General features: G+C 47.2%; 2 protein-coding genes across 10 annotated transcripts in view; one reads left to right on the top strand and one right to left on the bottom strand.

Annotated features, from left to right (window-relative positions):
- Positions 1 to 9,169, top strand: part of Rnf44 (ring finger protein 44) — a 13,940-nt gene extending 4,771 nt beyond the window's left edge. For 3 of the 9 annotated variants that reach the window (XM_052156494.1, XM_052156493.1, XM_052156489.1), the window contains 10 exons: positions 4,014 to 4,158; positions 4,352 to 4,541; positions 4,743 to 4,910; positions 5,283 to 5,459; positions 5,548 to 5,709; positions 5,802 to 5,923; positions 6,178 to 6,265; positions 6,339 to 6,460; positions 6,571 to 6,670; positions 6,793 to 9,169. In XM_052156494.1, the coding sequence (XP_052012454.1) occupies positions 4,052 to 4,158; positions 4,352 to 4,541; positions 4,743 to 4,910; positions 5,283 to 5,459; positions 5,548 to 5,709; positions 5,802 to 5,923; positions 6,178 to 6,265; positions 6,339 to 6,460; positions 6,571 to 6,670; positions 6,793 to 6,855 (1,299 nt within the window). In that variant the 5' untranslated portion in view covers positions 4,014 to 4,051 and the 3' untranslated portion in view covers positions 6,856 to 9,169. The other 6 variants (XM_052156495.1, XM_052156492.1, XM_052156491.1 and 3 more) reach the window with 6 other exon arrangements.
- Positions 9,170 to 22,198: 13,029 nt separating this feature from the next.
- Positions 22,199 to 59,215, bottom strand: Faf2 (Fas associated factor family member 2). The gene is made up of 11 exons (XM_052156499.1): positions 59,107 to 59,215; positions 44,721 to 44,789; positions 41,305 to 41,439; positions 38,107 to 38,183; positions 35,114 to 35,252; positions 33,460 to 33,545; positions 33,275 to 33,366; positions 31,313 to 31,490; positions 29,080 to 29,251; positions 28,296 to 28,439; positions 22,199 to 25,134 (listed from the first exon to the last, which is right to left on the bottom strand). Exons 1-11 carry the CDS (start codon positions 59,167 to 59,169, stop codon positions 24,952 to 24,954), a joined length of 1,338 nt encoding a protein of 445 aa, XP_052012459.1. The 5' UTR covers positions 59,170 to 59,215; the 3' UTR covers positions 22,199 to 24,951.
- Positions 59,216 to 68,663: the final 9,448 nt, after the last annotated feature.

Below are 68,663 nucleotides of genomic sequence, written 5' to 3' on the forward strand. Positions count from 1 at the left end.
GAAGACAAGGTCTCTGTAGCTATGTAGACCAGGCTATTCTCGAACCCATATTGATCCACCTGTCCTGGGGGAGTGGCTCTTCCCCCCCCCCCCCCAGTGTACTGCTTATCATAATCCCTAGGCTCGCAGGTGTTGAGAGGCATTGAGAACTAAAGTGCAGAAACTTCCCTGGGCTTGGTTCAGGAGATTCCAGCACTTCCCACTTCAGCTGAACTGGAGCCTCTCCACGCCTTGGCCCCCCCCCCCCCCCCCCCCGCCTTGCTGGGGGGCGGGGTGGCGAAATGTTTGTGACGACAGCATGCGCAGGGCCAATCCCCCTGCCTGGGAGACGTTGAATCATTTGCATGGGTCCTCAGTCATTGGTCTCTTCAGCCATCTGGGTTGTCCCAGCTTTTTAAAGGCGCCGCGTAACGGAACAGAAAGCTAGAGAGTCGAGAGGCGAGGTGAGCTATGAGGTCATCGCTGGCTGGCAGGGCTTGGGAGTGACGTCATCTCCGGGAAGTGCTTGCCGGGCTGAGAGCGGTCCTCTCACCTCGGCTGCGTGAGAGGCTGCGGGCCCCACAAAGGCCGCGGCCCTAAGAAGGTAACCATGATCTGTTAGTGCGTGCCACGGCCCCCGCACTCGGAGTCGCAACGCTCTTCACCTGCGACCTGGCCTTGTGGGCTTTGAAGTATGAGGTGGGGGCGAAGAGGCTTTTTTAACCAGCCTTTCAAGATGGCGACCCGCTAGTCACGTGCCGCCCACAGGACGCGATTGGCCGACGCGCGGCGCTGGGCGGGGCCTGCGGGGCGGGGCGGGTGCCGGCTCCTGCCGCTACTGTTTGCTTGAGCGTCCTGGCGCGCCCCCGTGAGCCGCCTCCCGCGCTGCGCGCCCCCGCCGCTCCGAATGTTGTGAATCAAAACGTGGGGCTGGTTCCATCCGGCCGCCGCGGACAGTTCTTAAAGGGCCAGCCCACCGGAGAGCACAGCTGCGTCCTGCGCCGCCCTTCTCTCGGGCCCGGGCTGGGGAGGCGGAAGACAGAGCAGGCTCGCGAAGGAGCGGGCGCTTCACCGTCCGCACCCCGCATCGCGAACAAAGGAGCCCGCGTGTGGTCGGACGGCTGCCGGTGAGTCGGGCCAGGCCTCTTAACTTCGGACCCGCACCCCGGAACTACGGCTCTCCCGGGGACGCGTTGTTGTTTGCCGGCCTCGTAGGCGTCGATCCTGAGCTGCGGGAGTGGTGGGGGACGGCGGCGGGGCCCCTGGGCCAGGTGCTGTCTGCGGCTACCCAGTCCGGGCCGCTCCTCTGCCTTGCGGAGCGCTGCGGTGGAGGGGAAGGAGCCACCCCCTCCCCCTGCAGCCGCCACTTCCTTTGTTGTTGCTTTTGTCTCACGCCGAGCACATGGTCTGGGATCCTCCGCTCTTAAAGCCACAGCACTCTAGCCACAGCGCTGCTGCCTGGCTTTTTCCCTCAGTGTTTCTCCGAGTGCGGCATTACGGAGTAAGAGGGAAACCACGGAGGCCCCTCCTGGGACAGGTGTGCTAGCTTCAGCCCCGTCCCCGGGGAAGGGGTGGCTTTGGAAGACTGCTGGAGCCCCACTGCCTGCGTCTGGCCTGCTTTGGGGAGGAGCCTTATCTTCTGGGACTTTGTTTTCCTCCCCCATACACCTGGTTTCTTGTCTCTGACTTTTTAGGGGCGCCCTGGGGAGATTTCAGTCCCTGCTTTAATTTATTGTAAATAAGACTTAGCCAAAACTAAAGTTCTTTAACCAAGGTCACCCGGGGAGTCTAAGCTGGCCAAGGTGTGGTGGTTCCACCCTAAATCGCCTCCACAGTTTTTGTGGGAGTTGGGAAGCTCCTGTTAAGAAGGAGGTATAGCTAGCAAGTAGGGAGGGGGAGCCTGTATTCCCGCCTAAGCCTGATCTTGCTCGTCTGCCAGAGGGAGCCAATCTTTCTGCAAATAGTACTCTGCTTGCAACTCTACTTGGCTGGCAGTCTTGTGGACCCATGGGACAAGATCAGACTTAGGGGAGTTTACACCAACTTCATAGAGAGGACAGTGAAAGAGAAGTGTGCAAAAGCAATGTTGCTGGTTGACCTTGAGTGTGATGATTGGTCCAGCTCAGTCGTTTGTGAGTCCCCTGGACGCTACTCACACCTAAAGATACTCCATCTCCCACGTGGCTTTTGAGCTACTCTGTTTTTTCCTCCCACCGCTGTCATTGAGAGGACTGGGGCTTTGATGAGTCTGGGCCTAGAGAACCAGCCAGGAGGACCGATTGTGCTCCCCGTGGTCTGGAACAAGTCCTTGGGGCTTCAGTAACTGAAATGGCTGTGTCCCCTCTTTATCACTTTAGTTTCTAGCCCGAGGCACAGAGCCACCTTTCCTTCCTTGGGTACACTGTTAGGGCAGCAGGCTTCTGCCTCCTTCAGCACTTAGGGACTTGTATCTGCCTGGGGTTGGGGTCCAGGAGGAGGGCAGTCCACACTGCAGCCGGCATTCACTTAAGGTTGCCTCTTCTCTTACCTTTAGAGTGGCCTTTGATGGTTCTCTATATCATTCTTAGGTTCCTATTTTTACAGAGAAGGAATCAGAGGTCCAGGAAAGGAAGTGAGGTGTTGTTAGGGGTGATGATGTTGGTACCTTGGGCCCCACTAGATGCCCTTCTATCTGCTGGTTTGGGGTACGCCAGGCAACTTGTTTCATATATTTGAGTCTTCCCTGACTGTGTGTGTGTGTCCGTCCCTGTATGCTTAGCCTCATTTCAGAGACTAGGATTTGGGGGAGGGATTCATTTATAATCTCCCACTGTTTACTCTGACAACTCTTGTCATTGATGCCAGACTGTGTGCCTTTACATACAGTGATGGGCTTCTTCAGTGAATCCCACCCCTACTGAGTGCCTGAACAGGTCAATAACAGAAATGAATCCAGTTGGTGTACCTTAGGCTGGTGGCCTTGGCCAGGCACTGTTGGGGATTGTGGAGAAAGCACTCTTCTGTGCAGACTTGGAGAACTGGGGTACAAACTTGGCGAGTCCTGGGTAGAGGAAATGGTTCTTCTGACCTTTGCAGGAACAACTGAGGTGCTTAACTGGCACAGCACTCCCTTGCTGTGGCAGCAGGTGGCAGCACTTGGAACTGGACGTCAGATGGCCATAGGATTGTTGGCTGAGAGAGTGGAAAGACCACCTTGTGGCAGAGAGTCGACTGGCTGGTCCAGTGTGAGACCTCTTCAGTGCCGCAGGGCCTAGCGGGTTTCAGCACACCCTTGCCAAGGGTTCTCCCAACTGAGTTAGTTGCAGAAGCCTGAGGTTGGAGACCTACCTGGATCCTCACTCTAATCCTAAAGAGGAGACCCTGCTCTGACCTACTCTGGGATCTGCCTGGGGTTACAAGACATGGGCATATACCAGGCCCGGCATGCTGCCAGCCAAGAGCTTCTCTCCTGGTCCCTGTGAAGCCTTGGGTGACCTTCCTATGAGCGCCAGGGTGTGGAGACAGGCTTGAAGTCAGCCGTTCAGCTGTGACATATAGAACCTAGGACAGTGAATCTCTTCTGCCAAGCTTGCTAAAAGCGTTCCTTAATTAGTGGGCTCACACCTGAGTGGCCACTCGAGGGAAGGGTTCAGGAGAGAGGACAGCATCTGGCCTTAGACCAAGTTCCAAGACTGGGAAGCAGATCAGACTGTCTTATATAGCACGTTAGAGGGGAGTTAAGTCCCAGGTCTCTTTGGAGTTCCTCTTCAGCCAGCCACATGGAAGGGGAACCTGAAGCTCCCCAAAAGTCCCAGCTGCCTGGGGCTCAAGATTTAGCCCCTGTCATGAGGCAGAGGAGGCGCCGCCTCAGGCCAGCTGACCCTGGAGCATACTGCTCTGGTTTCAGAGTTTACCACATCTAAGGAGATTTGGTCCCATATCACAGAATAGGAAACCAAGACTAGCCTGTCCAAGTTTATCAGTTTCTCAGGCTCTAAATCTACAGGCAACTGCCTTTTTCTATCCCTCCGCATCTGTCTCTAATTGCCTCCTAGGGTTGTGAGCCCCGGCCCTCCACCTCCCTGCCCTCCTGATGAGACCATGGACTCTGGCAGTGACTAAGTGGCCACCCTCTGCCCCTGTGGGTCACTGGCGAGTCTCTACAAGACCTAGCAGCAGTCCAGGCCAGCTCTGGGGAAGGTAGGAAGACGTCTCCATCAGTACTTCAAGGGCAGCCATCTTGGCTCGGGTTCAAGGGCAGGGGGGTGGACCCCAGGGCCCTGAGCCACTTGGCTTCCTAGTGTGGGTTAGTGCCTTACAACCTGGCTTCCCTCCGTGAATTATAAATGAGTGGTGCCCCTCTGTCCTATTGGGGCTCCTCTGTGTGGTACAGCCTTGGCCACGAGGGGCCCCTGGCCAGCCCACCTGCCCAGGATGAGCACTTACCCTCCCAGCAGCTGCTGCCCCGACCACCAAACCTCTCTGTAGAGGAGCACCGAGCCTCAGCTCCTGCCGGCAGGAGCCCCCGAATGCTGCACCCAGCCACCCAGCAGAGCCCGTTCATGGTTGATCTCCACGAGCAGGTAAGCAGACCAGCTCCTCCCACCCCTGCCCCCGGCTGACCTCTACCAGACTGGTCCGAGGAGTAGGGGCGCAGAAGTGATTCTGTCTTGCTGTACTTAGCATGTTATCCCATGATGTGGATGGAGAAATTGGGTTCCAGAAAGGGGAAGGGTCTTCTCCCCAGTTTTCCTCCCTACAGTTCTTTTCTGCTCTCTCCACAGGTGCACCAGGGACCTGTCCCTCTGTCCTACACAGTCACCACGGTGACGACCCAAGGCTTCCCTTTGCCTACAAGCCAACACATCCCTGGCTGCAGTGCCCAGCAGCTCCCAGCATGCTCCGTGATGTTCAGTGGGCAGCACTACCCCGTCTGCTGCCTCCCACCTCCGGTGAGTGCTTTCCTCTGCCCAGGTACAAGCCACGCTGTGCACGCCAGCAGACGTGTTCACAAGCACCCTTAGGAACTGAGCTAGACGCCCATGCAGTATACCAGCCTGGCCCTGGTCCTGGCCCTTTACAGAGGTGGGTGTGTGGGGGTGTGTGGGGGTGTATGTGCGCGCGTCCACACAGGTTTAAGGCAGTTTGGAGTTTGGGACTGTCTATAACATAGTGCCTGCTGCATACAGTGCAGAGGTGCTGCAGTGCTGGGCGGTGTGGCTAAGCGGCTAGAGCCCCTGGGCTGTGGGCACAGAGAGCCTTTAGCTGGATGGTGGTCCCTGGCCTTGATGGGAGCATAGGCCCAGCTGCCCTGCCTCTCTCAGCAGCTGATCCAGGCGTGTACCATGCAGCAGCTCCCTGTACCCTACCACACCTACCCCCACCTCATCTCCAGTGACCACTACATCCTCCACCCGCCACCGCCAGCCCCACCGCCCCAACCTACCCACATGGCACCGCTTGGGCAGTTTGTATCCCTGCAGACCCAGCACCCACGGATGGTAAGTGTGGGAACTAGAGGGGAGTGCAGAGTGGGGAAGACTCAGACTTGTTAAGATTAGTCGACTGACCCAGCCCCTCCTTGCTCAGCCCCTGCAGCGGCTGGACAATGATGTGGACCTTCGAGGGGACCAGCACCCCCTGGGGAGCTTCACTTACTCCACCTCTGCCACTGGCCCAGCCTTGTCGCCCTCAGTGCCCCTTCACTACCTACCCCATGATCCACTGCACCAGGAGCTGTCCTTTGGTGTGGTGAGCGACTGTCCCATCCTCAGGCCAGGCTCGGGCAGTGGGAAGTGGGAGGCAGGCCTGCCAATTGACCTGCACTTGGTCCCTGTCTGCAGCCATATTCCCACATGATGCCACGAAGACTGAGCACACAAAGATACCGCCTGCAACAGCCGCTGCCCCCGCCCCCGCTGCCACCGCCACCGTCCTACTACCCAAGCTTCCTGCCCTACTTCCTGTAAGTGCCAGCAGAACTGCCCCAGAGCCATCAGGCCTTGGTTTCTAGGGCTCCACAGCTCTGGTAGCCCGAGGCCCGTGGGCCGGCCAGTGTCCTCTCCATAGCACACAGCAGTCATTTTTGCCTTTCGGCCAGGGCCCTGGAACAGAGCCCAGGCTGCTGAGTTTGAACTGTGCAGAGTGCAGTGCACACAGGAGCTCCCTATGCTCGGCCTCTGCTGACTGCACTCTGCGCCTCCCTCCCTCCCTGTCTAGTTCAATGCTGCCTATGTCACCAACCACCGTGGGCCCCACCATCAGCCTGGATCTGGATGTGGATGATGTGGAGATGGAGAACTATGAGGTCTGTGGAGCCAGGGCTGGGGTTGGGCGACCCCTAGCTTCAGGTACTGCTGACCTCCTTTGTCTGACTCTAGGCTCTTCTGAACCTGGCTGAGAGGCTGGGAGATGCCAAGCCCCGAGGCCTCACCAAAGCAGACATAGAACAACTGCCGTCATACCGCTTTAATCCTGACAGCCATCAGTCTGAGCAGACTCTGTAAGTGTCGCCTGGGGAGCCCTGGGGGGTCCTCCGTGGTCAGTGGGTGACACTGTACTCCTCCTGGGGGGGGTCCTCTCCTGTCAGTGGGTGACACTGCTCCTCTCCAGGTGCGTGGTCTGCTTCAGTGACTTCGAGGTTCGGCAGCTGCTCCGAGTCCTCCCCTGCAACCATGAATTCCACGCCAAGTGTGTTGACAAGTGGTTGAAGGTAAGGCCACCTGAGCCCGGCCTGGGTGGCTCCAGGGGGCAGGGGTGGAGATTTTATCCCAGTCAAGTTGGTGGGGACAAGTCATGTGAGAATGGGGTCTGACGTGTGGCTGTTCCTCCCAGGCCAACCGGACCTGTCCCATCTGCCGGGCGGATGCCTCCGAGGTGCCCAGGGAGGCTGAGTGAGGCTCCACAGCCACCCACAAGAACCCTGCCCAAAGCTCCGGAGACGGGTGGGGGGAGCAGGGAGTGGCCCAGGGAGAACTGTAAGGGAGGGGCCAGGCCTGTCAGCATTCCCACCGCAACTCCAGAGCTGGTGCCAGGGTCAGTCCTGGAGAAGCCCCTGCAATAAGCCCCTGCATTTGCCAAGCTCCAAAGACTCCTTCCCCAATCTGCCTGCCTGCCTGCCTGCCCGCCACGGAGCTGCCTGAGTGTCCCCAACTCAGTCTGCCTCGTATTTGCCCCCGGGTCCTTCTTCCTGCTGGCTCTGGGGGGCAGGAGTCCATTCCCCAAGTGTGGTGGCTGCTGTGATTCCCCAGGCCCCAGAATGGGCAAAGGAATAGCCACCCTGGGTCAACTGGTCTCCTGTACTGACATGACGTGTCCTTCCCTGTCCTAGTGGGACTGCCAGGTGTGTGGGCAGGTAGTAGCCAGAGACCATTTCCTGAGTCCTGTTTGGTCCAGACAGACGCAGGCAGTCAGCCCTGCCTCCGCTACTGTATGGTGTGGGCCTGACTCCCAGGACCCTTACCCCAGGCACACGCTCCAGCCCACCCCCAGGCTGGAGGATCCCAGCCAGGCTCCATGAGCAAATGGGCCAGGGCTCCAAGCTGGATCCATTGTGTTCTGCAGCAGCAGGGCCGCGATCCGGGCATGTCCTTGTGTTTCTGGTGGCCGCCCCTCTACCAGTGACAATGTCAGACCCGTGCTCGATCTTCCCCCTCTGTCGTTTTGCATGAATGTGAGGAACAGCAGTTTTTGTTTATTCATTTGGCCCAAAATTGCGTGTAGGGGGTGTGGATATTTAAGAGGTGTTTGGTTTTTTATTATCTTATTTTCCCTTTGGTTTAGTAGGAGTGGGGGCATAGGGACCAACCGGGACCAAATGCCCAGGGGGCAGAGTAGGGTCAGGTGGTGCCACACCAGGCCTCCACGCATGTGCACTGGGACTGCGCTGGTGGCTGCGAGTCACAGGGCAGAGTTGGGGTGTGCTCAGCTGATAACTGCCATGCACTGCACTGCACATGTCCCTAGAGCCCACCGGGCATGTCTGCTTTTCAGGGCACCTCCTCTCCAGCCAGGGCCTGTGGGCCACCTGCCTGGGTGAGTCTCCTAGCAATCCTGTGAGGACAGGGGTCAGGGAGGGCGTGAACCTCCACCTCAGGGGGCCCCTCCCGGCCGATTCCTGTCCTCTGAGGTCTGGAGGAGGCTGTGTTCCTTACCCTCCTTTCAGGTTCCACTCCTTTCCTCTCCTACCGCCAACTGGGGCTGCTGCGCTGCCTGGAGTGAGCGAACCGCGTGTGGGGCCGGCACATCCTAGCAGGCAGCCGATGGCGCCTGCTGCCTCAGGGATGCTCCAACCACCCTCGTTCTCGCCGCAGCCCTGCCCCACCCCAGCCTACCAGGCCCCATTGGCCTGGTCCCACCCCACAAGAGCCCAAAGTCTTACTGTATATAACTCCAGGTGATGTTTCTATATTTATAGCAGTGTTGAAAATCCACGTGTTTTACACAAAGAACCACCTTCTCCAACCCCCACCCCTTCCTCACCCCAAAAAAGGTTTTTAAACCCTTGTGGTTCCTGGGGCAGCGGGATTGGCTCATGGATTGTGTCGACTGCAGTGAGGATTCCAACAAGCAGCTACTAGGGGGAAATACACCTTTTTTTTTTTTAATCATTTAAAAACGATTTATGAAACAATTACTTAGGATGTTTGTGATTTGCCGACCTTGCTGTAGATGCCACGCTACCAATGATTTCCTGTGGTGGGGGCTTGGCATTGTTTACTCTTTATTTACCAACTTCTGGCCTAGGCATGACAGTGGGCACCTTCCCCCAGCACTGCTGGGCCCAGCCTGTGTTCTGTGTTAGAAAAGTTTATATATATATATATAACTAAACACACACACACATATATATATATATATAAACACACGTGATGGGGGCCCTGTTCCTTGCACATCTTACAGTTACCTCATTTTTCCCATGTATGTATTTGAGAAAATGCTAATATATAGACAAATGGTTCTTAAAGCTTAAATGTGTGGTTTTTTTCCATCCCATTGGACTCACATTGGTTTGTAGCATTTAACATAACTAGTATGTTGTATTATATATGTGTATACTGATTGAAATTTTTAACAGATTTGTACTTTTTTTAAAATGAAAGTTGCTAGTTCTGCTTGACCAAGTAGTGCAATCATTATTTTTTTTAATATTGTTGCTGATTTCAGAGGGATATTCACTAATAAATGTATGACGTATACAAGTGCTACCCAAGCCGCCTCCGACTCTCTTTGTTCTGTCCGTGAGAAGTGAGGGATGGGGACCGCATGGACCTGGGGGTCGTGCTCAGTGGGGTAGTGGGACCGTGGACTGATCAGCATGGGCCGGAAGCAGCTGCCTCTCGTGGCATCAGATTCTGTTGGCAATTACAAGATTCCATCTAACTGTGAGGACGGATACCTTTGGTGGTCCTAACTTCTAAATTCTTCTTGGTGGTTTGTTTGTTTTCGAGACAGGGTTTCTCTGTGTAGCCCTGGCTGTCCTGGAACTCACTTTGTAGACCAGGCTGCCTTCGAACTCAGAAATCTGCCTGCCTCTGCCTCCCAAGTGCTGGGATTACAGGCGTGCGCCACCACGCCCGGCCTCTTCTTGGTGTTTTGAGGTGATCTCAGGGAGCCCAGGCTCGCCTCAGGTTCGTGTGTAGTTGAGGATGAGCTTGAAACACCTGAACCTTCTGCTTGTCTCCCAGATGCTGGAATTACAGGCATGTCCCCTCACACAGGCCCTGACACTGAGCTTCCTAGGAAGTGGGCTGATGCAGCACGGTGGTAGTACTACCCTAGCGTGTGCTGAGCTTCGTTTATCTCCATGGTGGCTTTGGGTTCAGGGCTTCAGGAGTGAGCATGCCAAGTGAACGTGATTCTGCAGAGCAGTAACTCGTGTGATGCTGCTAGCCAGAGCTCCGTCAGGTACTTCCCATGTAGTCTGGATTGTTTCAAGTGGGGGCCAGGGGCATGGTAGCTGAGGTGTTTCCACATTGAAGAAGTCCATCAGGAAGTATCAAGGTTCATACGGATGAGGGCTCTGTTAGTCTAACTGGGCTTTGCACTGTAAACCTCCAGAGTTGACTCCTAAGGCTGTGTGCTCTGTATTTGCTTTGGTTGCAGCTGCGGACCCTTGCAGCATGCCAGGACATGGTAGGTTATGTACTGGAGCCGCTGAGTTCTCAGGCTCTAGAGCAATAAAAATCCAAAACGAGGGGGAAATGGGTTTTTAGAAGTTAGCAATAAATACATGAAAAAAATATTGAGCAGCATAGCATGTATCCTAAGTCAGCCAGCAACTTGACAGCAGAGGTTGATCTTTCTGCCTTCCCCTCCCAAGTGTTCCAGTTATAGGCATGGCCAGTGCCATGGTTCGATCACGCTGGACACTGACTGACTGACATGCTAACGTTAACCTAGACACGTGAGAATATAAAAGCAATCTTATTTCTAGGACTTGAAGAGATGGCTCAGCCATTAAGAGCACTCACTGCTTGTTCAAAGGTCCTGAGTTCAATTCCCAGCACCCACATGGTGGCTCACAACCATCTGTGATGGGATCCGATGCCCTCTTCTGTCATGCAGGCCTATATGCAAATAGAGCTTTCATATAAACAAACACTGCCATATCTAACTAGTTAGCTCTCATATAAACAAACACTGCCATATCTAACTAGTTAGTCAGTAAAAATTTGGGCCTGCAAAGATGGCTCAGCAGGTAAAAGTTTAGTAGATTTTTATTTATTTATTTATTTATTTATTTTTTAGTTTTTTTGGATTTTTTTTTTTTCCGAGACAGAGTTTCTTTGTATAGCCCTGGCTTTCCTGGAACTCACTCTGTAGACCAGGCTAACCTTGAACTCAGAAATCCGCCTGCCTCTGCCTTCCTGAGTGCGCCACCACCGCCTGGCTAAAAGTTTAGTAGATTTAGAGTTTGATTCCCAGCTCCAAATCAGGTGGCTCAAAGACTGCCTGTAAGCCTAGCTCCAGAGGATCCTATGCCTCTGACCTCTGACCTCCGACCTCTACAGGCACCCACACATGGTGTACAATCAACACAAACACACGTAAACTTTTTTTTTTTTTTTGGATTTGATTTTTTTTTCAAGACAGGGTTTCTCTGTATAGCCCTGGCTGTCCTGGAACTCACTCTGTAGACCAGGCTGGCCTTGAACTCAGAAATCCACCTGCCTCTGCCTCCCAGAGTGCTGGGATTACAGGCGTGCGCCACCACTGCCCGGCCACAGGCCAGCAGGCCACGCGTAAACTTTTAATCTTAAAGGAAAATCCAAGAAATGCTGGGAATTGTAAAACCTAAGGCACAAGCAAGTATAGCTGCACACAAGAATAAACTCACGTACGGATGAGCGAAAGGGGTGCTGGGATCAACTTACCCAGACTCCTGCAAAGTTCTTAGCCTTTTCCAAAATAGATATGAAAATATCAGATCCATGTAATTGGCTGTGTCACCAGTGACACTTGCTCCATGTGTGCTTAGTCCTTAGTGGGAGAGGAGAACTTCCTGTGAGTTGTCATCTCCACATTGTGCCATGGGGCACAACACACACACACACACACACAAATGTAAAAAGGCAGAGAGAATCCAGAAGTTGGGTTAAGAGTACAGACTGCTTTTACAGAAGACCCAGGTTTGAGTCCCAGCAACCACGTGACTCAGTGGAGCTCCATTCAGGGGCTGAGGGATAGAAAGGATAGAAGGCTCTCCTTTGGCCTGGCACAGGTACATGGTGTATAGACATATGCACGGTCAGAAACACAAATTTTGTCTTTAGTCTCACTGTGTAGTGTGGCTGTCATGGAACTCAATATGTAGACTAGTCTAGCCTTGAATTAAGTCTCTGCCTCTGGAGTACTGGGATCAGAGGTGTGAGCCACCTTGCTCAGCTTAAAAAACTGTTTTTAAAAGCCCAGAAGTCAGCCGGGCGTGGTGGTGCACGCCTGTAATCCCAGCACTTGGGAGGCAGGGGCAGGCGGATTTCTGAGTTCAAGGCCAGCCTGGTCTACAGAGTGAGTTCCAGGACAGCCAGGGCTACACAGAGAAACCCTGTCTCAAAAAACCAAAAATAAATAAATAAATAAATAAAAATTTAAAAGCCCAGAAGTCAGTCTACACAATTATAATTGGCTTTACTCACAGAGACATTCCACAGTTTAGGCTACAGTCAACACAGATTTAAAGGTCAACATAGAACTTGAAAACTTAGAAGATAGGTAGAAATTGCCCAATCAAGGGCTAAGCAAATTAGTTTTAACTATTATATCAAACTCTTTATGATATAAGCTAGTAATCTGATAGCAAAATGAGAACCTACAAACCACATACCCAACAAAGGGCCCCTTTCTCAGACACATAAAGACAAAAGTTCAATATACAATTTACCAAAAGCTGTTTTGCTGCTTATGAAACAATGTTCAAGTCCATTGGCCATATGGAAATCCAGATGAAACAACACATTTACAAAGCCAATGGAAATGAAAGGCTCCTGTCGCAGGCCCATCCCCTAGGACAAGCGGTGTCTGCAGCCAGGAAACCCATTTTGCCTCAGCCCCCAAGACTATACAGTTCTGCTGTAGACAGGTATTTGCAGCCCTCAGGCCCACTGCCCACAGACCTGCTACTCTGGAAAGACCTGAAACAACCTGACAGTTCGGCTCACTTCCCGTGCTACCCAGAGTTCAAATCTGTCTTGTCGGAGTTGACATTAGCTTGTATGGACCAGTTTTTCCTGTTTATCCTGTTTAAGATCAGTAACCCCACGTTAATAAAGTGTCCTGTTGCTTGTCTGCCGGCTTCATTCTTGGAGAAGGCAAAACAACCTGGGTGGGGAAAAGGAGACTGGTTTCCACAGACTACGGCAGCCAATCAATCACAAGAGTTAGGCTGGATTCTATTCGCTACCGCTACCAAAATGAGAACCTCAGAGACAAGTGAGTGCGAATGAACATTGGGGTTAGGAATAGGGAACAAGGAGCTGGGGACTTGGTTCATTTGTTCTTGCAAAGGATATGGGTTCCAGCTTCAGCGTCTACATTGAGGCTCAGTGCTTCCTGAGATATCAGGCATGCATATGGTGAGCAGACATACATGCAGGCAAAGCACTCCTACATACATACATACATACATACATATATATACACAAAATAATATAAATCTTTTTTAAAAAAAGAATAGAATAGAACTATAAGGGGGCTGGGGAGATGGCTCAGAGGTTAAAAGCACTGACTACTCTTCTGAAGGTTCTGAGTTCAACTACCAGCAACCACATGGTGGCTCACAACCATCCCTAATGAGATCCGACTGAAGACAGATCTGAAGGCAGTGTACTCATATAAATAAATCTTTAAAAAAAAAAAAAAGACTAGAATAGAACTAATAAGGGGGCTGGGGAGATGGCTCAGAGGTTAAAAGCACTGACTGCTCTTCCAAAAGTCCTGAGTTGAAATCCCAGCAACCACATGGTGGCTCACAACCATCTGTAAAGAGATCTGACGCCCTCTTCTGGTGTGTCTAGAGACAGAGACAGTGTACTTACATAAAAAAATAAATAAATCTAAAAAAAAGTTTAAAAAACAAATAGTGATAAGGGATGGGCAGTGAGGGCAGCAGGAAGTTCTTTGTGGTGGCAGAGCGTATCTCATTGGGTGGATCTGCATGTGACAGGGAGGAATCACACAAACACACGCATGTGGGCAGGGTTTATGTAGAAACCTTTCAAAGTTACAGGTTGTACCAATGTTGATTTTCCTGCATGGTTTGGTTTGGGTTTCTCCTGCTAGGACGCAAACATGAGGCTTCTTGCATTTTCACACTTCCCCAACCGACAAGCTGCAGTGCCCCTGGCCTCTCTGCCTACCAGGGTCCACCGAGGAGGAACAGAGGGCCGCACAAGATCCTATTGAAACATGTTTGCACTCGCTATCATTCTAAAGCTATTTTGAAATATACAGTTTAGGAAAGCAGGGTCTCTCCCGCAGTCACACCTGGAAAGGTAAGGAGGGAGGCCTGTGGTGGGTTTGAGGCCAGGCTGGGCAGCATAATGAGTTTGGTCTCAAAACCAAATAGCTTGTGGAACGTTATAAAGGCCCACCGTAACAGGATAAAGTTGGATTAAGGACCAGTTTGTCTTTGGACCGGGTTTACCACTTTAAGATATGACACGACACATGGGGCAGGGTCAGAAGGTTCTCAGTTGTTCCCTCTCAGAAACTCTGACTACTTGCTAGCAACTCCAATTGTGGCTGGGCATGTAAGCACCCTGTGTCCGGGCTATTCTGCTTCTACCTTGGCAGGAAGAACATTCGCAGCCCTAGGGCTGCAATGATCAAGTAAGAAGCCTAGGCATTCTATAGAGGAAATTCGATTTCGCTCACTCCGGGGGGAAGGCTGAGTGCTTGGCATATCATTTGTGTCAAATAAATGTATTCAATAAAATTAGCTGACCTCTGCTTCATGCCACTCCAGAAGCGGAGGTTAAAATACACAGCTGTTCCAAACGCTCACTCGGTCTTGAAGGATAGGCACCTGAGTGAAGAGGGAGGCTCTGTGGAGCTAGAGACTCTTCTGCTCCTCCACAACGAAGAAATGTCTTTTTTCCACCTGGAGAAACTGGGGACTAGATAGTTTCTAGTTCCCACCGGTTCTAGGACTGACCAGGAGTGAGGGAATCCCTGTTCTCCAGGCTTGTATGAACAGAAGCCTTGGTTTGGTCTGCCTCTTTTCAAGCTATGCTGTCAGCCGGACTGTTCCACACAGGGAGAAAGCCTCGGCCCTTTGGGCAGCCTGGGGTGAGTCAGTTTTTTTCTTTTTCTTTTTTTTCTTTTTCTTTTCCTTTCCTTTCCTTTCTTTTCTTTTCTTTCTTATTTATTTATTTATTTATTTATTTATTTATTTATTTATTTGAGACATGGTTTCTCTGTATAGCCCTGGCTGTCCTGGAACTCACTCTGTAGACCAGGCTAACCTCGAACAGGAAGAAATCTGCCTGCCTTTGCCTCCCAGAGTGTGGGATTACAGGCATGCACCACCACCACCCCACAAGTCAGTTTTTTCTTGAATGAGGAGACAATGATTTCAACTAATTTCAGAGGAAGGCAGAGGTGAGGAATAGTGTGGGGCGCTGGCACCTCCCCTGCAGCAACTCTGCATGGCTGCAGGCCTGGACGGCCAGCACCACAACCCCTCTCATCCTTTCTCAGTCCCCAGTTCCCTCCTCTCCCGAAGCAAATCCTCCCCCAAATCCTTCTCATGTCCCCTGGCAGTGTGTGCTGTGCTGAGGATGGCACACACCTGTGAAAGCCTGTGGCACTGCCAGCATACCCATCACGGGACCTTCCTCTGTTTGGATTTTGTTTTCTCTAAAGCAAGGCCTTGCTGCATGCGTCCTGACTGCCTTGGATACTAGCTGAGTTGCTAGACTGGCCTCCAGTTCTCAGGAATCCTGCCCTGCCCTCCAGAGTGCTGAAATTACAGATACGTGCCACCACTTCCATCCCATCTCTTCTCGACTGCAAAACAAGCCTTCCTAATTCCTGGCCAGGGATTATGGGGCATGTGATAGCTCTAGGTCTAACACAGGCACTAGCTGTCAGCAGGAGCTGTAGTGACAGGAGAATCCTCTGCAAGGTGTGTTGTGAGAGCCAATTGATTTAGTTGGGGGAAGAGGCCAGGGGAGCTGGACTTGGGAAGTATGTGCGCACGGGGAGGCGGGGCATCAACAATTTCTGAGTGAAAGACCTGGGGCAGAATCCCAGCAAAAAGGAAATGTAGACACTTTCAGAATACAAGCATTGAATAAACAAGCACGTTAAATGAGTGAACTGCTCGATGAGAAAGCATCTGGGAAGTTGACCCAGGCCCAGGGCACCACTGCCTTTAACACAGCCCCTGCCCTCCTTGGTGGTCCAGGCAAGAGGCACGTTTATTTTTTTTTGGGGGGGGGGTGAGGACCAAAAATAAACTGAGTCTTTATTGGTCTTGGCTACTTGAGGGGGATGAACCGGGAGAAGTGGGTGGCACCGATACCCAGCCTGCTGTGCCTCACGGGCTTGTAGGTGATGGAGAACGCGCCCAGGTAATGGCCAATCATCTCCGGTTTGATCTCCACCTGGTTGAAGGTCTTGCCATTGTACATGCCCACCATGCTGCCAACCATCTCAGGCAGGATGATCATGTCCCACAGGTGTGTCTTCACCACAAGAGGCGCAGGTATTATTAACCCATGGGCAGTTATTATGGTTGTTTGGTATATGAAAATGAGGCAAACTGGGATAAATCTCTGGTCTCTGCTGTTTCTCTCCCAGATAAAGGCTCTGATAGAACAGTGCATTCTGGGAAAGACCCTCAAACAAGACAGACAGCTCATCCCTGGCCAGCGCTCAGTAGTACTCTGACACCCCCCACATAGAGCTTGGCTTCATGCTACCTACAACTGCTGAGCAAAAATATATTTACTTTTGCACATGAATAAACGCTTTCTGTGATATTTAGACACTATTTAGCCACAGCCTATTCAGGACATCCAGGATGTAAGCCTGAAAGTCAGGAAGGGCTGCACTCAGTTGGTAGGGTGCTTACCTGACTTGCAGAGAATCCTGGGTTCAATTCACACACGAGGTTTTTTTTTTTTTTAAAAACAACAAACAAAAAAAAAAAAAAAAAAAAACACCCGAGAATAAGCCAGTAAGCAGCACTCCACCAAGGTCTCTGGAGTGTCCGCCTCCGGGTTCCTGTCTGAGTTCTTTCAATAAGGGATTGTGACCCAGAAGCCTGACCTTTCATCCCCAAGTTCCTCTTTAAAAAAAAAAAAAGAAAGAAAAAGAAAAAAGAAAAGAAAAGAAAAAGAGACAGGGTTTCTTTGTCTTGGAACTTGCTCTGTAGACCAGGCTGGCCTCTGACTGACCCACAGACCTGCCTGCCTCTGTCTCCCTAGCCCTGAGAACTAGAGCCAAAGGTATGCACCACCATGCCTGGCATTCCTGAATTGCAACAGAGATCAAACTGGAACAAACAGGAATGCTGGACAGGTTCAGGTTCCAGGGTTGCCGATGGAGGATGTGAGCTTTGGGCACACGCTGACAGTGCTGAGGACACAACTCTCGGGACTACAATTTGGAGACAACACACTTTCTTTGAAAATAGTTATTTTTGTTTGCTGTGTGGTTATGGTCTGAGGAAAGTGTTGTGGAGCTGGGGCTTCCCTTCCACCCCCACACAGTGACGGGGCTTGAACTTCGCAGAAAGTGCCCTTACCACAGACACACCAGAAGAGGGCATCAGATCCCACTACATATGGTGGTGAGTCACCATGCGGTTGTGGGATTTGAACTCAGACCTCTGGAAGAGCAGTCCGAACTCTTCACCGCTGAGCCAGCTGTCTCTCCAGCCCCACTTTCTGTCCTTTTATACCTCGGGAACTTCTAGGGGTTTTGCTTTGCTTTCCAGTGCTAGGCACCAAATCTAGGACCGCATGCACGCCGGGCAGGCATTCTCCCACTGACTGAGCTACATCAGTCCCTGTGTTGCCTTCTTTAGTCTCCAGAGGAAACCAGCACGGACATACACAGTTGCAGGGATGTTTGTCAATCTGCTTCTTTTTATTATTATTTATTTATTTAATGTACTTTGATGTCTTCAGACACACCAGAAGAGGGCATCAGATCCCATTATAGATGGTTGTGAGCCACCATGTGGTTGCTGGGAATTGAACTCAGGACCTCTGGAAGAGCTGTCAGTGCTCTTAACCACTGAGCCATCTCTCCAGCCCTATCAACCTGCATCTTAAAGAAATAAAAGACCCATGGCTCCAGCTACATATATAGCAAAGATGCCTTTTCAGACATCAGTGAGAGGAGAGGCCATTGGTCCTGTGAAGGCTCCATGCCTCAGTGTAGGGGAATGTCAGGTCAGAAAAGTGTGGAGGGGGTGTGGTGTGGTAAGCAGGGAGAGGGGGGATGGATAGGTTTTCAGAGGGGTAACAAGGAAAGGGGATAACATTTGAAATGTAAATAAAGCAAATATCTAATAAAAAAATAAAAAAAGAGGGTTGGGCTGGAGATATGGCTCAGCATGTGTGTGTGCGCGCGCGCACACAACACACACACACACACACACACACACACACACACACACACACGAGTAAATGCTGGGGGAGCTCAGTGCTAGAGAGCACTTAGAGGAGCTATGGTCGATACCCAGCATTTAGGAACGGTTTTTGCTTGCTCACTTGTTTCTCCAGAGTTTCTCTGTGTCGCCCTGGCTGTCCTGGAACTAATAATGGTTTTGTCTTGTTTTTTTTTAAGTTCTCTTTCTCTCTCTTTCTCTCTCTCTCTCTCTCTCTCTCTCTCACACACACACACACACACACAGAGCGAAAGCCTAAGCCTTCTTTGGAAAGTGTCGGGTGGTGTTTTGCTGGGGCAAACACGTGAAGGAGGGTTTTCCAGAAGCAGACACAGGTGAAAGGACGCATGGTGAAGGGTTCTTCATTACGGACACACATATATATTGGTCCACCTTATATTGTGTAGTTGAGCTCCATTTGTTGGGACACCATAGAGAGAAACGCACCAAACAACTTGCGCTGGTATGTTGAGGCTTCTTGTCGTTTCTACGGACTCAGGCTGATGACAGAGTGATGTCAGCTGAGAGACTCTTGTACTGAAGGCACACTGAGACAAGGCCTGAGGACGACATGTAATGTTTAGACAGTGATGGCGGCTAAGCCCAGCTGGCGGTGTACACTTGTGGGTCTCCTGTCTCCGCTCATCTTCGCTTCCCCTAGCGAGGCACAGCCCAGAACTTCTGCCCTTCCTGTTGGTCTCTCCTGCTGATTTGAGCCGAGGCTGAGGCCTGGCTGTCTCTGCTAGGTCATGCCCCCACTGTTGACTCGTTTGCTAGCTTGACTCTATCAAATTGCTGGTGTATCCATGAAGTGTTTGAGTGGACGGAGCTGCCGCTGCCTGGCGACCTGTGAACTGAACTGCTGATTTCCAGACAACATGGATGGAGTTGCTCCAAAGAACCTTTCTAAACAGATCCACTCCTCAGCTTCTACATCCTTTCTTTTCCACTACCTCTGGTGGGTGATGGACTAGAAAGAAGGCTAACATGTTTAAGAACCATCATTAAATGTAGGTTATAAAAAATTTAAAGTTGCACATACACACCAAACAAAAATGCAAACTCAAAAGCAAACAAAAACCCCAGTTAAAGGCACAGGGTAGTCCTAGGGAGAAGCAAAGCATGGTCCCGGCTCCTGTGGAGCTGCACTCTAGGAGATGTGTGTTTTGAGGAGACCGAAGATCTATAAATCTCCAGTTTGGTGTATGTATCAACTTTTATGCAGACTTAAAAATTTGGACATTTATGTAAAGTATATCTCATTTAAAACATAGGCATGGGCTGCTCAACAGTTAAGGGGTGCTTACTGCTCTGGCATAAGGTCTGAGTTTGATTCCTGACAGCCACATAGTAGTGGCTCACAACTACCTACAATGCCATTAACTCCAGTCCCAGATGATCTGGTGTCCTCCTCTGATATCCACAGGCTCCTTCATGCAATCATTATACACTAAAAAAAATCATACGCACATACATAAACGTATAATAACTTAAAAACCCATAGCTGCCGGGCGGTGGGGGCGCACGCCAGTAATCCCAGCACTCTGGGAGACAGAGGCAGGTGGATTTCTGAGTTCGAGGCCAGCCTGGTCTACAGAGTGAGTTCCAGGACAGCCAGGGCTACACAGAGAAACCCTGTCTCGAAAAAAACAAATCCAAACAAACAAACAAACAAACAAAAAACCATAGCAGTCATGCATGCATGGTGGTACACACCCCTCAGTCTCAGTACCTGGGAGACTGAGGCAGGAGATCTCGGGTGAGGCCAGCCTAATCTACATAGAGAGCGCCAGGACAGCCAGAGCTACTTAATAGGAAGATTTTGTCTCAAATAAAACAACAAAAACCCCATATCTAGAAGGTCTACAATGCCTACTTAGGTTTAATCCCTGACACCACAGCAAAAAAAAAAAAAAAAAGCAAAGGTTACAGGGCTAAGACGCTGGATCAATGTTTAAGCGCACGGCTGCTCTAGCAGAGGACCCAAGAGCGCCCTCAGTCCCATCCACATGCTGGGTTAGAACTTTGCAAGTCTAGTTGCAGGGCACCAGGCACAGAAGTGGTGGACTGAGACATGCAGGCAAGCAAACACACACACACACACACACACACACACACACACACACACACAGGATCTTAAAAAGACAATAGCAACAGCAAAGTTTTAGGGACTCCACCTTTGTAGACATGGGAATCATCTGGTGAGTGTATGGGCTGTAGGATCTGGAGAATGGCTGGCAGCAGTCAGATGGGGACAGAGCAGTCTAATGCGTGGCATGTGCCTCTACACTCAACTTCAGGGTCACCCATCAGAGTGACATAGAAGAGATCCTGCTTCCTGGTGACAAGTCACAGGAAACCAAGTGGCTTCTACTGACAGACTTTGTTTCTTATAGGCTAGATGGGCTTAACTACGTCTTCCTGCCTCAGCCTTAGAGGAGCCGGTACTGGAGAGATGGCCAGGCCCAGCTGAACAGGGCCTGTCTTACAGGGAACTTGAGTCCTGATTCAAAGAGGAGAAACCTAGGAGTTTCAGGGCATCATCCTGAGCGTTGAGGGACACAGAGGCAGTACCAGGGCTGTAAAGGCCTACCAAGCATGGCGGCTGAGGAACGGGAGAGGGCTCTCGCAGGGGCAAATACTGCGGGAGGGCCAGGGGCTTGGCTCAGCAGGTAGACGTGCTAGCTGCCAACCTGATCGAGGATCAGAGTTCAAACTCGGGATCCACGTGGTGGAAGGAGAGAACTGACAACTTCATGTTGTCCTTTTAGCCCCTTTAGTCTCAAAATAGATATGTGACTTTTTTTTTCTGTAAAGCACACAGAAGTTCCAGAAGTACTACAAATGAGGTATGTCAGAGGGGAGGCACTATCTGCCAATAAGCAGAGCCTGCGCCTTTTACCCTAACCCTTTATTCATACCTGGATTAAGTTTTGCTGTTTTGACAATTTTGGGAGGAGAACTCACACTCGCACACAATACTTCTACTGAAGCCTCCAGCCCACTCAGGCAAACCTTCACTGAACAAACTACACATATCTGCAAACACGATCACCCGTATTTAGCAAAGAATTCACTCAGTCATGCTAAAATGCTACAACCAGGCCAGACGAGGAGGCAATGCCTTTAATACAGGCACTTACTGATCTGAGTTCAAGGCCAGCCTGGTCTACACGGCAAGTTCCCTACCAACCAGAGCTACACAGAGATGGATATATTTGCTGAAATCTCAGCCTAGAACAGATGTCACGTGGCCAAAATCAACACCAAGCCTTGGGGCTGGCACCACCAGTTTCCGTCATCCTTGTCTCTGCTATTGCCACAATCTTTATAGGTAAGTGTTCAATACACTGTGAAATACCCATTTTTATGCTTCTGACCTCAGGTGAGTGAGTCTTGCAGATGGTCTGGGCAGACGTTAGTTATTAGTTACACTTTCCATGTACTTTAGAGCTGGAGCTGTGCACACAGGCGAGGCGGATGTGAATGCAGGTACAACACCCATACACACTAATGAGGGTTAAGGAGAGTAGCACCCCTCCCCCAGCCCTTGGAGATGCAGCAGAGTAGGCTGAGGGTGACGAGGAGCCACCGAATTCTCTGAATGAGTTCTCTGTACCAGGAAAGAGCCGGGAAGACAAAGGCTGGAGGCTGGAGAGCCGTCCCTGGAGAGGATTCTCCCACGGCCTTTGCTAGCTCTGCAGGAGCACAGCTCTGCTGTACCGGGACAGACAGCCACTCTTCCGTAACAATGCTCCTGCCACGTACACCCTGGGGGACAGGGTGCAAACATGCGGTGTGTCTGTGGGTGTTCCATACCGCTTAATTTCATTTACTCTTCAAACTTCTAAGAGGCAAGAAGGTTAGCTTCGTTTACAATTGGGGCAACTAAACTCGGCTGAAGCACAAAGCCGATAAACGACAGCTGAGAACTGATGCCACAGCAGGCCCCTCTGCCTACACACACCAGCGGGGTAGCTGCTTCGCACAGGACGCAGCAGGTCTGGGGACGGCCTGTTTAAATCATTGAGCCGATGGATGCTCCCTGATTCTTCTCCACAGTGGCTTTTCCCTTCCCTCCAAATGGGAAAGCTTCCAGACACAGAGACCCACAGCTGGTTTTGTAATTTTTTGTTATAAAACGTTTAATGTTAACCTACAATACAATGTAAACCTTTATGAAAAAATTTGAAGTACACTAGATTTCTTCAGGAAATTATCAACTACACAGGTGCAGTACAGGTGGGCACTGCATCTCTCGTGGATGCATTTTTTTGTTGCTTCGTTCTTCACGGAGTTAAAACCTCCCCCCAGACAAACAGAAAAGCCAACCAGCTGTACGGTGGGTCCCTGTTGAGCGCCAGGCGACACCTCGGATTCTGTGCTCTGGGGTCACTGCTCCTTCTCAGTCACCTTCTGACATTCTTTCGTTGGCCTTGGCACCATTAGCAATTTTCATAATAACTGATCAGCTGGAAATTCTAGTTTGTTTGTTTGTTTTTTTAGTTTTAAAAGAAACAGGAATTCTCTTGCCTTCCCTTCTCTGCATCTCACAGTGGAAGCAACCAAGGAGAGAACCAGAACCAGAAACAAAACCTATCTGCCGCAGACAATTCTGCAGAGGGAGAAAAGACCAGACTGAGGCACTGTTGCTTGGTCATCCCCACGGTCAGTCAGCTGAGGCCACTTCAAAGGGGATTGAGGGGCAGAACTGGAAACGACTTGACTTTGGAACAATTAGTGGAATATTTTGGAAGCAATTTAAACAACAGCAAATGGTCGCAGGTCTCTTCAAGCTCAAGGGTCTTAGGGAGTCACAGACTGAACTGGCCTGAGGGACAAAATGTGAAGTCCACGCTCACCCATGGAGAGAAATGGACAACAAGAAAATGGAAGTGTTTCACAACTCCTGGAGAGCCTGATGCAGTGGCACACAGCCAGGCCCCACCCCAGGAGTGGGGGGCAGGAGGGTTGTTCAAGGCCAGCCTTGGGTATGGAGTTTGGGGCCACTCTGGGCCATCAGAACATATCTTAAAAGTAAGGGAGGGGTCAGATGACAAGAGCTGGGTAGGAACTTCAGCAGAAGCCTCCAGGACATGGGCAGGCTGCTCTCAGAGCTGTGGCAACAGAGGACGCTAGTGTTATTAGTCCAGCATCTAGTATCTTTTTGCAGTTATCTGAAGGCAAAAGGTATAAAATTAAAATGTACACATTACAGAAAGAGATTAAGAGGGAAAAGTCAGAATTTCCCCAAGCAGCTGTGAACAAGACACTACTTCCAGTCCTATGGCCATATGCCAGGCAGAGACAGGGACTAGAAGCTCCAAGCGGGAAAAGCCCTCTGCATCGGTGGGTGCCAGCAAGGCAGATCGCATCTGAGGGTCCTCACTGTAGGGCCAGCAGACTTAGCAGCGCTAACATTTCCCAAGGTAGAGTTCAGAGCCCTACACTAAGGCCTTGGAGATGTCCTCCCCAGGCTCCCTCTAACACTGGAGAGCAGCAGCTCTAGAGGGCTCTCGGAGGTGACCAACACAAGCTATGCTCTCTCGACTGGAATGCCCAGAGGGCTGCAGTGTGTCAAGCCTGTGCCAGCCTAGCCAGTCACACTGGAATACTTGTCAGTGCACACTGGCATGCGCCAACACATGGCTCAACCACATACCCACTACCAAAAATTCAATCACAGATGAGACATTTCGAGGGGGAAAGCTCCTGCTGCTGAACCCAGGCAAGAGGGAGACTGCAAACTCTCTGGTGCCATGAAATGTGCTTTCCAACATCACACAGAGGTTGGGAGTCCAATTTCCCTTTCAAAGTTTCTGGTTCAAAACTTACTTTGAGATAGGGTCTCACTCTGTAGACCAGGCTGGCCTGGAATTCAAAGATCTGCTGCCTCTGCCTCCCAGCGCACCACCATGCCTGCGATGGGTCTATCCTTAAACACCATTATCACACTGCACTGAACCATGCGAGCAGCCACAGGTGGAATGGTGGGCCCGGGGCCTGAGGCGGGGCTGCTGGTCCTCTGGACAGGCACCAAGCCTGGCAAGTTAGGGACGCTGGAAAGAGCAGCACGAGCAGTCAGAGGGGAACCAGGGGCTGCTAGCCTTTGGTTCAGACCCCTTCACCACCGGGTACAGATGCCAGGGAAAGCTGTGCTTGTGTGTAAAGGTGAGTGCACCCCACATGGCCTCGTGTGGGTCACAATCCTCAGTGCTCCAAATGGGACACACAAGTGGCAGAACTGTACCAAACCAAATGACCTCTCTGAACCGAGGGACCGTGGCAGAAGGAAGCGCAGAGGAGCCCAGGGCACCTTTACCACACCGCCTGGGCAGAGGAGCCCAGGGCATTGGCTTTTTATCAAATCTAAGGAAAAAAAATACACCTAAGTCAGCCTCATTCCTTTGGTCATTATCATTACAAAGCAAACAGAAACAAAGTTATTCATAAACTGTGGGCAGTCTGTTCCGTCTCTCCCCTCCTCCTCCAGAAGTGGGAGGAGCAGGTCTCAGGAGCTGCTGCTGTCGCTGATGGGAGGGTTTCATTTGTATTTTCTACAAAAGCAAGAATGACTGAGAAACAGTGGGAATGTCTCCTTCCTTCCCCACGTGGGCCGCTGGCTGGGTTGGAGGTGATGTCTCTTCACTGTGGGAAGGCAGAGCAGGTGTGCTCACCGCTGGCTTTGCACACGCACGCAGGTTGTGGCTCTTGCAGGCAGCGTGGTTTCTGATCCTTCCATAGGATGCAGCAGTTTTTTTAAAAAAAATATTGTATTATAATAATAATAATATGAATTTATCTCTTGTTCTCTGTTTTTGTTTTTCCATTTCTTTTAGGGATTGGGGTGGGAAAAAAGAGGCAGAAAAGTGTCATTCGTCTGTCAGGTCCTGAACAAAGAGAACTTCTGTGTGGCTGAGTCCCGCCTCCTGCAGCGTGGGGGGGCTGGGCCACTCCTCAGAGGGGACACAGGGGAGTACCCGCCTTGGAAAGTTGGCCTCAATCTGAAACTTTTCAGGGCTCTCCTTCAATGAGAATAAGAAGTCATGGATGACCTGTAGGAGCCAGAGAACAGGCAGTGAGGAGAGACCCACTGTGAAGTCACAGCCCACCTCCCCGAAGACCCAAGCAGACAGCAGTCACACCAACAGAAATCTACCTCCAGCGTTTCTAGTTCCCTGGGAAATACTGTTGTTGCTCTTTTAAAGAATTCACAAGGACAGAGTGGCTGCACATGCCTTTAAGAGACTGAAGAGCCTCACCCTCGTACATACGTACGCACATCAGAGTGTGTCCTACAACCTCCCCCCGCACCCCCACCACCCCCGTAGAGAAGGCCTACAGTGGGAGACACGAGCTGCGTCATCGGTGAGCCTCATCATGAAATGTGCGCAGTGCTCTCAGTTCCCTGGTGAGAACCTGGAACTGTTTAAAGGAGACTGCGTGAGCCCAGCACTTTTGGAGGCAGAACCAAGGGAGCTGGCCAGCCTGGTCTACACAGTGAGTTCCAGGACAGCCTGAGCTCTGCCTTTTTTCCCCCCCTTAGACAGAGTTTCTCTGTGTAGCCCTGGCTGTCCTGGAACTCACATTTGTATACCAGACTGGCCTCGAACTCAGAAATCTACCTGCCTCTGCCTCCCAAGTACTGGGACTAAAGGTGTGTGCCACTATGACAGCAAAGGCTGTGTCTTAGAAAGAAAAACAATTCACACAAGCTAGTCCTCTGAATTACTTTTTTTTCCCTTTGATAACCTGTCCTTAGGTAAAGCTAAACAATTTAAATTTTTTTTGCTTATTTGAGGGTCTCACAATGTCGCTCACAGTGGTCTTAAGCTCACAGATCACCTGTCCTCTTCTGCCTCTCCCAGTGCTGAGATCAAAGGCATGCACCAGCACGGGGAAATTACAACCACAAAGCTGAACAATACTTACTCAGAAGTAACCACAGTTTCAGAAAAGCTGGAAGTGTAGTATACAGAATATTTTCCTTTGAGTTAATTTTAAGTGGTCTGCCAACCTGGTATCCCATTACCTCAGAAGACTAAATAACCTCAAAATCAGAAAATTTAACTGACACATTACAAAATTGAATACACCTGTCCATCAATACCATGGAGGTTTCTGGATCCCTCCCCCAAGTCAAAATCCTCAGACATTCAGCTATAACTCATGCAGTCTCCTGTTTCCTGGTTTAAAGTACTCACACTAGTGAACTGACAGTAGTGTGCACATGTAATTATGGTGCGCACCAATGATGTGTGTTCTCTCAGGGCTAAAATTCAGCTTTCAGCACTGTTGAACAACTCTCTCTCTCTCTCTCTCTCTCACACACACACACACACACACACAAACTAGCGAGGAGGTCCGTGCTGAGCGCACTCATTGCCCTTCCTGAGGACCTGGACTGCTCTCAGGACCCACACGGCAGCTCACAACTGTCTGTAAGCCCTGTGCCAGGGGCTCCAACGACCTCTTCTGGAGCCTGAAAGCACTATAAGCATGTAGTATACAGACATACATGCAGGCAAAACCCTCATAGACCGAGAAGTAAAAATAAAAAGTCTTTAAAAAAAGAAAGAGGGGCTTGACGGACAGTTTAGAAGAGCGCTTGCTGCTCTTGCAGAAAATGTGGGTTCAGTTTGTCAGCCAACTGAATAACGACAAGGAACCCGCATGACATGTTACAACTCTCTTCTGGCCTCCACAGGATGAAGACACACATGTGGAGGATATATGAGCAGGCACACAAAACACTCATGCCTGTGAAATACAATAAGGGAGTGCTGGGGAGACCAGACAGGAAGATCCTAGGACCTGAGAGCAAGTTAGTACAGACAGCAGGCCCAGGTCCCAGGACAGACTGTCTCAGAAAATAAGGAATGGCTCCTGAGGAAAAACATCTGAGGTTGACCTCTGACTTCCTTATGCAACACACACACACACACACACACACACACACACACACACACACAAATGAAAAGCCTACGGGTTCTTGTTGGGTTCCACATACAGAAACTTTTCCTCTGAGTATTGATGGGGTAGAACCTTCAGGGAACTGCACAGAGGAAATGATGAGTGAATGAATCTGTAAGTTAAGATTTATGTGTCCCAGCTCCCCAGGCAGAGGCAGGTGATCTCTTGAGTTCAAGGCCAGCCTGGTTTGCAGAGCAAGTTCCAGAACTGCCAGGGATACACAGGTAAAGTTATCTTTAGTTAGGGAACAAGGAGAATCAACATCTGGTGACCATATATTACATAGCAGGCACTCTGAGCAGCACAGTTATGCTACCCAATTAAAAAGTCCAGGGTAGCCGGGGGGGGGGGGGGGGGGGGGGGGGTGGGGGTGGCGCACTCCTGTAATCCCAGCACTTGGGAGGCAAGGCAGAGGCAGGTGGATTTCTGAGTTCAGGCCAGCCTGGTCTACAGAATGAGTTCCAGGAAACCAGGGCTATACAGAGAAACCCTGTCTTGAAAAGACCAAAAAAAAAAAAAAAAAAAAAAAGGCCAGGGTAGAGATAGCTCAGTGATTAAAAAAAACTGGCTGCTCTTCCTAAGGTTTTGAGTTCAACTGTCAGCACCCCCTGGTGGCTCATTAACACCCATGACAGTAGTTTCATTTAACTCTCATGGAATGTGGTGCCCTCCTCTGGTATGCAGATGTACATGTAGATAAAACTTACACACACAAAATAAAAAAATCTTTTAAAAAATTAAAAAAATTTTTTTAAAAAAATCCAGGGCTGGAGATAGAGCTTAATAAGAGACCTAGATTTCCATCCATCCTAAGCACTGGAAATTAAAACCCAAAAAAGCAGGTGTGAGCACTGCTCTCAATGTGAACACACAGAGCCGTCTGATCTGCTGCCACGGCATAGCACGGCAGGCACGGCAGGCACGGCACGGCACGGCACACCACGCCACGCCACGCCACGCCACGCCACGCCTCCTCTTCATTCTGTGCTGTCTGCACCTTATCTTGTGCTGCCTGCACATGGTGTAGCTCAGACAAAGAGGGGTGGGCAGGAGTCCTTCCAGAGGGCTCAGCACGGAAAGGTCCTCTCTGTCAAGTCTGAAGGCTCCATCCCAGGGACCCACACATGGGAAGGAGACCAACGGCTTCCCAGGGTTTGTCCCCCATCCCCACCACCCCACCCCACCCTGCATGCTCACAGCTACAGCCCAAACCACAGCCCCATGTGCCTTAGGTGATCCTTACTGTTAGAGACTGAGAAAAATGGAATCGTCTCTCTACTCTGGAATCGTTGGGTAACTTGAAAATGATCTTGACACTCTCAGGGTCATCAGGCGAGGGCTCTGGGGGCAGGCACTCCAACTTCCTCTCCTTCTCCTCCTGCAAGTTCTAGAGAGACACAAAGTAGGGGTAAGGATGTGGCTCAGACAGGGAACCAAGAAACCCAGACTACAAAGGCCATGAATGTTTACTGAAAATTCATGAACAATTATTGAAAAGAAATCCTCCCGAGGGCCAGCAGGATAGCTCAGCAGGTAATGGTGTGTGGGCCCTGAAGGTACAAGCTGACACAGCCTGAGCTCCATTCTCGGAAACACAGTAACAGTGGAAGGAGAGAAACGAGCCCCTGGACCCCCTGAAGTTGCCTTGTGACCTTCGCAGAGCACAGAGCGTGTGTGGGCCCATGCTCTCACATCACATACATGTAGAGTGGGTGAACAAACTCTCCTTTATCCACTGGTTAAGGCAGGGTCTCATTATGTTGCCCTGGCTGGCCTAAAACTTGATCAGGCTGCCCTCAAACTGACAAACTGGCCTCAATCCTGCCTCTGCCTTCTGAGTGATAGGATTAAAGGCCTGCATCTGGCTGGACCAAAATTTAAAAACAATAACCCCTCAAAAACAAAAACAAAACCCCAAAACCCTCTTGGTGAGAAACAAGGAGCAAGCCCAGCGCGCAGCGAGCACTGCACTGCTGCTCTGCGCAGGCACTGAGTACTGGGGACAGACAGGGACAGCGGTGGCTCACCTGCCGCCTGCGCTCCTCCGCCAGCTTCTGCTGCTGCACCTCCTCCTCCTTCCGGCGCTTCCGCTCTCTTTCCTCCCTCTTCTTCCTCTCTTTCTCCTGGTCCGCCCTGAGAGAAGCCAGGTAGGCCTCATCCTGCTGTTGTCTCAGCACCTGGGTTTGGTTCCTTTCTTCCCTGTGGACGGATTGAAAGCGTTCAAACAAACCACTCAGCTCACAGACCTGTTCTCCTGGCCGGCTCCCTTTCTAGGATAGGACCTAGGGCTAGGTAAGAGCATTTCCTGCCTGTGTTTCTCCCACCTCCCTCGTCTTGAAGGTCAGTCCCTAGCTTGAGATCCTCCTGCTTCATCCTTTCAAGTACCGAGATTAGAGAAATGTCTGCCATGCCCGGTTCCTGGCTTCTATTTTATTAAACAATCTATTTCTTAATGAGAGTGTCCTGGATGTTGCTATTTACTGGTGAATTTGACACAAGTGGACACAACTAGTTACCTGAGAAGAGAGAACCACAGCTGAGAGAATCCCTGGCCTATGTGGAAGCCTGTAGGGCATGGTCTTAATTGGTGATTCATGTGGGAGGACTCAGTCTACTGTGGGCAGAGCTACCCCCTAGGCAGGTGGTCTGGGATGGTATTAAAAAAAACAGGCTGAGCTACCCAGTTAGCAGCAAATGTCTTCTGCTTCATTTAGTTCATGTCCTGACTTCTCTCAGGACTGTCCTGACTAGTTTTTATGTCAATTTGACACAAGGTAGAGTCCTCTGACAGGAAGGACCCTGTATCAGAAAATGCCTCCAGAAGCTCAAGCTGTGAGCAAGCATGTAGGGCATTCTTTTAATTAGTGATTGATGTGGGAGGGCCCAGCTCATTGTAGGTGGGGCCATCCCTGGCCTGGTGGGCTTGGGTTCTATAAGCAAGCAGGCTGAGCAAGCCATAGGCAGCACTCCTCCAAAGCCTCTACATCAGCTCCTGCCTCCAGATTCCTGCCCTGTTTGAGTTCCTGTCCTGACTTCCTTAAATGATGAACTACAATGTGGAAATGTAAGCCAAATAAACCCTTTCCTCCCCAACTTGCTTTTTGTTGTGGTGTCTTATCCCAACAATAGAATCCTTGACTAGGACACAGGGTCTTCTATATCTCACAGTGGTCTCGAAACTAAGCATTCAAGGATGACCTTGAACTTCTGATCCCTTCCCCAAGTGTTAGGAACTCTAGTGCATTCCTTGTCTATTTTTTCTTCTACTAAAGACTGGGGAGCAGGGTAGAAATGCTGATACACGAAGGCATTTCTAAAGCAGAGCAGAGCAAACTCATGTGGAATTGTCAAAGCTGGAGGCCCCTGCTCTTCCCGCTCTGCCCAGTGCTGCAGTGCTGCAGATCTAGGCTTAGGTCTAGCTAGCAGAGAAAGCCCCTGATGGACGGCCATCTCCTCACTCCCTTGGAGTGAGGCTTATGTTTGCAGCATGTTCATGCAGTCAAGGCTGGACTAGATCTGAGAAGGACAGAAGTGAAATGCCTTCCAGGAAGTTGAAATAAGTGAAGCCAAGTGCCTCCCCAAGTTTGCTAAACTGCTTGAGTCCATTCATCAGAGTAACAGCTGCTTTGGGAGACCTGGTCTGTGGCTCTAAACACACATGAGAAGCAGTGCAGGGTGCACCTGGCACCCAAAGTGCAAACGGTGAAGGCGACAGTTTTGAGCAGGAGCTCCCACCAGAGGGATCTGATGCCACCGCAGGGGCAGAGGGTCAGAAGAGAACTACTGATGAAGTAGACACCAGCTGTTGTCCACCGCTCCACAAATGACTCACTTGGTGTGTGGAAAAATAAACCCTACACACCTGGTGCCAAAAGTGATCTGTGTTGAGTATGGCAAGGTAAGTGGGCCTGTGGCTTGTTTTCTATTATTATCTTCAGAGTAAGCAGAGAGAGACAGCACAAGTGTCTCAAAGTTAAAGGCACCCTAGAATTATAAATTATTTTAAATTTCTTCTTTGGCTTTCCCATTTCAAATTTTCTGTAACTACTGTACATAACTCATAGAATGGGAGAAAAGTTACAATCAGTCCACCAGTTTCACATTAAGTTTTGTCTATGATGTTCAGCATTTGAAACTATTCTTCAACATGAAGCAAAGGCTTTTAAAGTGCCCGAGACCAGGGAAAGAAGTTTGCAGAGCCCCGATCAGTCAGTCTCCCAAGCACTTCACCTGTCTCTTTTCAGAAAGGACCCCCAGTACCTTTCGAGGCGCTCTGACACCAGGTAAGTCTGGTTTGCATCCATGATGAATGTTAGTTGGTTGATGAGGTCATCGGGTTGAATGAGGCCTTCTAGCCTTCCCACCACAGTCATTCGCCGATCCTTCAACATAATCATAGCCAGGAATGGATAGGTGTTCTCTCGTAAGGCCTGGGAGACTGACACAAGAGACCCGAGAGATTGAGAGACTTGGGATGAAACAGGTCAATTCTCAGACTTTGCATTTTGACAAACGCTTTAATCTTGGCTGGGGAAAAAGGAAGGTGTCATTTCTTTTTTTCTACTGCTTGCTTTCTTTTTTAATAAGAAACTGATGGCCTGGCGGTGGTGGCGCACACCTTTAATCCCAGCACTTGGGAGGCAGAGGCAGGCGGATTTCTGAGTTTGAAGCCAGCGTGGTCTACAGAGTGAGTTCCAGGAGAGCCAGGGCTACACAGAGAAACCCTGTCTCAAAAAAACAAAACCAAAAAACCAAAAAAAAAAAAAAAACCCAACTCCCCCCACCAAAGTAACTGATGGAAATACCCTTAAAGATTTATTTCTGTGCTATGTGTATCAGTACTTGTCTCCACGTGCACCTGTGCACCACATGCATGCATAGTGCCTGTGAAGGCTGGAGGAAGGGCGCAGATTCCCTGGAACTTGAGTTACAGACAGTTGTGAGCTGCCATGTGTATCTTCTGGAAAGGCAGTTCATGCTCTTAACCTACTGAGCCCCTCTACCCCTCTACTTTTTTTTCTCCTCTACAGATGTGTGAAGAGATTAGGAGATAGCTTTCTGGAGTTGGTTCTCTCCTTCCACTGTGTTGGATAACCAAACTCAGATTGCCAGCTCATCAGACCCGCCTGGTCTCTTCATTTTTTGTCACATGTTTGTATTTCTAAACTGAGGTGAGTACTTAGACTTGGGTGAGGCTTCTTGGTAAGTTGCTGTCATGATGGAAAGGTCTCAAGGTTCTAGGATAATGTCTACTGAACGGAAGGCGCTATAGAGACCCATGTTCCCCTTAGGTATAATTCCTCCAGTGCCAGAGTCAAAGCGATGCAGTCCTCAGCTGCACGCTGGTGGCCATGACTTTACAGCACATCCGCTCCCTGCCCTTTCCTCCTCATCCAATCCCTTCCTTCCCTCATTTTCCTTTTCCTCTGTCTTCCCTTAACAAGGTTAGCTTTCTGCTCCAAGTAAAGTAAGAAAGTTAGTTGGTAAAGAACCACAATCCTACTATGATGCAATTGCACCCGTGTCCTGGGTTTTTTGGGGTTTTTTTGGATTTGTTTTTTTCGAGACAGGGTTTCTCTGTGTAGCCCTGGCTGTCCTGGAACTCACTCTGTAGACCAGGCTGGCCTCGAACTCAGAAATCCGCCTGCCTCTGCCTTCCAGAGTGCTGGGATTATAGGCGTGCGCCACCACCGGCCTGTTTTTAAGGTTTACTTATTCATTTTCTGTCTTTGAGCACACTGCTGTCTGAGGATTTCTGAGAAAACTGATCTCTGAGGCTGCCAGCACTCTATCACTCAGCAGCAGGACCATCACCCAGGGGTCTTCTGACAGCCTGGACAGACAAGTGAATGCCTAGCTAAAGCCTGTTAAAACTACAATTGAGCTGCTGGGCTGGACCAACTGAAAACCAGAGTCTCTGGCAATGGTTAGCTGTAAAGAAGGGGCCTTAACCTGTCTGCCCTGATCAAACTCCCAACGTATGCTAACTGTAAGCTCTTGGATCTGCCTTAATGTCTCTGAGATTGTTTCATTAATCTCAAAGAAGAAATAATACAACCTTCATCTCTCAGACTGCTGACAAAATTAAATGATATAAATAAAAACCCCAACTAGCATTATGTCTATCACAGAACAACGACCTGAGAAATGGCTTAGCATGTTTTCCCAGACTTCCCCAAGGATTCTGTGACCTTCTCAATGAGGTAGAGGAACACAACTTACCCCTGTACCCCTCAGGTTTGTTTGTAGAACAAGCCCAAAAAAGCATCCTGCTGTTTATCAGCGAGATGACCTCAGGTGCGCAGAGAGCATTGCTATGGAACAAGATAAGACAGCATGAGAACAACTGCCAACTATAAACCATCAGCAAACACATCAGAGAAGAAAGAAAAGACTCATCCACTTACCGGCAGAACTCATCAGAGTCCTGGTGGTCATCTCCATGAAGATAAACCAAAAGAAATCGGAGTTCCCGCTTGGCGTCATTAAGTGCCTTAGAGAGACAAAAGATCACAACTTACTATTAAAGTCTTGAACTCCTAGTTAGACTAAGGGTCCAGATGAACAGAACTATTAATCAACATTAGCAACTAGAAAGAGGGGAGGTAAGTGGGGTTGAAAGGGAAGCAAGAAACTAAGTACTTCCCAGGGTTCTACCTTTACATCCACCCCTGGCATCTTTCTCCTTATAAAGCCCAAGCCAGGAGCTTTAGTGAAAAGCCTTTCATGCTGTTAAACTTACACTGCATCAGGCACATGAGGGTATAAGAAGTGACACATGTAACTCCTGACAGTCACAGAAAGTTGGCTGTTCTCATGTTTAAAGGTAAAACAAAACAGTGTAACTATGTAGAAGCAATTTTGCAGCTTCAAAATTCTTGCCAATAAAAAATTAGCTGCAAAGATGAGTTGGATCCAGCAAGAACACAAGCGAGCAGGAAGGGCGGGGTACCCAAAGGTGTTCTACAGAGCACAGGCTTCAGAAGATCCTGTGAGGTAAAGCAAGTGTCCAGGAATCTTGTCATGTCCGAATGGAATGCGCCTAACTAATGGTATGCCCCTCACTCACTGCCTGGAACTTCCTGCACGGCTAATGGAGTCTATTGTCAAGATCATGCTCAGAACTGCTGCGGCCCTCCCTCAGCCTGCTCTCTGCAGCCCCGAGGAGTGTCTAACTGTCCAGCAGGTATGCAATGTTTGTTGAGTGGGGAGCAGCAGCCAGCATGAAGATCAACTGTGAGAAAAAGCAGATGTGGGTAAAAGCAGAAGCAAGAGTGAGCTGCCCCCTCTCCAGATAAGAATCAGGAATTCCAGACACTCCACAACAGAGCCACCTTTTAATACATGTCTGTGTTGTTCTTTATTGTTCGCTGATAAACTATATATGCCTCAAATCCAGTTTTCCTCCCTGAAAGGAGAAAATGAAAGGTCTTTGTGGCTTAGTTTGAATCAAACAAGCTACTTTGAGCCCATGGTCTAAGTCCTATTCAGTTCTGTAAGAGATCAAAACAAATTCTGGTTTTGCCTTGAAGGTGTGTACATTCGGATAACACAGCAAAGACGTGAACACAAATCATGTAAGGAGGAATGTAAAACTGCTATAAATTTAAATCAGAAGGCTGGAAAACAAAACGGAAGAAGGCAGGGCGAAACAGGGAAGGAACAGAGTGGTCAGGGGACGGACGGCATGAGCCGGTGGGTGTGGAGAATGGGCAAGGCACCCATTAGGCAAAGTGTTAAAAAGACATTCCTGGTGGGAGGAACAGCAGCAGCAACAGGCACTGAGGCGAGGCAGGTGCACCTGAGCAGGCACAGGGAAGGGTGCAGTGGGAACCTGGGGAATGAGGAACAAGCTGTGCAGAAAGGACATCACAAGATGGAGCTAGACCAGGAGGCTAGAGGAAAGGCCTGGTCCTGCCTCTGTTTACATTTCTCTAACCAATGAAGAACTGATTAAGGCTTTTGTGAGTGTAAGAGCAACATGATCACAGCTAAGCTACACTTTCCTAGAGGACAGAATCATATTGGTAAGTTGGCATCTATTTGGTTTGTGGCACTGACCTGGCTGTACGTTCCCTGGTAGAAGACAGGGTGTGCCCTCCCATATTTCTCTTCAAAAGAGTGCATAAATGAAACAATGTCCCCAACAGGGTCAGTGACCCGGCTGCGAGGGTCAGGCCGTATAAAACGAAGAGCAAACCTGGGGAAGAAGGAATAAATATCACATGAATTGGCTTACTGTAGCGCAGAAGGAGTGGGCCAGTTTGTACAGACTTTTCTAACAGAGCCAGAGGGTGGTAACAGAGGAAATGAGTGGCCGTTAGCCCTCAAGGTAGAGCCAGGCTCAAAAGCCACAGCTGCCAAGTGTCCGCTCTCTGCTCAAGAAGACTGCACACCACTAGGACAGCAATGTTCCAGTACTGGCTTGACCAAGGAAGCTCCAAATCCCACACTGTCTAACGGGGCAGCCACTAACTATTTACGGCTGATTAAATGCATTAAAATTAAATACAATTACAATTCAATGCCTCAGTCACACCTACCATGTCTCAAGTGCTCAGCAGATACGTGGCCAGTGAGTTGCACAACAAATAATGCAGACAAAGAATGTGTCTTAATCAAAAAAAAGAAATAAAAAAAAAAGAGAGAGAGAGAGAGAAAGTGCCATGGACAAACCCTGCTGTGGAATAGGCCCTTTCTAGAGCTCCTCCTTTCAGCCCCCTCTTCTTCATGTTCTTCTGGGATTCTGATTTCTCAGCTCTTACTCTCAAGTTACTCAAGTTTTCAATAGGGACTTCAAACCTGAGCTTAGTCACGACTTATTTGTTCTTCAAAGGGCATGTAATTTGCTTGATGTACTTAGCTGATGGCATCCATGGAAGGAGTCACAAGACTGACCCAGAAGTGGATGCTGGTGGCTACCTTAGCTCTAAGGATGCAAAGCCTCACGGGCCCACACATTCTCCCTGAAGAGCCCATGCCGCCACCCTGTGCCAGAGCCTTCCCTCCCTTATGCTCTGGGCTTCCACACAAGGTTACGGGGCGAGGATGATGCGCTGCATTTCACATTAAGTTGCCTAGATGACAACATTGCATTAAAATTAGTAAAACAAGCCATGCACATTTTCCCAAGGAAAACAAACAATATTTACTTGGATTTTTAGTAAGAGAAAAAGTAAACTCTGATAACTTTCCTTACCAATTCTTAAGCCTATTCTTCCCCCGCCCTCCCTGTTTTAGGTTTTTGAGACAGGGTTTCATTGTAATAGCCCTGGCTGTCCTGGAACTCTCTGTAGACCAGGCTGGCCTCAAACTCACAGAGATCCGCCTGCCTCTGCCTCCCTAGTAATGGAATTAAAAGTGTGTGCCGCCAGGCAGTGGTGGTGCACGCCTGTAATTCCAGCACTCTGGGAGGCAGAGGCAGGCAGATTTCTGAGTTCGAGGCCAGCCTGATCTACAGAGTGAGCTCCAGGACAGCCAGGGCTATACAGAGAAACCCTGTCTCGAAAAAACCAAATCCAAAAAAACAAAAACAAAAACAAAAATGAACAAACAAAAAAAGTGTGTGCCATGAAGCCTTAATTTGAAGCCAGTCTGGTTTACAGAGCAAGCTGCAGTTACAGCAAGGGCTACACAAAACAAACTGTGTCTCAAGAAACTGAACCAAGCAAACAAATTTCCCATGAGTATTTGTCCTGAGTCATCAAACCAAATTCATCAATATGAACAATCCAAGAACATTCACGACACAAAACACGATGAGTCTCACGCAGGGACTAGGAAGGGGCAAAAGCTTGAAATCCACTGTTTCTTACTACAATGTATCTCAACAGCCAACATAGTCTAAGCCATACATGTGAACTCAGTTATCATTGTGATTTTCAAAAATTTTATGGTTCCACATGCCCATTCCTGAATAAAACAGAAATGGAAAAACTACAAATCAGCGTCTTAGACATTAAGAAGTTTGAAATGGCCAAGTGGTGGTGGTGGTGGCAGTGCACACCTCTAATCCCAGCATTGCAGAGGCAAGGCAGGTGGATTTCTGAGTTTGAGGCTAGCCTAGCCTACAGAGTGAGTTTCAGAGCAGTCAGAGCTACACAGAGAAAAATAAAACATCAACAAAACCCCCATCAACCAAATAAACAAACCAAACTCAAACAAAAACAACTAATTTTGCTACAGCAAGGATGCCACTGAGCAGGAGATCAAGGAGAAGCTATTACCCAGTCCCTGAATAGCTGGTCCCTATTCCAGCATATGAATCTGGAAGGGCACTTAGTACACGGTATACTTCTAGCTCACTGAGTGGATTATAGACTGATGCTACCATACCCAACCTCCAATCAACACTTCAGCTTTTAGCAAAGCCCGGGCACGCATTGCTCTAGATCATATTCTGTGCTAAGCCTCATCTGCCAGCAAGTCAGGTTACTCAACATCTCCTAGCTCTGGACACTGTAGCTTGCAAAGGTTAAGTTATTTGAATGGTACACAAAGAAAACTAGACGGTGAGGGTATGAAACAAGGGGGTATATATATGAAAGGGTTCCGGAGTTGGTAACCTAAGCATCGTCAGGGCAGATGCCAACACTGCCTAGAAAGATGCCAACAATCTATGGCTAAGTGAGCAGTCTTGGAGCAAGAGAATCTACTGGGATTGGGACTAGTCAGAGAAGTGGTTTGGGCAAAAGTTCCTGAAGTGTGAAATCAGGAGACAGATACGGTGGTTAGAAAGGAAAGGGCATGAGGATTGCATTGGAAACGTAGCAGTGACGAACATGGTGGGGCGGGAGGCGAAGACCAATAAATAAACACACGCAGATCCATGTGGTTCTTACACACAACAGCCAGGACCAATGTGAAGCCAATCATAACACCTTCCACTAGGCAACAATTGATAACATTTTCACTACAGTAAAGGAAAGTGCAGGAAGAGCACTTAACCCAACAGTAGGCTAGTCAAATGATTAAGCATCAAGCTTACTCTAATCGGAGTCTCAGCCTCAAAGCCTACCTTGTTATTAGGATCATATAAACACAGAAGTACATACCTAAATATGTCAAGTATCGTGTAATAGGTGAACCGGAATGGAAGCATTATCAAGTAATAACCCCATCCAAGCAGGCCCTGGAATTCCAAAAACAAAGTTAGAGACCCCATTCTCTAAATGTTCAATACTTACAGAAAATGGCTAGTTCAATTTTCATGCCCCCACCCCACTATGTTGATTCCTCTCTCTATTTATAATGCTCTTCCTGGCAGTCTCATTGTTAAATGCTACTGCTTTGGTATCTATCATATCATATAAGACTATTGTTTTTCACAGAATTTTTGCTTTAAATCTTCATGACATTCTCAAGCAACTTAGATTCATGGTCAACAATTTCCCCACATAACAACTATTCATTCTTTACGTCATATATTTAGACTCATTATATGGCATACAGGCAAGAGAAATAATTACTATTGCTGTGGACACTTGTATACAGCCATAAGACTACCACAAGGACGTCCTCATAGATCCACTAATCTTGGTTATAATACTAATCAACCTATCTTATTGCTCTTACATACAAACAGCTTAATGTCAGACATTGTCACATGTCCTGTGTAGTCGTCTCAGTGAGCTCTAAAGCTAGACAGGGATCCAGGTCTCCAGCATAAAGTGAGGTCCAGTCCAAGCTGAAGAGACGTGGGGAATAAGGGAATTACTCCCTGAGTTGTGTATTGCTCTAGAAATCTGGTTTATTTAGTCTGCCTGTTTGTTTTTGTTTGGTTTGTTTGTTTCCTTTTGTTTTTGAAACGGGGTCTCTCTTTGTAGTCCTGGTTGTTCCAGAACTCACTATAGCACAGGCTGGCCGCCTCAGCCAGCTAATGTAGGAAATCCAGACAGGTACTCTTACTTGGCCAATCTGCACTCATCTACTTCAGTCTTTTCTCCCTTTATTTATGGTTTTGTTTTCTGTAGTTTCAGTTACCCTCAGTCAACTGGGGTCTGAAAATATTAAATGGAAAATTTAAACCCTAAACACTTTCTAAGTTTTAAACTGCAAATTGAGCAATGTGGTAGTCCGCTCAGGAAGACTTCATCCAGCCTCTACCTGGGACAGCTGCCTACCAGTCTCTGAGCAGCAGTCCTGGTTAGCAGGTGTCTCGGGGTATTGCCTCTATAGAAAAGGAGGCCAGCTGCACTATGTTGCTCAGGCTGACCTCAAACTTGTGATCCTCCTGCCTCAGCGCTCTTTGTTTGTTCGCTTGCTTTTAATTTTAGGTGTATGGGTGTGTGGACAGCATGATATCTGCGTCCTTATGTGTATGCTTGGTGCTAGTGGAGGCTGGAAGAGGGCATTGGATCTCCTGGGACTGGAGTTACAGACAGTTGTGAGCTGCCATGTGGGTGCTGGGAACCCAGGTCCTCTGCAGGAGCAGCCAGTGCTCTTGACTGCTAAGCCATCTCTATAGCTGGTCTTTTCTCCCCGAGACAGTGTCTCATGACAGAGCCGAGGCAATCATTGAACTAGAGATCCTCCCATTTCAGCCTCCCAACCACTAGGACCACAGGCACACACTACTGTGTTTAAAGGAAATTTTTAAACATTAAGCACTCCATATACACATATGAAAAATACGATAATGAGGTCTTTGTAATTGCTCTAGGATTGCAATTGCTCTAGATTGGATTGAATCCAGTCTAGGATGAAGTGCTTTTAAAAAAATATTCTAGCTGGGCGGTGGTGGCGCACGCCTGTAATCCCAGCACTCTGGGAGGCAGAGGCAGGCGGATCTCTGAGTTCGAGGCCAGCCTGGTCTACAGAGTGAGTTCCAGGACAGTCAGAGCTACACAGAGAAACCCTGTCTCGAAAAAAAACCAAATCCCCCCCCCCAAAAAAAAAATTTCTAAATGCCTGTGTAAGAGGCTGAGTGTCATCACTCAAAGAAAAGAAAGGAAAGCCCCACCACGTTCTTTGGTGTTCACAGTCAGTCAGGAATCTAACCCCTTACCTAGCTCTGAGAGAGCAGACCACACATAGGAAGGCTAAGAAGAAAAGACCCAGAGTTTGGTGACAGCTGGGGCTACACGGTGAGATCCTGCCTCAAAAAGAACCAAAGCGGGGCTCGCAGAGTGGACCAACAGGCAGAGGCGCCTGCTGCCAGGCTGCTGACTTGAATTTGACCTCTGTGACCCACATGGAAGAAGGATAGAAGTGACTCTTCAAGTTGCCCTCTGACCTCCATGCACACACAATAAATAAAATGCAGTGGAAGATGGTTCTAAGGAAGGAGGGGAAGGCAGAGAGGGAGGAGAAAAGGAGGGAGGAGGGAGAGAAGGAAGAGACGGGGAAAGACAATGAATGGAGGGGTTGAGGAAAGGAGAAACTGAGGAGCGAATGAGCTCTTCACCTGTACACACAAAGCAGCAGTTACCTAGTCCACTCGAGAATGCCCTAGAATATAAGTGAGCCACATCTTTTCTACCAGCCCTTCAGGACCAATTTCAAAACAGTGGCACAGAGCTCCCACAGATTCTAAGCACTTTCTTAAAAATAGCTAAAGTCAAGAGAACTTAGGTCACAAAGAACGTATCAGATTTTAATTTAATGGTGGGAGGTTGCCAGCTATGGTGGGTAGTTCATGCAGCAACGCTGCAAAGGATGAGACAGGAGGAATGCCCAAGGTTTGAGGCAGCCTGTCCTACACAGTGAGCTCTAGTCCAGCCTGGGCTATAGTGAGTTGCCAGCCATTCTGGGCTACAGAGTAAGATCATGTCTCCAAACAAAACAAAACAAAACACACACACAAGGGGAGGGAGGCTGGAGAGTGCTCGGCAGTCAAGAGCACTTACTGCTCTTACAAAGGACCCAGGTTGGGTTCCCAGCACCCTCATGGTTGCTCACAGCAGCCTATGTCCGGTTCCCAGGGATGCAGTGCCCTCTTCAGGCTTCCGTGGATCATGTACGCATGTGGGTCACAGACATGCTCAGAAGAAGCTCTATTCAGCCTGCAGTAGACATTTCAAAAGCAAGCTGCTCAAAATGAGGTACAGAAAACACTTCCTCAGTAAAGAACAGAAAAATAGTTCCTATAGCACTTCATTAAAAAAAAAAGTGAAATGGATGAACCCATGAAGTCTTCCACGCCCACAGCTGTCATGGTAATACTGTGAAACTTTCTGTTGCTCCATCATACAGATAATAAAACCAAATGGGTGAGATCATTAAAAAGAGGGTATTCTAGCTACAAAACTTGCCCTTGGTTGTGGTCTTGAGACAACATAGCTGTAGATCCTGTGGTCAGCTGTATTAACCTGTAGGGGTCGAGCTGGAGGCGGATTGAAAACACTTGGTACGCCCTCTTGCTCATTCAATCTGTCCTGGACAGCAGCCTGTGGGGGAGAAAAAAAATCACAACAGCAGAACTTCAGTGATAAACCCACGAGGAAACTACTGCATGCCTCAAACAGATGAGCATTACACAATGTACATGAGGAGCCCACACCCAGGGACCTCTCTCCTGCTACACTGTGGGGCAATGGGAAGTCTCACACAGTAGAAGAGAAGGGGGAGTTTGTCTTGAAACCACATTTACAGAGCAAGCACACTGTTAACATTAGTATATGTTATTCAGAATAGCTAAAATATAATGTGCTTTACCACACAATCCCAGGGAAAGCAGTGCACAGAATGCAGTATGACCAGCACATGCACTGCTGTGCAGGGGGCAGTATGACAGTATTGATTGTTTGTATTGGATAGACAATTCTGGCAAAGAGGATGGAATCTAAATCCAGCTCCACAGCCCAGAAAGGGCCTAACTTAACAAGCCTCAGACTCGACTCTTTATGTGCAAAAATGAAGGAAACTTAGCACTTAGAATTAATGCGGAAAAAAATGTAAATAAAGATACAGATTTGTTAAGAAAAAGTGAGAAAAAAACTCTTCAAAGTGGGAGGAGTGCGAGGGAGGGTGGGCCAACTTAATCTGATCTGAATATCCAGGGCTGGAATGGCTCAGCTGAGTGGCTGAATGTCCGTGGCAAACAGACAGACCACTGCTTTAACCCCAGAGCTCAGAATGCAGAGGCAGGAGGATCAAAAGTCTGTGGTCAGCCAGGCGGTGCTGGTGCACGCCTTTAATCCCAGCACTTGGGAGGCAGAGGCAGGTGGGATTTCTGAGTTTGAGGCCAGCCTGGTCTACAGAGTGAGTTCCAGGACAGCCAGGACTATACAGAGAAACCCTGTCTCAAGAAAAGAAAAAAGTCTGTGGTCATCTTGAGCTACACAGGGAGTCTGAGTTTAGCCTTGGCTTGAAACTATTTCAAAAACATAATGAAACAAAAATCACTAGGAAAAAATCTGAATATTCATGTTTTTTAAAAAAAACACCTTCACTGTCTCTCTAAATTCTAATTTCTGTCCCAGTTTTGTGACAAAATTGGCCATGTCCAAAGAGACACCTGGCTTTCCCTTCTCCATGATCCACTTATAGTGTTAGGGGAATGTGAGAATGTCAGAAAGACCAGGATGTAGCTTATGGTGGAGACAGGCCACAGTATCTGTCAACTGGAGACTGAGGTCAACCATATGGGCAGTCAACCAAATCAGCTATGCCTAATGATGATGACCGACCAACCAATCAACCAACCAACAAAAACAACAACAAAACCCAAAACCCCAAGTCACTCTGGACACCAGTTCAGCTGTGCTTGGTTCAGTAGTCTGTGCACATGGTCACTTATGTGCACTCTGACCCGGCAGAAGACAGGTGTACAAATATTTGGGAGCTTTGGATACCCTGTCAAGTCTCTTAGCTGGTTTTAACTTATAGCAGTATTCTATCAAAATCTAACTGTTCTCAGTGTGTTGCTAGACTAGAACTATTGAGCCTGAGGTGGGTGATATACTTTGTTTGAACTTGCTGTTGATGTCAGAAGAGTTTCTGGGAGGGCTGGATGTCTTCTAAACCTAGTAACTAGACCTAACCTTATTTATGGTATGCTAATTCCAGGTAGTCAAATCATACTCAGTGGGAAAAGAGTAACCTTTCAGGGCTGGCATGCTGTTTCAGTGGGTGTTCTAATTAGATTTTTGTCTTCTTGATTCAAGCTAGGGTCATCTGGAAGGAGGGAACCTTGACTGACAAAATGCCCACGTGAGACTGGCCTGAAGGTGTATTTTCTTGATTCATGATTGACATGGGAGGGCCTAGCTCACTGTGGGTAATGCCAGCCCTGGGCAGGTGGTCATGGTCTTGGTATTTTATTGCAACAATAGAAACTCTAACTAAGCCCGTAGGTAAAAGAGCTTGCTGCCAACCCCAGGACCCATGTGGTAGAAGGCGAAACAGTTACATATGGAAGAAAGTCTGGAAGGACACATACTAAAGCAACTGTGCTTATCTCTGGAAAGTATAAGAACTTTCTTGTGTTATATAGGCATATTTTGTTTCTATAATTGGGAAAACACAAGACATTACGTCGGGAAATAAATCTTTCTAGCCACATTTATCCTATGCAAAGTAGTCTTACCAAATAAGGAGGACTAAAAACAATGGATATAGATATGTAGCTCACAAAATATAAATATCCAGTGTTTGGTAAACACATACCTGTCAATAGCGGGTCACCCTAGGAAAGAAGGAAAACTGGAGCAAGAGAGGACAAGCAAGCACCTCAGAGAGCCTGTCCTCTTTGTCTGTATCAGCTGAGCAAACACTTGAAACTATTATCGAGCATTTCAAGGTTAGGAGCTGATAGGCAGGCCCTCGGCTGTCCTACTCCCCTACACCCCCCCCTTCCCGAAACAGGACCTTGCCTGGACTCCCACTCTTCCTGCCTTGGCCTTCCGAGGCTGGGATGACAGGCGTGTGTGCGTTGCCACAGCCCAGCTAACAGAAAATTATTAAAGAGCCAAACAGATACTGAAATGAAGTAAAATGAAAAGATTAATATTAAAAAAGAATAGCCAGGCAGTGGTGGCACACTGCCTTTAGTCCCAACACTCGAGAGGCAGAGGCAGGAAGATTTCTGAGTTGAGGCCAGCCTGGTCTACAGAGCGAGTTCCAGGACAGCCAGGGCTACACTGAGAGACCCTGTCTCAGACAAAAACAACAAAAAAGGATAAACAAACTGAATTATCATGCTAAAGAAAAAAATAAACATTTTAAGTGTATGTGTGTATCTGTGCTAGTTCTAGACAGTCACTGCTATACACACACACACACACACATACTTGAAAACACCACCACCAAAAACAACAACAACAAAAAACAATCTAAATATATAAGTTTTATCTGAGAGCAATTAACAAAACTAAAGTGAGAATTCTGCATTCAAGGGGCTTCCACTCTAGTTGCACTCTAGACCTAGCTCAGGGCATTGACCTGGGAAGCATGGCAGCAGGAGCACTCCATGCTGGAAATCCATAAGGAGGGGAGCTCCGTCAACACAATTCTTTCATAGTTCACATACTTCTAACCTTGTATTGAAACACAAAGACGTCATAATTCTGAAATCAATAAACAAAAGCAGACACCCCCCCCCACCGTGTGTATGCTCGAGCATGTACATGTGTGCATAAAAGTGTGCATGTGCGTGCGTGTGTGCATGCGTGTGGGGGGGGGTCTATGGCGGCAGGACGTTAGGTGTAGTAGGAGTGGGTGCTCATACCTCCATGTTCCAGTTATGCTGCTCCAAGGCCAGGCGACACTGCTCCATGGATTCTATACCAGTCAGATCCTGAAAGGAAGTGAAGCATCGCGTTACCACAGGGCTGGGGCTGGAGTTCAGCAGCTAAGTGCTTGTCTAGTTTAGCGTGCATAGAGCCTTGGGTTCCATCTCCTGCACCACACAGACTAGGTATGGCAGCACTTGCAAATATTAGCAACTGGGAGGGGTAGGAAGAAGGGTCATCGTGGGCTGCATGAAAAGCTGGTGACAACTCACTAAAGTGCCTGCCTTGACAAGGCCTGACGTTAACCCCCAGAATCTATATAAACATGAAGTGCTATGCAGTACCTCTCTACAATGAACATAACTGGCTTTCTAGGTTCCTTTCTCACTATTTCCCTTCAGGTGTCCAATACCCATCAAATCTAACAGTTCATATACATATTACATGTCTAAAAATTCCTCACAATCCTTGGCCCTTCAACAAGGTACAAAAGTTGCATCCCTCTCCCCTACCATTCATGAACCTTTCATTCTACAGATGCTTATGTCTGTATATGCTTATGCTCATTATACGAAGATGAGCTCAGGTCATCTCTACTGTCAAGTCTCACTGGCAACCACAGGGACAGAGTGATTACCTCAAACAGACTGATAAGTCAAAACACAGTTTCTTACCTTGATTGTATACTCTATACTCAAGGACAAGATGTTCAACTCTGGAATTTAGTTTTCTTTATGTACAATGTTTAATCTGGATTTAATCTGGACTAGATATCCTTTCCAAATCTTTTGTAATGTGTGTGTGTTGCCTTGCCTGCATTTTGTGCAACACATATGTAACTGTGTCCTCAAAGGCCAGAAGAGGGTGTTGGGTCCCATAAACTGGAGTCATCACGTGGGTGCTGGGAGTTTAACTTGGGTTCTCCTTTTTTAAAAAAAAGATTTATTTATTTTATGTATATGAGTACACTGTAGCTGTCTTCAGACACACCAGAAGAGGGCATCAGATCCCATTACAGATGGTTGTGAGCCACCATGTGGTTGCTGGGAATTGAACTCAGGACCTCTGGAAGAGCAGTCAGTGCTCTTAACTGCTGAGCCATCTCTCCAGCCCAACTCAGGTCCTTTTAGAGATAACGAAGTTCTTTTAACCTCTTAGCCACCTCTCAGTCACCTCTCCAGTCCCTTCCACCTTACTGGTTTTGGGTTTTTCAAGATAGGTTTCTCTGTGTAGCCTTGCCTATCCTAGAACTACCTCTGTAGACCAGGCTGGCTTTGAACTCAAGAGATCTGCCTGCCTCTGCCTCCTGAGATTAAAGGTGTGTAAGCAGTAGCACTGAGCAAATATGTACTGCTGAGCCGTTCACTCACTCACTCACTCACTCACTCACTCACTCACTCACTCACTCACTCACTCAGACTGGGTCTCACTTTGAAGCCTTGGGTGTTCTGGAAATTGCTATGTCAACAGGACTAGGCTTAAACTCCCAGAGACCCACAAGTCTCTGCCTCCCCAGTTTTTTTGAGATAAGTTTCTGAACGTGAGCTCATCTACTGTGCGAGGCTACACCTGTGCTTCGGTTACAGGTCCAACACCCTCCAGTTTTTAATGTGGATTCTGGGGACCCGAACTCAGACCCTCATGCTTATGTCAGAGGCACGTTAACCAACCGAGTCATCTCCTCCTCACCACTACTAATAAACGTTTAAATGTATGAAATGCTATAACACAGTTTCACTGGCCTGGGAGGTTATGTCTGTTATCCCAGCACTCTGACAGAGGAAGATTTCAAGTCTGAGGACAGCCTGGGCTATAAAATGAGAGCCCACATACTTTCCCCCTTCGGCTGAAGCAATAGCTCAATGGTTAGAAGCACTGCTCTTGCAAAGGACAGGAGTTCAGTTTCCAGCACCCACCTAAGGCGGCAATCACCTGTAACCACAGCTTCCAGGAGATTCAGTGCCTCTGTCCTCCATGGACACCTACACTGCATATACACATAATTAAAACCAAAAATAATTTTTAAAACAAGCCAAAAATAGTAGTGCACACCTTTAATCCCAGCACTCTGAAAGCAGAGAGGCAGGTGGACCTGAGGTCAAGGCCAGCATGGTCTACACAGTAAAGTCTTTTTTCAGAAAAGGAAACGATAGCCGGGCAGTGGTGGCGAATGCCTATAGCCCCAGCACTCTGGGGGGCATAAGAAGGCGGGATTTCTGAGTTCGAGGCCAGCCTGGTCTACAGAGTGAGTTCCAAGACAGCCAGGGCTGTACAGAGAAACCCTGTCTCCAAAAAAAAAAAAAAAAAAAAAATCCAAAAAAAAACCCCAAAAAACCAAAAAAGAAAAAAGAAAAGGAAATGATGATGATAATGACGATAAATATTTTATATACATTGTATGTGAGACAGGGTTTTCTGGCCTGGAGAGATGGCTCAGTGGTTAAGAGCACTGACTGCTCTTCCAGAGGTCCTGAGTTCAATTCCCAGCAACCACATGGTGGCTCACAACCATCTGTAATGGGATCCTTAATGGGATCTGATACCTTCTTCTGGTGTGTCTGGAGACAGCTACATATAAAATAAATCTTTTTAAAAGAAAAAAAGAGAGAGACGGGGTTTTCTCTGTGTTGTCCTTCTGATTTCCATAGGACTTTTCTGGTATGTTCTTTCCTGGCTTAGAAAACAACTTTCTTATTCTCTCTCAAACATTCTTAAGTTTTTCTCTGTGAGATCCTCTCCTAAATATGCTTTTGCACCTCTTATACCACATATCTTACTTTTGAAAATAGCCCTAACAAAAAATGTATATAGATTTTGTGAGTGTTTCCAATTCTTAAATATCAAAACAATGCTAGGGTATAGGGATTAGTGGCCCATGCCTTCATCCCAGCACTCATGAGGCAAAGGCAGGCAGATCTCTGAGCCTGTTCTACAAAGGACAGTTTTAGCTACACTTTGAAACCTTGTCACAAATGAATCATCTTTCACAGGGGCTGCCTAAGGCAGTCAGAAAACAGACATTTATTTGTTTATTTATTTTTAGATTTATTTATTTATTATATGTAAGTACACTGTAGCCACTCCAGAAGAGGGCCTCAGATCTCATTACAGATGGTTGTGAGCCACCATGTGGTTGCTGGGATTTGAACTTGGGACCTCTGGAAGAGCAATCAGTGCTCTTAACTTCTGAGCCATCTCTCCAGCCCCGAAAACAGACATTTATATTATAAATGTACAATTTACAATGTAGCAAGTTTACAGTTATGAAGTAAGAAGGGAAACAATTTTATGGTTGGGGTCACTATGAGCAGCTATTCTAAAAGATCAAGGAAGGCTGAGAACCACTGACCTAGATGGACTTCTCGCTTTTCCCCCTCTTTATGAATATGCACATTTTAAAACCTTGCTAGCTACTGCCAAAGGCAGTTTGGAGTCTTCATAAAAACAGTCCCGGTTAACATTGGCTAAAGCTGGCTCCAGGGCAGGTCAAAAGCTACCTTGTTCCCATTCAGAGCCAACATGTACTTTCCAATACCAGGGGGGTGGAGTTCTAGAACAGAGCCCACTGGCTTTGATGCCGCCCGTGTTATCTCAGCAGAAACATGTTTACTACCATGCAACTTAAGAAAAACATGCTGGCTCCCAGTTAAGGGAGCAGTCTGCCGTGGCAGGGACATCACACTGCATCCTTCACTCCTGAACCATTTCTCCAACCCCAGACTATCATTTTTTGTTTTTTAAAGCAATTTTTTTTAGTGTGTGTGGGGTTGAATCCAGGCCCTCACCCAGGCTCCACACATCCCCAGCTTTGCCCGCCAGTGTACCACCTTAGTGTATATTAGGAAATGAATGACTCAGCCTCATGGTGGTGGCATACACCTGTAATCCCAGTACTGCAGAGACAGGTAGATCTCTGAGTCCAAGGCCAGCCTGGTCTACACTGAATTCCTGGACAGCTACGGCTAAACAGAGAGCCTATCTCAAAAAACTAAAAAAGCTAAATTAAACTAAACACTAATCAAAAAACTAAACAACTAGAAAATTAATGACTTTTCCTTTTTCTTATTCTCATTCTCTCTCTGCTCACATATATGTAGGTGTGCATGCCTGCACATGGGTGCATGCATGTGCACTTGCATGCCTGTGGAGCAGGTCACGAGACAACCTCAAGAACCTTTTGTTTTTGAGACATCTCTTACTGGCCTCAAACTTGCCAAGTAGGCTAGGCTGGCTGGCCAGTGAGACTCCACAATGCTGAGATTAGAAGTGTTTCCCCATGCTCAGCTGATTTTTCTTTCTGGGTATGGAACTAAGTTCTTTACCAACCAAGTTATCTTTCCAGCCTCTTCCTCGTTTCTTAGCATTATTCTTTTTCTAAAAGAATTATTTACTTTATGTATGTGAATACTGTTACTCTCTTCAGACACACCAGAAGAGGGCACTGGATCCCATTACAGATGGTTGTGAGCCACCATGTGGTTGCTGGGAATTGAACTCAGGACCTCTGAAGAGCAGTCAGCGATCTAACTGCTAAGCCATCTCTCCAGCCCCTTAGCATTATTTTTTTTTATTAGTTTTATTTCTATTGTGGAAAGTATTTTGGCTATCTTCATTATGTTGAGAAATTTTATGATAAAAATAATACCATCGCCAGGCGGTGGTGACGCACGCCTGTAATCCCAGCACTCTGGGAGGCAGAGGCAGGCGGATTTCTGAGTTCTGAGGCCAGCCAGGGCTATACAGAGAAACCCTGTCTCAAAAAACCCAAATCCACCCCCCGCCCCAAAAAATTACCGTCATGCCCACCACGAGTTAAAAAGACACACTGATTGGAGTACAAAATCAGTGAATGATAAAAGCAAAACCTGCAATTTCCTAGCTGCTTTGCTCTTCAGAGTAACTTGGCTTATAGGCAGAACCACTGACACCTGATGTGACTTGAGACAATGCTGTAGAAACAGCTGCAACTTGAGTCCAGGTGTTTTAACAAATTCCTTGGCTATGGATTGGGAAAGCAGGGCATACTCAGCTGACTTTCCTAAGTGTCTCTCTTTCCACATCTCAAGTGTTTCTATACTAACATACTCAGTAGATAGCTAAGTGCTTTGTGCTCCAATTGGCTTGCTGAGGCTTATATTTTAAGTTATTCCCAGAGTAAAAGTTGGCAAAAAACCAGATAACCTTTGTTCTCCTTTTTTGCTGAGAAAGCAAAACAAAAGAGCTTTGCTTACTCAGGAGAAAATGAAATTTAAAGTTTGTTCAGAAAGTGATGACTTATAACTAGGCCTTGACCTATAACTAAAGCTCTTAGAGAAAACCTTTGTTGTTTACATTTATATCCTGATATCCCAAATTAAATAGCAGCAATTCCCACTTCCTAAGCACCTACACTAGGTAACCAGCACTGTGTGTGTAAAGTCCTCATTTTCAACAATGAGAAACCAAGGAGCCAAAGGTTATCTTGTTTGGCCAATAGCACTTGATAACAGGGAGGCAGGGCTAAGAGTGAAAGCTAGAACAACTTCCAATGTCCAGGCTCTCTTATGAAGCAACTCCTCCTATTATTTAATAAACTCGTGTTCAAAAACAAGCTCCCAATTCTTTTTTTTTTTTTAAAGAAATATTTATTTTATTTGTATGATTACACCGTAGCTGTCTTCAGACACACAAGAAGAGGGCATCAGATCCCATTACAGATAGTTGTGAGTCACCATGTTGTTGCTGGGAACTGAACTCAGGCCCTTAACCGCTGAGCCATCTCTCCAGCCCCCAAGCTCCCAATTCTTAATTCAGAAAATTTAAACATTTACTGAAAATATGGTAATCTGGCTGGGTGGTACTGACATAAGCCTTTAATTCCAGCACAGGCAGAAGCAGGTGGATCTCTGAGTACAAGGCCAGCCATAGCTATATATTAAGATTGTGCCTCAAAAACTAACAACAAAACCACTGTTAATACCACCTCCCATGAAGTTTTATTTATAATCAGAATGGAAATCACTGGTTAGCCCTTTACATGTTAAACTAAGAGCCTTATGCCAACCAAGAGATGGCCATATGTATTTACATTGTGGCTTCTAAAACACTTAGTATTTTACAGAACCCAAAAGTTTCATAGGCAGATATTTTCACCTCCTTTAAGTACTACTTTAAGTACTACTGCAGGCATAGCTCAGAGTATTTGCTTAGCAAGTATGGCATTTCCCCACAAATGAACCCATACCAGTATCTTATCAAGCAATTAAGTAGGTAGACAGTGGGTGACGAACTCTGGTCAGGAGTAAGGGGCACTGGCGTCCTCAGTACTCCCAACCCGGCTTTTCACTCCATTCACTGCGAGCCCTCTTTCTTAGGTTCAGCTTTCTCACTGGTGATGTCCACGAAAAGTGCCTAACATCTTTGGTGCAGAACTTCATGTCGTCTTAGTAGTAGTCTTAACAATGACGAAGAAGATATAAAGCTATCTGTGAAGTGCTGGGAAACGAGCCCGAGTCTGCTTACAGCGTGAAGTACTAAGGTGTACTCTAGCGTCCTGCCATTGCAGGCATTGCGAAAGTGAAAAGCAGACGCACTGTGTCCCCGGCCAGCCTCTAAAGGTGACTCTTCGGCTCAGAATCAACCCAAGAGGCCACCTCACCCCACCCCCGCCTTTCAGCCTCTCCCCTCTGTGAAAATTTGCTTCTATGTTTCAAAATAAGGTTTTAAATAATTAAGTGAAAAAACAAACCATGAATTGGAAAAAGAAACTTTTAAGCTTAACATTAAGTACGCATGTGTTTTGTATGCATGTCTCTCTGTGCACCACTGTCTACATGATGCCCACAAGGGCAGGAAGAGGGTTCCAGATCCCCAGGGACTAGGGTTGTGAACTTATGGAAATTAAACCTGGGGTCTCTGGAAAGCAACAGTGGGTATCAAGCACACCTTCTTGTTGCTGTGAACAAACACCAAGGGAGGACCAAGTGGCTCAGGGTTTTAGGAGACACAGTCCATCATGGCAAAGAAGTCACCCTGCATCTGCGGGCAGGGGCAGGAGAGGAGCTCAGATGCTCAGCTCATCTTCTCTTTACTCAGTCTGGGAGCCCTCTTTCCTTCTTAGTTAAATCTCTCTGGAAAGGGCCTCAAAGACACTGTAACGGCCTGTTTCCTAGGTGACTCCAAATCTAGTTAAAGTGATAATAAAGAACAACATTCACAAGTCCGTTCCTGTCAACTTGATACCCAAACACATTATTTTAAATAACATTCCACCTCAGTCCCCAAAGTTTCATGTTCACCCCTAATGCAAAATGCAGGTGGGGGGCTGGAGAGATGGCAGGGCAGTTAAAACCTTTGACTGCTCTTGTGGAGGCCCAGCACCCACATGGCAGCCCTCAGTCATGTAACTGCAGTTTCAGAGGCTCCACTGCCTGCCTTCTTCTGTCCTCCAAGGACATATCACAGACGGTACACAGGCTACACACAGGCACACACAGGCCACATTGCAGGCACACACAGGCCACACTGCAGGCACAGCCCATACACACAAAGCAGTGTTAGATTACAAAATGAATTTAATTCATGTGTAAAAAGTCCTCCAAATCAGCCAGGAATAGTGGTCCATGCCTTTAATCCAGTACTCGGAAGGCAGAGGCAGGTGGATCTCTGTGAGTTCAAGGCTACCCTGGTCTACAGAGTTCTAGAACAGATGGGGTTATACTGATGGAGAAACCCTGTCTCGAAAAACAAAACAGGTTTCCAAATCTTAGCAGTTTTAACACTGCTCAAAAACCAAGTGTCTAAATTCTATTGTGAGACACTAGGCAATCTCTTAATGTCTATATAATAAAAAGAAAATAAGTAAAAATAAGTTACAAAATTCCAATATTCAATGACACAGGCCAAACACAAGATCCAAACAAATCTGCATCTCTGTGTCTGGGATCTGGGTCTCTTGGTGTGGGCTCCAGGGGGCATAGACATCCTCCCTCTAGTTCTGCAGCTGCAACACACAAAGCAAAGCCCCTCCTGGGCCAGCCCCACTCTTCCTGCAGCCTTCCTTGGCAGATGCCCATGGTACTGCCATCTCTAACATCCTGGGGTCTCTACTGTATCCTCAAAGCTGACTAGGTCTTTAAGTAGTCCAGGCTGTCCTCAAACTTGCTAAGTAGAAGAGGCTGTCCTCATCTTCTTGCCTTGTCTCCCAAGTATGGGGCTCACAGGTATGTGCTTTTCTTTCATTTTTTTTCTTACCCTTTCATCCTATGCCATAGAATAACACAGTATACAGTTTCTTTTTGTTGTTCTTTGCTTTGAGAAAGAATTTCTCTGTGTAGCCTTGGCTGTCCTGGAACCTGCAGAAGCAGACTAGCCTAACTTACTGCTTCCCTTGTGCTGGGATTAAAGGCATGAGACACCACTGCCAGTCTAGTGTCTAGGCCTTTCAAACTCAGACTTCTGGGCCCCCAGAACTGTAAGAAACAAATCTTTGTTCTTTATAAATTTCCCAGCCTTGGGTACTCTGTTGTAGAAGAACACAATGTACCAACAGTGAGGTTGGTCCACAAAGAGACCATGTCACAGAGACAAATGAAAGGATAGCTTGCCCAGAGCAGAAAGTTAGTAACTGGAAAGGGCAGACCTGGCATCTGGGCAGCCTTAGTCCAGAACCAGTCTTCACAGGCACTCACACACTAATGATGTTCAAGTACACACATGCCCCTGTGAGATGTGAGAGAAAGACCCTCTCTTGCTCAATGAGAATGGGAACTATGGCCAAGCTGATCAGCTCAGAGTCCACCAAGGGAGTCGAGTTGCATCACCTTAACAAGCAGACATCCAGGCAGCGGTCCCAGATAAACAGGAACAAGCCCACTGACATTCTTGGATTTTTCTAGCAAAAGCATATTGGGTTTCTTTTTAAGGACAATGCAGCCTTAAACATCTGCCAAACAGGAAGCATATCATCCCTTACCTCAGTTACTTTCCTCAAGGTCAGTTAGTTACCTTGCCTACAACTAACTCAATACCAATTTTCCCCCAGTGACTTGTCCCTCTACAACCTTTTCTTTTTTTTTTTTTTTTTTTTTTTTGGTTTTTTGGTTTTTTGAGACAGGGTTTCTCTGTTTAGCCCTGGCTGTCCTGGAACTCACTCTGTAGACCAGACAGGTCTCAAACTCAGAAATCCGCCTGCCTCTGCCTCCCAAGTGCTGGGATTAAAGGCGTGTGCCAACACTGTCCGGCTGTACAGCCTTTTCAAAGCAGTTAATTTCATATAGACAAACAGATTTCAATATTTTACTCATTCATAATGTTTAATGAGACCACTGCTAGGCTGTACAGCCTTTTCAAAGCAGCACCCACCTCAGGCAGCTCACGACTGCCTGAACTCCAGTTCCAGAGGACCCAACACCCTCCGTGGTTATCTGCACTCATGTTCACATAGCCATGCAAGCATGCAAATCTATACATATTTAGAAATTTTTACAAATTAAGAAAAAGGGTAGTTTGAACACAGGAATTCTGTGAATGAACAATGTCTTCCCTAGAAGGCAGATTAGTTATTCAGTGAACACCATAGGTGCTGAAGAGAGATGGCTCAGTGGTTAAGAGCACTGCCTGTTCTCTCAGAGGACCTGGGTTAGATTCCCAGTACCTACACTGCCACTCCTGTTCCAGGAGACCTGCTGCCCTCTTCTAGCTTCCTTGGGTACCACTCAGGAGGCAGACATGGGATCTCTGAGTTTGTGGCCAGTCAGTGTGACATAGAGACCATGTCTCAAAAACAAAAAACAAAAACAACAACAACAACAACAAAAAAAGGCACACTGTATAAATATATAAAATTTCCAAAGAAAACAATTGTTTTTGTTTTTTATTTTGGAGACATTTGGGCAGTGGTGGTGAACGCCTTTAATCCCAGCACTTGGGAGGTAGAGGCAAGCAGATTTCTGAGTTCCAGGCCAGCCTGGTCTACAGAGTGAGGACAGCCAGGACTATACAGAGAAACCCTGTCTCCAAAAACTAAAAACCAAAAACCAAAAAAAAAAGTAGCAGTATTTTGTGTAGCCCTGACTGTCCTGAAACTCACTCAACAGACCAGACTGGCCTTGAACTCAGATCCGCCTACCTCTGCCTCCCAAATGCTGGGATCAAAGGTATGAGCCACCGCTGCCCAGCTATAGGATTTTTGTTTTTATTTTTGTAAAGGATAATTTAAAAAAAACGAATACTGTCAACCAGACAATACACGGTTCCCATTACACACACACGCACACAATGTAAGAACTCACCCAAAACTATAAAATTCACTAGTAGCTTTCTTATCCAGGATGAGGTGAAGAGAGAAATCAGAAATCAAATAGATCACTGTGGTGTTAAATGGACGAATGAGAATTATCATGTACTCACAACCCCAAACCCCAAAATAACATGACTTTGCTTCTATAGCTCAGAATCCAGGCTAGACCTTAAAGAGAATGGGAGTCATGCCCTACTTGCCACATAAACTTGTTTTCAACCAGAAGGTGCACACTGTCATCTCTATCCCCGAGTGCTAGCTGAGGTGAGTCTGGGCTACTTGGGCTGCCCAGTGAAACCCTGTCATCAACAGACAGGAATGACAAGATGGCTCCGAGGGTGAAGGCGCTTTCTCAGGAGCCCCACAACTCAAGCTCAACGCTCAGAAGGATCAGACCTCCTCTCACAAGCAGGCTTTGACTTTGACGTCTGTGTCATGCCATGTGTGCCCCATACCCTCACACTTTAAGTAATACAACACAACAAATTATTTTATTTTAATTAAATAAGCAGCAGGGGAAACGTCTTATTTCTGTGCAGGCAGAAAGAGATCATTTCCTCCTACGGGGCATGGGCCATCCATTCCTTTCTCTCTGACCATGCCATTCCTGCCATGCTGTTAAACTACCAGCCCAGAGGCAGTGAACCAAAGCATTGGAGAAATCTACATATTTGGACATGTGGGGACACTGATTCTTCTTCCTCTTTAAATCTATATACCTATTATTTTCCAAGAAAATAGCTCAAACAAAATGTCTACATTACTCTACTCAGCTGGTTCCAAAGCAAGCCAGAGCCACGAGAGTTACACACACACATACAAAAGAAGCTTGGAAACATCAAATGGACTGAAACATGCTAAGTATGCCTTGGAGAATTCTAACCCAAAACATGTCACATAAAGAAGCAAACCTCAGATTTCCTCAAACATTTTACTTTTACCAATAGATTTATTTAGATTTTTCAGACAGGGTCTCACCCTGTAACTAGGGTAACCTGGAACTCACCATGCAGCCTAGGCTGTCCTTGAACCTACAGCAATCCTCGGAATTAAACCTCAAGTGCTGACACTGGGATTATAGGCATGACCCACCTTGCCTAGCTCAACTGTAATACATAAGATGTGGACACACACTGAGAACTGACTGGTCACTTTATTCTGACACCCACACAGATTCTAAACACATACCCCATATTGCTGGAGAAAGCCTGGTGTTGCTACTCTGCTGACTGTCTGTGCTTACAGGAGACATCACGGTATTGACAGGTCTCTGGAATCTGGCTTGTTTACCCTCTCACTCCCAGGTCTCTATTTATTACAACAGGCACAGCCACACCCCCTTTCCCATCTCCATATGTGAGCAACTCATTTTCTCAACTTTGAATATTCTCCTGCCCACCATCTGCTGCAATCCTATTCCTCCTTCAAAGCTGCAAGGCATTGTGCTAAGAGCTCAGCCTTTCAGGCCAGAGCTAGACCCACTAGAATTCCACTAATAGTTTCAGAGCCTTAGCAAGCAAGCCAACAAATCTGCTTCCTCACCAGACATCACAGCAGACAAAAAGATCGACCACCATCTGTACTTAAGACAGAGTAGGTAACAAACAGTAACTTCTAAACCATCTTTCTTCCCCCTCAACAGCAACAAGATTTCTCTTCCCTAAACTCCAATAGAAAAGGCAAAGGACGGACAGACACACAGACACAGACAGACATATACACAAAGCTTTCTGGCACTCCCATTATTCATGTTACCTACTCTGGCTTCAACATTAGGATACAAACAAGATGCTTACAAATGAGGATTTGTAAATGTGTGTAAAGCAGTATTTGTGTGAATTATCTGACCTCTCATATCTGTTTTCTTCAGTATAAAAGAATGGCAGTTGGGCGGTGGTGGTGGTGGTGGTGGTGGTGGTGGTGGTGGTGGTGGCTGCAGGCAGTGGCACTCGCCTTTAATCTCAGCACTCGGGAGGCTGAGGCAGGTGGATTTCTGAGTTCAAGGCCAGCCTGGTCTACAGAGTGAGTTCCAGGACAGCCAGGGCTACACAGAGAAACCCTGTCTTGAAAAACAAAACAAAAAAATCAAAATCAAGAATGGCAGTTAACTCTAGTCCCCTACGGAAGTGTAAGGCTATCCTACTTGACAACTGTACGTCAAACAAGGTCCAACAGCAGTCTGATGTTGGCCCCAGGCTTGTTCACAGAACAGAAAAACACAAAATGAGTTTTCTTAATATATTCAACTTTGTAAAACTTGACACAAAGCTAATTCATTTTACTACAGTGTTCTAATCTGCTAGCCACTCTTCTTCTGATGTCCATGGAAAACAAGACCCTTAAGCACTTTATCGAACAAAAACTCCCAGTTACACTATCTCCTCTCACATGTGGCTTACAACTAAGGGGTACAAAGTATAGTCTGACCAAGTTATGCAAAACCCTGAAAGTAACGCTCTACAAAACAGTGAAAGCTGTCTGTTTATTCATTCTTTAATGCTCATCTGCTGTCATCAATTTCTCTATTACCAGCTCTACTCAAATGCCAGCTATGCTTATAATAGTATTTCACCACTCACACGCATCCAACACATTGATTAAACACACACGCACACACAAATGAACTTCTCAGCAGTGACACCCGACTCTTCGGACAGTACAGCAGAGGCAGGGAAGGCTCCGGGAAGCCTATGCTTTAAATGCACACCTCCAACTTACTAGCTGTGCAACCTAAGCAAGCCTTTTTGTTTGGAAAAGGCTGGCCTCAAACTCAGAATCCTCCTGAGTCCCCTGAGATTAGTCTCAGGCCACACCCACTGATGCTACTTCTTACAATTCATACCCATCTATAAGACAGGGCCTGTCACGGTTTGAACGCTATAGGGCTGTGCGTTCAAAAAGCTAACATGCTAAGGGTCCCATCCTCAGGACATCATAAATATTTAGCGGGCGTCACTCTACCTAGCAGTGTCTGGCACTAAGGCTTTTCACAAAACTGCTGAAAAAAATCAATAATTAGCACATTTCCTATTAGGAAATGAGCTCTACTAACTTCAATTTTAAAAAAAGATTATTATTCGCCACAACTGCTTAGGCGCATTTTATTGTTTACAAAGTCTTTTTAAGCCAGGCAGTGGTGGCGCATGCCTGTAATCCCAGCAGTCTGGGAGGCAGAGGCAGGTGGATTTCTGAGTTCGAGGCCAGCCTGGTCTACAGAGTGAGTTCCAGGACAGCCAGGGCTACACAGAGAAACCCTGTCTCGAAAAAACCAAATCCAAAAAACAAAGTCTTTTTAATACCGTGTAACATCCTCAAGGGATAGACATTTTGAAGTTATACATTTAAGAACTAAGGATTTGGCTAATGCCATGGTTACAACCCCGGTGGCATCCTCCAACCAGACCCTCCATCTGGTTAAGTGCTTAGAGCCTTCTCTTTTAAAAACAAAAACAGAAACATCCACTAACAGGCCGAGTCCTGCAAGTTGCCACCCTCCTCAAGCATAGTCAGCAGTTCAGGAGAAAGCCGAAGGTAACAAATCCAGTCAGAAGCCTTCGATGATACTTAATGTTTGTTGCATTGTTTCCTCCTGTGGCGTCCTCCCACTTTTCTAGGGCAGGTGCCAGGGCTGTGTGTGGGCGCTTCCTTTCCCCACTACAACCCCTAACACGAGACCTAGTAACCAAGAGACCCTCAGCAAATGTCTGTGAATAGCACGGGATGGTGGTCGGCGGTCCAAGACCCGCGAGCTGACGCCAACTCTGCGATGGGGATTTTAGTATCACTAGCACATCAACAGTCGCTGGGCGGAGAGGGTCTGGCGGGTTAATCAGGCTGGCAAGGGTTGCGGACAGGCGCCGCTAAGGGAAATTAAGGCAGCTGACCCACTGTGGTCGAGCCTGGCTGGCAGAGGTGGCTGGAAGGCTGCGTACCGACCGAGGCTGGGCGCCGGGGAAATCCGGGCAGTTGGCGTCTGGGGGGGAGGGGGCCGCCTGCGGGTCTGAAAATGGTCCCAACCCCAACCTGAGGATGATTTTGCGCTCCTCTAGGGTCCCACTCCCCATCCCGCGGCGGCCGCTGCTGCACCGAGAACTCGCTGCTACCTGAAACTGCAGCAGCTTCTCGGTCTGCTCCTGAGTTAGATCCTGCTCCTCAGGCGCCGCCATTTTGCCGCCGCCTCTACGCTCCTGACCCGTCCGCACCGTCACCCGCCGGAAGTGATCTCAGGTGTAACCACTTCCGGTCTGAACCGCCGCCAGTAATCAACTGCGTCTGCGCGCGCTAGCTCACGGCCAACCTCCCCGCCCCCTTCCGAATCCCGCCGCCAGAGGGCGACGTTCTCGAGTCTGTGCCGAACAACTCCGGAAACTGCCGATGTAAGTATCTACCAAATATCTAAAATTGATGAAAAGATGACAGATCCCAGGGCGTCAGTGTACCTCCAGTAGCTCGGAAAAGTCCTGCAATTGGCTGCTCCTTGTCCGTTTTTAAATTATCTACGATATTCTTGAAGATTTCTCAGGAAACTAATGCTTTGACGAAATAGCGCCAGTATGATACTTAATCCTTTCGTAAAGTTGGCTGCCTTACTAGGGGAAACAGTGGCAAGGTTTTGTTGTCGCTTGCTGGGAGTGTCTGTAACCCGGTTAATGGTGCTCCCAGACACTCAGCTCTGTACCTGGATGGGATCCTCATCCAACCTTATGCCTAGACCATTAGACCTTCATCCCTTTCACAGATCAAAGATGGATAGTTGGACTAAATCGAGAAGACTTGACTTTAAGTGTATATGATACTGTGCATACGAAAGGTATCCTGGGGCAAGCCACCTAGACTCTGTTACTTTTTGTTGAATGCAATTAACTTCTAACCTGCCCATTCCTCCCTTGCCTTTTCCAGGGCCATAAAGGCACACTTTGGAGGCCAAGGCTTGAAGATCTTGAACTCAAGACCTACCTGCACTACATAATGAGATTGTCTATCAAAACGACAACAATCAAAAGAACAACATCCCCACCTCTGCGTGCAATTTTTTCTTAACCTTTAGAGCCTTCTTAGCCTAATACGGTCCAATAAAAATGCGAGCCACACAAGCAATTTTTAATAGCAGTCACACTAGGGAGAAGTAATGGGAATCTAAATTATTAATTCATTCATTATAGAAATCAGAATAAAGAGTCCTCTCAAAATTAAAATGAGAAATACTATACAATCCAGCTACACCAGACATACCTGTAGTCACATATTTACTGATGCACAATAAATTATAGAATCAGACTAAGGGTCTACCAGTAGATGAGTGGACAAAAATAAAATTCTGTATATACCATGGCATGGTAGCACATACCTTTAATCCCAGTACTCGGTTGGCAAACTCAGGTAGATCCTTGAGTTCCAGGCCAGCCTGGTCTACAGAGCAAGTTTCCAGACAGCCAGGGCTACACAGAGAAACCCAATCTTTTTTTTTTTTTTTTTTTTTTTGAGACAGGGTTTCTCTATGTAGCCCTAACTGTCCTGGAGCTCACTCTGTAGACCAGGCTGGTCCTGAACTCAGAAATCCGCCTGCCTCTGCCTCCCAGAGATCTGGGATTACAGGCGTGCACCACCACCACACAGCTGAAACCCAATCTCAAAAACAAAACAAGGGGGCTGGAGAGATGGCTCAGCAGTTAAGAGCACTGAGTGCTCTTCCAGAGGTCCTGAGTTCAATTCCCAGCAATCACATGGTAGCTCACAAACATCTGTAATGGGATCTGAAGTCCTCTTCTGAAGACAGCTACAGTACACTCATATACATAAAATAAATAAATCATTAAAAAACAAAACAAAAAACAAAATTCTGGCATTGGAGAGATGGCTCAGTCATTCAGAGCACTGTCTGATCTTCCAGAGGACCTGTGTTCAATTCCCAGCACCAACATGGCTGCTCAAAGCCTTAACTCCCATAGCAGGCATATATACATGCAGGGAAAATACCAATGCACATAAAATAAAACAGTTTAAATCCTGTATATCTACACAATAGAATTTTATTCAGCTATAAAGAAGAATGCAGTTGGGCTGGAGAGATGGCTCAGCGGTTAAGAGCACTGACTGCTCTTCCGAAGGTCCTGAGTTCAATTCCCAGCAACCACATGGTTGCTCACAACTATATGTAATGAGATCTGATGCCCTCTTCTGATGTGTTTGAAGACATCTACAGTGTACTTAACTATAATAAATAAATAAATATTATTTTTAAAAGAAGAATGCAGTTATGCTATTTACAAGGAGATGGATGGGTCTGAAGACTATTAGGTTAGGTGAAGTAAGCCATTTTTGCCAAGTGTCACATGTTTTCTGACATACATAGAGTCTAAAGCTGGAAGGAAAGCGAGGATTATCAGGGATGAAGAGCAAAGTGGGGTAAGGAAAGGCAAAAGGAAGGATAATGAGATGATCAAGCTCTACTTATATACATAGGTGGAAATATTCTTTACTTTGTGTAATTAATACAGTGCTAATAACAACCCCAAGGGAAGGGCTAGGAAGATGGCTCAGTTGCTTAACTGTGTACCAGGCTCACACAAGGACCCGAGTTCAGGTCTCCAGCACACACTCAAAGCCTGGCCCTGCAGTACTGACCTACAAGCCCCACAGTGAGAGGCAGAGACGAATGAATGCCTGGAACTCATGGTCCAGCTGCTCTAGCGAAGCTGATAAGCTCCAGATTCAGGGAAAGGATCTCGCCCCAGAATGAGGCGGTGGAAGGGCACTCGCCACTCCTGCGGAGGACCTGCCTGGTTCTCGGCTCTTACATCAGACGACTCATAAAGCCTGTAACTCCAGTCTCAGGAGACCGGCTGCCCTCTGGCCTGCTGCTGCTTGCTGCCTTTCCTCCCCGCCCTGCCCTGACAGACTCTTAACTCTCTGAAGACAGAAGCCAAAAATTCAACTCTCCCTCCTGTAAGTTCTCTTGGTCACGGTGTCTCATCTCAGCAGTGAGAAAGTAACCAGTGCTTACTTGTTAATTGTGGTCTTCTATAGCTATTAGGAATTCACCCAAGAAATACTTATTCAATGTTTGCTTCGAGGACAGATGTCATCAAAGGTAAACAGTCTATAGCCATTTTTCCTCTAAAAATACACACGTTACAAAGAAAATGCTCCCACAGGACTGTGACAGGGCTCATATCAGAAGGTGTCTGAAAGTTCAGAATAACCTCTACGGTACTGGTGAGTGGATTCGCAGATACCAGGCCGTATTGCCATGACTACACATGTCACCCTTGTAGGGGTTGACCCTGGGCCAACCCATAAAGAGGCTCTGTCAAAAGGCCTTCATTCCAACGCATACCTGCATAACCTGCATACGTTGTTTCTATGGTTACTGAGGTGGACCAGCCAATGTGGCCCACTTTTCCTTCATAGGCAGAAATCACCAGTCTAGTGTTAGCCTTCTTTGTGCCTGAGACTGAAACCATTTGCTCAAAGTTATTTCTGCGGTGACCACCAGCTGCAGCCTTCTGAGCTTCAGATGACTTCTAACATGAAGAAGATACTGGGCTGATACGGCACACGACTGTTTAGCTCACTCCACAAGGAAGAGAAGCCCCATGATTTCCTTTGACTCAGTTCTACACAGCACACTCTTTATCAAGTTACACAGAGAATGGACAACTAGGCCAGGCAGGGTATAAAAACCCTGATATCCAGAGGATACCTAAGAGTACTAGTAACTCCTTTACCCTTACAGGCACAGACTTTTGTACAAAGTTTTCAACACCATTGTTGGGTATTATACAGTCTTAGCAGACCATAATACTCTCGAGAATGTTACAGCTGTGCTGCCTTTCCCCTCATTCTTTAGGTGCACCAGTGTCTTCTAGATGCTTCTCTGAACGTGTGAAGCAGGGTTAGTTAGCATGATCGTCTATGCAATGAAATCTCTTTACAGAAGTGAACAGAGGGAGAAAGCATGGTCCTGAACCACCGTCCATGACACACAGAGAGCCTGTCAGGTGAGCTTAGAGGAGCTCTGCGAACCACTGGGGACAGTTAGTAACTGTTAGTGCAGAACTGGAGAGATGGCTCAGCAGTTAAGAGCACTGACTTAACCAGCAACCATATGGTGGCTCACAACCATCTGTAATGGGATCCAACGCCCTCTTCTGGTGTGTCTGAGGACTTACATACATATAATAAATAAATCTTTAAAGAAAATGAATGCAATTGGTTCTAGGATGGAGGAGCTATGTAAATACTAACTTGCTTTGTGGTTAAAAGGACATATACTCTTGCAGAGGACCTGAATTTCTTTCTTTCTTTCTTTCTTTCTTTTTTTTTTTTTTTGAGGACCTGAGTTTCATTCCTGGAACCTGCATGGTAGCTCACAATCAGGGACCTGACATCCACGTCTGGCATCTGTGGCTGCCAGACGCACATGTGGTGCACATATATACTTGCAGGCAAATACTCATGCATGTAAAAAAAATAGTAAATAAAATCTATTAAAAGAAAAAAATTAAAAGGCCTGGAGGTAGGGGCACACACTTTTACTCCCAGCACTCGGGAGGCAGAGGCAGGTGGATCTCTAAGCTTGAGGCCAGCCTGGTCTATGAATTGAGAACCAGGACAGCCAGGGCTAAACAAAGAAATCTGTCTCAAAATTAATAATAATAATAATAATAATAATAAACAACCGAAAAATGGGCCAGGAAGGTCTAATGAAGATAAAGACTCCATCACTTATAACAGCCATTTGTATCAGAAGCGTGACAGTGAGCACAGCAGGTTGTGGGATTGCCTTATTTAGAGCTCTCAGATCCACAGTCATTCTCTAGGTCTGGGCTGTGACAATAATACCCACCCTTTCTGAGTCATTTATGGTGACTATTGTTCTGTCATAGCCCCGGGCAGTACTGTTTCACGTGCATGAAGTAAACCAAGGGGAAGGAGACCAGGAAAGCCTCAAGTTCCAGACCATTTTGCCCTTTTATACTGTGCAATTCTTGGAATTCTTGGAATTGCACAGTATAAAAGGGGCAAAAGAATACCCAATCACCTCTGGTTTTGTACTTTGCTTCCATTGTCAATTTGACACAGCCCAGAGTCACTTAAAAAAAAAAACAAAAAACTGGTATCTCTACTGAGGGATTGCCCAGATCAGATTGGCCTGTGGTTAAGTCCAGGGGAAACAGTATTTATTTATTTATTTATTTATTTATTTATTTATTTATTTATTATATGTAAGTACACTGTAGCTGTCTTCAGACATACCAGAAGGAGGTGTCAGATCTCAGTACAGATGGTTGTGAGCCACCATGTGGGTGCTGGGATTTGAACTCAGGACCTTTGGAAGAGCAATCAGTGCTCTTAACCACTGAGCCATCTCTCCAACTCAAACAGTCTTGGTAGGTGTATTAGTCCAGGTTCTCTAGAGTCACAGAACTATGGGCAGTTTCTATATAGTAAGGGAATTTGTCGATGACTTACAGCCTATAGTCCAACTCTCCAACAATGGTCAGCAGCAGCTGTGGATGGAAGTCCAAGGATCTAGCAGTTGCTCAGTCCCACGAGGCAAGCAGGCAAGGAAGAGTGAGTGAGTTTTCCTTCTTCCAATGTCCTTATGTAGGTCTCAGGCAGAGGGTGTGGCCCAGATTAAAGGCGTAGATTAAAGGCGTGTGCCACCTCGCCTTTAATCCCAGGTGGTCTTGAACCCGGAGATCTCCCTGCCTTAATCTTCTGGAATTCATAGCCACTATGCTTCAAGATCTCCATGCCAAGATCCAGGTCAGAAACTTACATCTCTGAGCCTCCAGATTAGGATCATAGGTGAGCCTTCCAATTCTTGATTGTAGTTCATTCCAGATATAGTCAAGTTGACAACTAGGAACAGCCACTACAGTAGGTAAAGGATATAAGAGGGCCCAGCCCACTGTGGTCAGTCATGAGCTGTATAAGAAAGCCAACCAGCCAGCAGTGTTCGTCCTTCAAGATCCCCCTCAAATTCCTGCCCAGACTTCCCTGAATCATGGATCAGAACCTGTGAGCTGAAGGAAATCCGTTTGACAGAAGCCATCCAGAGAAAGCTAAGGCAAGCAAGTGGGTTTTCTGGAGATGGCCCGCCACTTTACAAGACTGGGATGGGTGAGCTCTCAGATACAAGGTCACCAGAGACTTCCTCCTTTTTACTCCTTGCTGCTGATATGCCTTTTCTGTAACTATTACATAGCCTAATGATTCCTAGGCATCTGACCACCCTATTGAACACATTTCCTGCAGGTCTACAAGAAGATGTAAGCTCATGTGGTAATGCTGGATGGACAAATTGATGGTTTCACAATTTCTGATAATGATTTTATAGAACTCTTAAATTGATACAAATGATCTCAAGCCCCCTATAGAACAAAGCTACAAACAGAGCTCTATAAACCTTCACACGTCACAGGCTAATTGTACTAGGATAAGAAAGCAGACTTGGGCTGGACAGGGTAGCTCACATCTTTAATCCTAGCACTTGGGAGGCAGAGGTAGGCAGATTTCTGAATACCAGGACAGCCTGGTCTACAGAGTGAGTTCCAGGACGGCTAGAACTAGAGAAACCCTGTCTTGAAAAAACAAACAAATAAACAAACAAACAAACAACAGGCTTGGTCCCCGTTTGTGATAAGGGAAAACACTCTTCTAGGTCAGGCAAGCCACAGGTGTGCACTGTGACAAAGCGAGGCCATAGGAGACACTGCTTTGAACTTACCATGGACATCCTTCTGTAACTCTCGCTTGGTGTAACATCTTATCTGTGAGAAATTTTATAAAGAGAAGGAATAAATTGCCAGAGAGAAAAAAATACAGTGTAGCTTTTGGGGGCTCTGCTACATCCACGGAAGGTATGTATGTATATGTCTGTCTATATGTATGTGCATACATACATATATAGGCATATGTGTATGTATATAAGCATGCATGAACACTTGTTAAATTGGTGAGATAGGAGGTCAGGCCCGGCCAAAGTGTGTGTGCTTGAATTTTCTCCCCTCCCACCTTTTTCTTTTCTTTCTGGCTCATGAAGAGTTCAAGTCTCTCACCTGGCCAGCGAGGGGCCCTTGATCCAGAGAGAAACTAAGCCTTTTTCTTAAATTCCTTGATGCCACCAGTGGGAATCAAAGTACCAGAAGCCAGGGGCTTTTGGTCAAGGAATAGCAAAGAGTTAAAATCAGAATTGCCAAAGATGACCACCCACTCATGGATGCCTGCCTCAGTCTACTTTGATGCTGGGCTGGTCACCGGAACCCTTTCCACCTCTAAGTTGCTTTCGGCCATGGTGTTTGTTACAGCGTCTACTGTCTAGTCATCCTGGATATAAACCTTTTATCTGCAAGTTATTCACGTCCTTAACCACTAGGAGGCGTTCACCTACACTGTGTGGGATGAATTAGTTTATGTCGGATGTTTGCTCTCAGTGGAATCACTCCATTCACAGGCTTTGGGCATAGCTTCTTTCACTCACCGTGATGCCTTTAAAACTCTATTATGTTGAAGCACATGTCATACTTTTTGTATGACTGAAGAGAGTTGTACTTTACAGAGTGACAGCAGTTTTCACTCATCAATCAGCTAACGGACATTTGAATTGTTCATATCTAGATTATCTTGTTGTATTGTGTTTGTTTGGCTTTTTTTTCTTTTCTGAGACAGGGTCTTTGCTATTATAAACTAACCTACCTCCAAGCTCCTGATCCTGCTGCCTCAGACCTCAAAGATTCAGATACTACCATGCCTTGCTTATTGTCGACTGTCATTAATAACTGTGCTGTGTTTAATCCCAGCACTTGGGAGGCAGAGGCAGGCGGATTTCTGAGTTCGAGGCCAGCCTGGTCTACAGAGTGAGTTCCAAGATAGCCAGGGCTATACAGAGAAACCCTGTCTCAAAAAAAACAAAAACAAAACCAAAAAAAAAAAAACAACAAATCCAAAAAACCAAATAATAATAATAATAAGATAACCCCACTGTGAATATTTGTATAGAAACTTTGTTTTGAATAGCTGTTTTGATTCTTATGTATACAGACCCAGGATTCAAGTTGCTGGGTCATCCTGTAATTCTATTTTTAACTTTTTGAAGAAACAGCAGCTACATTTTTACATTCTACAGTCTGTAGTGGATCCAAGTTTTCAGTGACCTTGTTAACACTTCTCCCTTTGAGAAAAAAAAGTATGTGCTATCTTGAGAGTGTGAAGTGAGGCTTGGATTTGCATTTCTGTGGTGACTAATGTTGCCCTTCATGTGACTATTAGCCATTGGTACATTTTCATTTGTTTTTAAGAACAAAGTCACACAATACAGTCCAAGGTGATCTTCAATTTGTTCCCACACTGCCTTTGATCTTGGTGCTGGGATTATAGCTGTGGACTATTTTTTTTTTTTTGAGACAGGGTTTTTCTGTGTAGCCCTGGCTGTCCTGGAACTCACTCTGTAGACCAGGCTGGCTTCAAACTCAGAAATCCACCTGCCTCTGCCTCCCGAGTGCTGGGATTACAGGCGTGTGCCACCACCGCCCGGCTAGCTATGGACTTCTATACCCACCTCATTTTTTTTTCCAGACAGAATCTTGATATGTTAGATGCTCTTGTCCTCGTACAATCAAACAATCCTCCTGCTTCAGACTTTTGGGTCACAGGCACTATAGATTATGACAGCTCACTTAGATGCTTACTTATTACTATTTTGTATTTTGGTGATAGTGGGAATCAAATTCAGGGTCTTGAACAAACAAGTGTTGACTATTGAACTATACTCCTAACATTTCCCTCAAACCTCTCACAAAACTGAGGAATAAAGAACATCCCTACAGCCGGAGAGATGGCTCAGTGGTTAAGAACACTGACTGCTCTTCCAGAGGTCCTGAGTTCATTTCCCAGCAACCACATGGTGGCTCACAACCATCTGTAATGGGGTCTGATGCCTTCTTCTGGTGTGTCTGAAGACAGTAACAGTGTATTCATATATATATATAATAAGTCAAATCTTAATTAAAAAAAAAGAACATTCCCTACTTAACTCACTCCATGTGCTCAGTAGTGCGAGGATATAAAAACCAAATACAGAGCAAAAAATAATAAAACTGAGCCCAGTGTGGCAGGCGGCACACATCTTTAATCCCAGCACCCTGGAGGCAAAGGAAGGCAGATCTCTGTGAGTTTAGGGTCTGGTCTACAAAGTTTCAGAACAGTCAGGGATACATGGAGAAACCTGTCTCAAAAAGAAAAAAAAAAAACACCCAAAAAAGTAAACCAACTAACCAAATTCAGCAGTACAACAAACGGATTATACACAGGAAACAGGTGGGTATTATTCCTGGTCAAGGATGGCCCAACATAAAAAAAAATCAATCAAGACAGTGGGTGAAGCGGTGCAGTCAGAAGCCTGAGGCAGGAGGAGCTGAAGCCAGGCTGGACCTCATGGTGAACACCAGCCGTGTGTGTGTGTGTGTGTGTGTGTGTGTGTGTGTGTGTGTGTGTGAGAGAGAGAGAGAGAGAGAGAGAGAGAGAGAGAGAGAGAGAGGCAGGCAATGAGGGTTGGAGGATTTGAGGATATGTCTTGTCCTGACCTGGATGCTCCTCTCTGTCCCTCCGCCTCCTGACCACCACCCTGACGTGACCTTCTGCCTGATGCTCTGCC

The sequence above is a fragment of the Apodemus sylvaticus genome, chromosome 14 (genome assembly GCF_947179515.1).
Source record: "Apodemus sylvaticus chromosome 14, mApoSyl1.1, whole genome shotgun sequence".
NCBI lineage: Eukaryota > Metazoa > Chordata > Mammalia > Rodentia > Muridae > Apodemus > Apodemus sylvaticus.

Coding starts and splice junctions, on each gene's coding strand:
- Faf2 (XM_052156499.1), bottom strand. CDS start 59,169: ATGGCGGCGCCTGAGGAGCAGGATCTAACTCAGGAGCAGACCGAGAAG. Junction 31,491..33,274: donor CAAACCTGAGGGGTACAGGG/GTAAGTTGTGTT, acceptor CTCTTGTGTCAG/TCTCCCAGGCCTTACGAGAG. Junction 29,252..31,312: donor GTGTCAGAGCGCCTCGAAAG/GTACTGGGGGTC, acceptor ATCCGTCCACAG/GGAAGAAAGGAACCAAACCC.